Source organism: Molothrus aeneus, chromosome 1 (genome assembly GCF_037042795.1).
Source record: "Molothrus aeneus isolate 106 chromosome 1, BPBGC_Maene_1.0, whole genome shotgun sequence".
Classification (NCBI taxonomy): Eukaryota; Metazoa; Chordata; class Aves; order Passeriformes; family Icteridae; genus Molothrus; species Molothrus aeneus.
The window spans coordinates 26,021,232-26,082,179 of NC_089646.1; the positions used below are offsets into that span (position 1 = coordinate 26,021,232).

The 60,948-nt window shown below is 36.2% G+C and overlaps 1 protein-coding gene across 1 annotated transcript; it reads right to left on the reverse strand.

Moving 5' to 3' along the window:
- Positions 1 to 1,377: 1,377 nt before the first annotated feature.
- COL28A1 (collagen type XXVIII alpha 1 chain) lies at positions 1,378 to 57,486 on the reverse strand. Its single transcript, XM_066564312.1, has 35 exons — positions 57,351 to 57,486; positions 56,322 to 56,881; positions 55,629 to 55,649; positions 54,942 to 54,998; positions 53,636 to 53,689; positions 53,106 to 53,147; positions 52,424 to 52,450; positions 51,276 to 51,320; positions 48,820 to 48,864; positions 48,471 to 48,524; positions 42,270 to 42,338; positions 40,785 to 40,853; positions 39,546 to 39,614; positions 38,543 to 38,611; positions 37,709 to 37,777; positions 37,118 to 37,186; positions 35,729 to 35,797; positions 34,687 to 34,758; positions 32,757 to 32,825; positions 32,123 to 32,194; positions 31,455 to 31,523; positions 28,657 to 28,725; positions 24,773 to 24,844; positions 22,593 to 22,661; positions 15,556 to 15,624; positions 13,434 to 13,502; positions 9,580 to 9,648; positions 7,582 to 7,662; positions 7,456 to 7,491; positions 7,239 to 7,275; positions 6,385 to 6,939; positions 4,999 to 5,186; positions 2,857 to 3,073; positions 2,229 to 2,405; positions 1,378 to 1,580 (listed from the first exon to the last, which is right to left on the reverse strand). Exons 1-34 carry the CDS (start codon positions 57,484 to 57,486, stop codon positions 2,236 to 2,238), a joined length of 3,507 nt encoding a protein of 1,168 aa, XP_066420409.1. The 3' UTR covers positions 1,378 to 1,580; positions 2,229 to 2,235.
- Positions 57,487 to 60,948: the final 3,462 nt, after the last annotated feature.

Below are 60,948 nucleotides of genomic sequence, written 5' to 3' on the forward strand. Positions count from 1 at the left end.
CCAGAAAGGTTTTCAATAAACTTTATAGAAGATATTGCAAACCCATAACCTACATCTTCATATTTATTCCCAAACTCATTATCCCGAGTATTTTTTAGACAGATGTATCTCTTTGTCTGGAGATCGGGAGCTGAACACACAGCTAATTCCATCCCTGAAGCAACTGCCCAAGCATGCAAGATTAAAACAGTTTTGAAAGATCTTGCAGATTCTTAATCTCTCTTGCAATTCCAGTGGGCTTTGCTGCTGTGTGTTTCCAGGTGCAGCTAAATGTAAAATGTTCCTGGTAGGAATAAGGGGATCTTCATAGAATGCATAGTACAAGATAATATCTTTCAGTTTTACTGTTCCATGTCACACAGAAATTAATTGTGCCCTTGGAGGTTTTTTGAATGATCATCATGTTATTATATTATCACATTATAGTTCTGAGGATAAGAATAGGATGTTTTCTGGGGCTGCTCTCAGTTTTTTTCAATTTCTAACCTGAAACTTATTTAAAAGGCCAGATTTTTGGGATAAAAATTAAAAACTTTAAACTCTCCTTAAGCACAGTTTTCCACAGAATTAGGTTTGCATCCTATTTGCTGCAAAACAAGTTCATTTTGCAAAGTACATCCTGTCATTTATTTACAAATTGTGCAAGTCAGTGTTTGAACATATCAAGAGTTGTCCATACAGCCTGTGTAGATTCTATTATTTTGTTTACAAAGAAATAATGATGCTTGACTCTTAATCAGGTATTACTTCCCAATTTAATAATATTTGTCATTTTCAGTTTTAACAATGAGCTCATATAGGGTTATGGCTAAAAGCAGAATGGATATCAGTAAACATTAATACATATCTTTCAGTGCTTTTCCCTTTTTTAGTTTAGTAGCATATATTAGAGTATTAGACTGAAATAACTCTTTATTTTTTAACCTAGAGGGCCTGAGAAATTGAAATGTACTGACTAGCTTAAAGGACATGAAGAACCCAGTTTTTAATGCAATTCTAAATGAAAGTCCAACCTTTACAATTGAAACTATTATATTGATGTTAATCCAAGTGTGCTTTAATAATGGAAAAAAACCCTCTCTAATTACCCATAGCTGTGTTACTTACATTCCAAAGAAGAACTCTAATCAATGGAAATCTTTATTCATGTCTCTAAATGCTGTATTAATAGTGCTAATTTCAGGAACTACTTACTATTGTTTAAATCTAGAGCATATTTTATTCTTCCATGAGACTAAGAGACCTTGGCCATTAAAAACCAAGTGTAAACACTTTTGATATTTTAATCCTAAAAATAGAATCTCATTATTCCCATGTTCAGTAGTATAAAGTTACTGTAAATTCAGAGGGAAAAGGTATGTCCCTGTGCGTGTGTATGTGTGACTTCAAGTTATTGCTATGGTGTTGCAGTTAACATACATTATGCAGGTACTTGCCTAATGTGCAGACAGTAGTGGGGAAAGCAATAAAGCACAGCAGTAATAATTTCAAGCTAACACATTATTTTGGATTCTTCTCAGTCAGTTCTTCCTCAGTACACACGAACTTCCAGCTTCAAGAGTTCCCAAGAGAAGTAATTTCTAGAATGAATAAGAAATTGTTTAATCTTCCTGAAAAGTTTTGAAAAACACACTCTGCAGCTCAATAAAATTTTCCTATACTGAAAGTTGAAATAGAGTATTTAATGCAAGTTATTTGGGATAAGTTATATGGCTTTTGTAAAGGCAGTTATGCACTACTGATGAGAAACCTCTCTGAAGGCCATGCCTTGCTCACTAAACAGATGTATCAAAGATAGCCAGTACAGTCTGACTGGATTTCCAAAATGCAAGGTCCCTCCCCAAAGGAAAGTCATAGATTTGAGAGGAACAGCCTTGTAAGTTGTGAAAAGAATAAAACTAAAACTGGGATAAAGAGTCAGTGGAGAGATGTCACTGAAAGATGAATGCCACAGTCTGTCCTACTTAAGATAAGTGATCTAGAGAAGTGAGTAAATAGGGTGGTGACAAAGTTGGAGTTGGTGACAATATTGTGTCCCTCTAAAGTAGTTAAGTATCAGTAGTAAAGTAGTAAAGAAAAGAAGCGACTGCAAGAAATTGCAGAAGGACCTTGTGATATTGACTGTACAGGCTATGAGTTGAAAAGGAAGACTGTGTTTTGATTAATGTAAAATAAAACATAAGCAAGAAAAGAGGTGATTGAGGGAGGACCAGAAGGAGACAACTTACTTATTCATCAATCAACACAGGTTTCTTGACATTCTTTTTCTGTTTCAAATCTATTGTTGGTACCATTGCAACCTCCATACCAGAACTGGCCACAAGAATTGCCAGCCTTGTCATAATACCATTTCACCACATAGTTCCAACAATCTCCTGGTTTCATAGGTTCCAAGCACCTTGGATCTGAAAGTGCATCAGTAAAAGTTAGCTTGGATTCTGGGAATAAGTTATGTTATCTTAGAAGTGCCTCCTTCAGTAAGAAAAGCACCCCTTTTGTTTTCTTTCTTGTAGTGCCTGGCCAAATTTCACTTCCATTAATGACTTACCTGAACAGGCCTAAAAAAATAAAGGATTAGTTGGAAGCAAGACTGCCTAAATCCTGATGCAAGAATCAAGCTGCTATTTAAATACTTAAGCATGCAATTGGTACACAAGGGTATCATCTCAGTCCAAAAATCTGTCTCTGACTTTGTGTGATGTCTGTAGACAGAGCACCCAGAAAAACAAAAAGTAATAAAATCTAAATTATATTGGAAGAGGGAGTGGGGTTTGCTCATCTTTTTTTTTTTTTTTTTTTTTTTTTTTTTGGTACAGACTTGCTACCCAGAACCTGCAGACAGAATTTATTACTCACTTTTTTGGGTTCTTGCTACCTCTGCTTGCCACGCAGCTGGCTGGTGATCTTCAGTAGCAGTTCTACCAACAAAAGGATTGACAGCTGGGCTCAGGGGTCTGATTTCAGGCATGTTATAAACTGGGGGAAGTATTGATTGTCTGCGAGGAGAGGCGGTCACGTTGTGGTCCTGAGCAGATGGCAGAGGTTCAGTGTATGTGGATTGCGATGGACTATGCTGCAAAAGGAGTCAAAATCTTAAAATTCTGTCTGGGCATTATACTATGACAAAAAAAAATTAAAAAAAACAAGTGATAGAATTATGCAGGAAACTTTTGCTAAGCAACATGTGAATAAACACTATTAAAAGCAGATTGGTTACTGTGATTTTTTAGTATGGAGCCATAATTTTCTGACCATGAGAACATAATGAAAAGGGAAAGTAATGCCTCTGATTTAGCCACTAAGCTGAATTCATTCAATTTAAGCTAAATTCCAGTCACTACTTAGTCTGCAATACAAATAAAACAAAAAATGGGAGGAATTTTTGGGTAAGTCACTGCTGCTTAACATCTAGTACACTCATTGGGCATGATCTGACATCTTCAATGTCTCCTATTTCTGGTTAACAGCCAGTTGCTAATAATTAGAATTTTAGAATTTACCTTGACAGAAGTGTTAAGCAGTCAACCCCGCTCTTCAAATTGCAACTATTATCTAAAGATTTGGCTAATATTTTGGTATATTCAAGAAGATTTGCAAGGTCCCTAGTACAGTATAGTACAAACAACTGCCTTAATCAGACATTGATTGCCTACTGAGAGCAGAAAGGAATTTGATACTATTCAATATCTTCCCATTTACAGGCCACCACTGGCAAAGTCAATTTAAGAAAACTCTTCAGAGTGATTGGAACTCAGTCTAGGTGGAATGTAAAGATGCAGACAATTCATCTAGTCCTTTGAATTTTGCATTTCTTCTCTAGGTCTACAAAAAGATTCTGTTTATTATAGTAATTCAACAGTTTGAAGATTTATCCATAACAACAGCCAGCCAGAACCAAGTGTGTGAGCATCTAATCCTATCTAATATATCTATGAACCTACCTAAGAATCCTTTCTGATTCTTATCACATGTTTTATAAAATCAGCATCTATCTAGGTTTACATTTATTTTTCTTAATAATACAGAATGTCAAAACTGACCCTCAGTGTTTCACAGATGTATTATCTCACAGTGTCTGTCTAGATGTATTATAAACCCAAAATCTAAATTAATCACACTTACCAAAGGAGCTCTTATTTATGGAAATATTAATCTAGATTTTGAAAGTGAACTATTTAATTAGGAATGATATTATATAAACAATGTCAAAGGATTAATAGTGGATAATGCATTGGCTCCTCCACAGTAAGACAGTAATATTTAATTAGCTGTAATCTGTATTCAATTAATATTTGAATACCAGTATTCAATGGATATAACCAATCTGTTATATCCATTCCATGCAGCTACAGAGGTTTGTAGATCATCTATTTTAAACAGTTTATCCATCTGGTTATAAGGGCAAGCAAAGCTCATTTTGTAAAGCTCCAAGTTTTTATCGACTATTTTAGGCAAAGCAATAAAAATGCCCTAAATAGTTGACAAATGTCCTAATTGATGCTCCAACAGTGGCTGAAAAACACTGGACACCTAATAAGGGAGCGAAGGTGATCCACACCTGCAGAAAATATCATCTTTTGCATCAAAGCTCTCCCTGTCCTGTCTGTGTAGCAGCACTGTTTTGGAGGGAAGAACCTCAATGCAGGTCAGGAGAAATTTAAAGCTGGAGAACAAAGAGTAACAAATAAGGACTCCTAGAAGTACAGCCCAATGTGGAAAGTGAAGGAACACCAAAGGCTTAATAACTTGGAAATATGGCTGGGAACAACCTGGAAAGTGTGTGACCATGACAAGAAGGATTTTACTAACTAATCTAATCAGCTTGCATATAATTAAATGTCTTATCTACTGTGCACTTGCCACAATAGAAATGTCAAATGACACGTTATTTGCATATTAAAATGTGAATAAATGGTTAAATAAAGATGGCAAAATATTCAAATTCAAATAAAGACACATATTTTTAAAACATGTGACAACTGTTACTAGTTTACTCACTGGGTTACTAGATCCTTTTGTAGGAAGTATATCAATCTCTGAAGTGGTTGTTTTAGGTAACAGGCTATTAGCATCTTTCCTGGCAATTTCAGGTTCCGGACTTGGAGAAGGAGATAAAATATTGTAATTTCTGGTGTATATTGCAGACTCGTTCTCACAGATTTTTGTGATCAGTTTATTTTCAAGAACTGAAAAGATTAATGAAATAATGACATTTTTAAAGGGTAATGAAAAGAAGTCACAATGATTCAGAACAAGCTTTTAGTGCAGTATTAGTCCTTAAGGTTTAATTACAGTGACTTGTGAAAGACCATCTTCTGTAGTTATATCAAAACACAAATGATAAGTAATAAAGTAACAGAGTCTCTGAATTATTTTATTTTAGTGACATGCTGTTCTTTTAAGAAAAAGCAGATAAAAATACCAAGTCCCTCTAGGAAGTAGAAGTCATAGCAGAAAAGAGAATAACAGTTAAAAAATGAGGGTGAATGAAAGGAAGTGTTTACACATAAGAAAGAAAAAGAAAAACTGGGTGACAGTTTTCTACTTATTTGTAAAACCAAAAAACACCAGGGACTGGGAATATTTTTATGTTGAATGCTGGAGTCTGAGTCAAAGCCTTAAATTTAATCCCAGCGGGAACCAGACCTTAGCTTGGATTTTTGTTAATGCCTTCAATCCAGACTTAACTTCATTTACAATCTCAGCATAGCAAAATAAGTTGATGCTCAGGAAAAGTATAGGCTGGTCTACAGTTAGTCTAGATCAGTGACCCTTTTTTTTTTATGGGTCATTATAGATTTCCCCTGGAAATCTCCTGAATTCACCCGTAGCCACAGATATTTTTCAAGCCACATACATTGAAATATACCATGTCTATCATATCCCATTCCCTTCGTTTGTGGTTTTACCATTTTTTCCCTGAAACTAGGGTGAAAACACAGGTTTCCTTATGGCTTTCAGAAAAAAAAAAGAGAGAAAGAGTCCTTGCAAAAGAAAGTGGAGGGATTCTAAGACTCACAAAACCCAAAAGAAAGAGAGAGTTTGAGATGCTATGTCAAAGTGGATGGAAACCTGCATCTCCCTAGGATGAAACTATGGCCAAGCACAAAAGGACTGTGAAGCAAGGCTGATGCAATCTCTCACAGAAGATGAGTACCCCAAAGAAGACCTGGGCTTAGAAAACTGATGTTAATTGTGGTTTATTGCCTCTGGAAGAGGTAAAAAATTAGGCAAAGGTTTCATTTGGCCAAAGATGATGCGAAACAAGAGCAAGCTTTATCCAAAAGAGAAATAAAAGCTGCCACTCAGCAGGCTGCCTTGCCTGGCCATGGGAGAGGCCAAACATTCTTTCCAGCTTCCTCTTACTGAACTAGTTTCTTTTACCTGAAAGCGTTACGAAGTCGTCTATCTGATAAACATGTTCTTCATCAGGGTCTGTTGCAATGAGCTGCATTTCTTTCAGGAAGTCATCAAAATGAGGATCAGTCCTTTGTACAATCCCAATGACAAAAATCTCAATATTTGTAGCATGGGCCTCTCTTACTATGGTGTCCAGCTGTACTTTATCCCGATTGTCCGCCTGTCCATCCGTTATTACAACAGCCACCTTCCTCACAGCGGGGCGCGCTGCCTGGAATAAGTGGATGGCTTCCTGGATGGCAGAAGCTGTGTATGTGCCTTCTCCTAGGTAGGGCATCTCGTCAACAGCTGATTTCAGGTGCTCCTTGCTGGTGTATTGCTTCAGAGAAGACACCAGGTCCACTCTGTGGCTGAAGTTGATAATGCCAATGCGGGTTGTAGCGTGGTTGGCTGAAACCTTGTCAATGAATGTTTTCATAAAGGTTTTGATAATATTGAAGTTTTCTGGTCCAACACTTTCTGAGCTGTCAATGACGAATACTAGTTCCAGTGGCGTTGTTTTACATTTGATACCACAACCTAGAAGAATAACCATTTCAGACATTTTATGAGAGACAACCTTCAAAAATGAATTGGACTCACATACCAGATTTAGTCAGTTAAAACTCAATTAATGAATTAATTTCTAGTTACTGGTACTAAGCACAGAAACAGATCTGGACCAAATTACTTCAGGTATAGCTCTGCAACATAGTGAGCATTGTTTTCATATCAATGGTATCCTGACACACAAACATGCTGAGGAAAAATCAATTCGGTCAATATATATTCACTGTGTTTTATTAGAACTACATTTTTTTCCATACTGGAATGCTTACCACATATTTCATGGATAAGTCTGATAACATCTTCTCTCTGAAAAAGAGTATTCATTTGGTTTGTGTTCTAGTGTTAAGAATGCTGAAATATTTATTTACTTACAATAATGCAGGCAGTGCAATATCTCATAAACAGCCTTGTGTAAGATCACATAACCTTTAAATAGTTTTCCCAGATAAACTGCTATTGCTTCAAATAATTAATTTACCTACTTACCAAAAGACCAGGTTCACCTTTTCTTCCCCCAGATCCCTAGAAATGTGTAGAGTGAGATACTTAACAAAAGCCAAATTTGCCTAGTTTCTACTGTGTAAATTTAAGTAACATGAAAATGTGTTTTACCTTTGGCCCTGGAGGTCCTGGGTCTCCAATCTCTCCTTTGGCACCTTTGCTCCCTGTATCACCTTTATCTCCATAGTCTCCCTAATTGAAAACAACTGTATTAAATACAGTCATAGCTCCAGTTTTGTTGATTGTCAGAGCTGGAAGGAAGTTTCAATGAGCTTTACAGATAAATTTTCTGGCTCTTTTGGTTGTTTTTTTAATTAATAATTTCTGCTGTATGTATTATAAGGAGAATATCTGAAAGCAGGCTCTTCTAACAAAGCAAAATGGGCAGTAAAAGCATCTTTAAGAACTTTCTGTGAAAAGTTACCTTAGTTCTGGAGGGGGAGTAAAGACATCTGTATGCAAATTGCAAGAATATATAATGTTTGCTGCTCTAAACCAATGTTTATACTGGACCTATGCTAATTTATACTTAAGGAGAGATAACGGCCTCAGATCAGCCACTGTGCTGAAACACACCAGCTCTGCATAAAAGCCAAACAAAAACCTGTGAGCTTTCACAGGACAAATGAAGAGGCATGCTTGGGCTGTTAAATCCATTGGAAAATACAATGATTCACATTTAGAAGTAAATTTGCAATTTTACCCTAACTGACTAGGCCTTTTTGACTTCCAAAAAAAAAAAAAGTGAGTGGGTTCTGCATTATGAGACAATTTTCACATAATGCAGGTATGAAATATTGTACATAAGATTCAGCTTCTAAATTAGACCCTTTTTTCAAGAAGAAAATTGTGTAGGACAGATTTTCTTCTTTTCTCTGGAAATTACTAGCCAGCTTACATTTCACTTGAAATTTTAAAGCTTATGAATTTATCTAGATTACTGTCCATTTTGATGTTATTCCTCATCATTGCCCAGCCAAGGGAATCACACAGGTAACTCCTGTGTTATAGCCTTCACTGATGATTGTTACCAGTTTTAAAGTATCTTTTTGACTTTATGAGTCTGATTCTGATCTTATTCAAAGTGGTGTAAATCTGAAAATTGTAAATAGCTTCTCCACAGCATTAAGTAACCCAGTTTCAACTAAGTAAGGTGTTGGAAGAGAGTTCTTATTCTATTTCACAAAATCATAATGTCCAGCAAAGGATTTTACTTTCCATTACCTGTCCATGAATTGAATCTAACATCACCAAAATTAATGTCAGCATTAATAACAACAGGAAAGCAAATATGATTTGCTGGCTGTGATGGTGTTGCTACTTTCTTACACTTAAATATACTAAAACCTGATCTTTTTGGTACATATACAAAACTCCTGCTGAACTAAACCATTCCTTATCATCTGTGTCAAGTGTCCTATATTAATAGCAAACAAAAAAGTGAGTATTTGGAGAGATTTACATTGGGTCACAAAGATTAGTCAATATGCAAGATGAATATGACTATTAGTGAAAATATTCCAGTTACTATTATTAGATTGTGGCATTCGGAATGTGAGTGAAAATAGAACTAGGAGGCAGGAATTTGAATCTGTGTGAAAGAGCTTGATATTCACATGAAAGCTCCCAAGCTGTTAGATGTGAATTAAAGTGTAGGAAATTCTCACAATTTTTATAACAACCAGGAAGTTATTCAGCAAGGAAAGATTCGAGCTTGGGCTTCAATCATTGTAGAAAAAACCAAGTCAAGTAAAGCAAAGCCAATAAATGATGTTAATCATAAAGTAATTCCTTCCTTTTTTGGTCAGGCAAATAAAAGGATATTTTTAATAACTGAAAAATATGAAAAATAAATGAATGCATAATTTTAATAACTTAGAATTATTCTCCTGCTAATGGGTATGACCTCATTCTAGATCCTACCTTATAATCTGATGCTTAATGACTATTAGGATTTTCACAGCTGACAATGAGTAGTAGGTATGTACCATGCTAGCTCTATAAGGTAATGTCTTTGTTTTCTGTTTCTCTTCAAAGACCTGTCACATCAAATAACCAATAAAGGAAGAAAACCCCCTTCTCTTTCCTTACTGCAACCATAGGATTTACCTTTTGTCCAGGAAGGCCAGTTCCTACTGATCCCTTTGGTCCAGGAAAACCTTTGCTTCCTTTTTCTCCCTGAACAAAATATGAAACTTTTGTTTAACTGAAAATTAATGTAAAATCTCTGCTGTTTCTATTCACTTTTACACATATGTACTATGCGATGAAGCATACAATTTTCAAGACAAAAGTGATCTAAGGTTGGAGAAATAAGCAATTCAGAACACACAATAAGAATCTTATAAAGTATATAATGAAGAATTTATTCCTGATTAATTAAATGAAAATTTGCCATTCCACTGGAAAAGATGAAAGACAAAACTAGCTTTTCAGAGGCTCATCCTGTCTAGAAGCAGTAAAATGTGGTCCAAACCAAAGTTTCTCTAGAAATACACATTCATGAGCTCTCCAGGGCAGACTCTTTTTCCTGATCTTAAGTAAATGAGAAGACATCTCTACTATGCACAGCATGGAAAGCAGAACACCTTTCTGCTGAAAATTCAAAAGACAGTATCTGTCCCGTTACAAAGCTCAAAATTCTTTATAAGGATTGCTACCCATACCCTGCTGCATGTACTTAGACTTAAAAAGCACATCCATGTGTGGGCCCACAACGCTATAAAACACAGCTGTTATATATACACAGAAAATTCTTCATAGCTTCTGGCTTCCAGAAACTTTCTTGCTTTATTGAATAGGGTAACAAATATTTTTTATAGATCAACTGCTGTATGCATTTTAAACACGGCTAGAAGTGATTATATTTCCTGGTACATAAATGCTTCACAAAAATTCACATTACATACGTAATTCGCATAAAGCAGTGCCTGATGAAGATACCAAAACCAGTTCCAGAGAATGTCAATGAGATCAGGAGCAGTTACCACACATAGCAAACCTAACTATGATCTTTCTGCTGTCATCTTTTTAATGCTTGTATTGGTGCTCACAAAAGGGTCTAAAGGTCAGTCTATTACTGCTTATAATGGACAGAGAAATACAAAAGTATTTCCAAGTTTATCCAGCCTTCACCTAAGGTGCACCAGTGCAGCAGGACTGATCACTGACTATTCCTGCTGTGCTGGATAGGGGTTTACGGATTTCTGCAGGCAGAGAAACAGCTGCACACTGCACACTTAGCCAACCTTCTCTTCCTTGTACCGAGGGCTCCCAGCTCCCATGAGCTGGGAATTCACCAGGAGTTAGGTAATGAGATGCAGCTCCTCGAAGACACAGTGCATGACAAGTCATGTCCATGGATGGTTTTCCCTGTTCAAATTCCAGATCTGACAGAGATCCTGCTGAGATGACAGCTTCTGCTTGCATTGGAGCACTGCTTTCACAGCCCTGCCCTGTGAGTATCTCTTGGTCCACTGGCCCCAACTTGGGGAATGAAATGCTCTGCTTGCCACCAGGGCTACCTATCCCTGACCTGCTAACCAGTAGCCTCTTGCCTCTGGAAGCAGAACTTCCTCTCTCCCCAGTTTCTTACAGAAGCAGCAGTTCAGATAGTATTAGGTAGATGCTAGAGACTGAAAAACAGTGGGTGTATCAAATTCCATAGCTGATCCACTAGGGGGATTTCCTGTAAATAGGAAATACTCCTAACGTGATGGGATGCTCAAGGCAATTTATTTTGCACTGTTATAGGAACTCACAGTGGCTATTTAATCTAATTTCCTTTAAGTCACTTTTTAGCAGGGTTGAGCTTCTCAGAGCCCTCATTTAGGTATTAATGCAAATGGCTTTTAAACACAGTGAAACAGTGTGCCAGTTTGTTTCAAGGGTTGCTGTTCAGCACTGGGACAGTCTCTCCTTTCCACTCACCATCCCACAGCTTCCTGGTTAACTCCTCTGCAGAGCACATACATATGAACCAAAATGAGGATATGCTGTGTATTCCAGTGGTCCTTCACTAGTAATAAATGTCAGACCCAACAAAATGGTAGATTTCTTGCTGCCATTTGTTACTGCCCATTTGACATTGTTATGATGGTGTTCAGGCAATGAAATCTGAATGGGACCTACTGTTCTAAGTAAACTCATACCCAGACAGCTGATATTTCTCACAAGCACACATGTGAGTTTCATCCTTTAAAACATCAACCACAGAATCAAATCCTCCTTCCTCTACTTGTGCAACAAGGATCAATCAACATTAGAAGGGTTTATCACAGATTCTATAACTTAGTAAAACCCAAGAAGCTATTTAAAAATATTTATGGCTTTGACAGTTTAATTCACATACATAATAAATTCAAACCTGACCACCAGTATTACCAAAATGAACTGAATGCAGATCTAAGAATGTCTAGACTGTGGTTTTGAAAGGGAACCAAGCATTAAAAAAAACCACTGTGAATATAGCTGTCAACATAAAGTAACTTGAAAACCAACTCATTTTTGGCATTCCATTCTTACCATATGCAGACCAAGATCTCTCTCTTTATATAAAAAAATATTTGGAGTGATATTGGTAGCTAAAGTGCAAGATCAGAGTAACTTTATTCTGATGAAGAGTGGCCAAAAAGAATGAAGTTTGATATGTGAAGAAATAGAAGGATAAACAGACAGACAAAAGTCCACACGCATTAGTGTGTGGAGGACACTGGCACTAGCAGAGCAAGACAGTTGCAAAAGTCGCTCAGAAATAAGCTGTTCCTAAGAATTATATAAAAATAATTATAATTTTTAAAACCAATTGTTAAGAAAATAGAAATGGCAAGACTGATCGTACCTACACAAGCCATGGAATACTACAAAAACAACAGGAGCTGAGTTTGATCCATCATATCATTACAGTTTTGTTTTCAAACCCAAAGACATTTCATAAACAGGACACATTACTATTCAACATCCCTAAATTTCACAGCCTTGTATTATAAACATGCCTTTGTTTGATGGTATGTCAGTGAACTGGCGAGTCATGAACAAAATAAATTCTGAAGGAATCTGTGCTTTTCTGGTAAAGCTTATATGAAATAATTCCACAATGGACCAAAGAAAGATTATCCTCTGAATCATTTTGCAAACAATATGCATTTTCATAAATTTGTTTGTTTGCTTCAGAATGTCACTATTTTCCAATGAAGACCTGTTTGCCAGTGAAAACATTCTCTGATGTTTTTGGTATCTACAGCCAAAATCACAGTATGATATCTAACCAAACTAGAACATTGACCCTTTTACTAAATCACTGGTGGTTGACCACTTAGCGTTGGAGACCTGAGCACAATACTCTTGATCCAGGGAAATATTTAATCATATGCTCAATTTTAAGCACATTGATTTAAGGAAAACTGGAGAAACTTGGGTTGTTCTCTACTGGAGCCTCCAGTTTTAATAAATTTTTCCATACATATATGATAAGGCAATTTAAATATTGAATGCTCAGAATATGTTTATGTTTCTCCTTTTAAGGAGACAACTCGTGGCTGGAACTGGGTGACTAAAAACCCAATTAAGAGTATGTGGGTGACTGCCTCATTTCATTTATATTCCTACATATGTTTAACTTACTTTGCCACAGTAGGTCTCTGTTACTGCCTTTTATAAGTGCAACCCAGAGAAAACTATGGATCTAAGTGAATCAATAAGATGTGGCAGAGATAAGCCTTTTGTCTCCAGGTAAAATATATTTTTAATAACTAGAACAATAGGAGAGCAATTGGATCCAAACAATACTGAAAATCCAGCAAATAAAGAAAATATTGCATATCTTATTAATACAAAAATTAAGTGTAAAATTAATATTTCCAGGAGTTCACTGATTTGGTGGCAAAGACAGAAAGAAGATAATGAATCTCTTTAAGAAACAGTTTGGGAAGAAACTCAACAGATATCACATTAACCTGAATTACCTTGTCTCCTTGTATGCTGATGCCAGGGGGGCCAGGGGGACCAGGCAAGCCATCACGTCCCATAATACCCTATAACAGTCAGCAAAAAAAAGCAAGAAAAGAATGACTGGGAGGTAAACTCCTGGTAACACTAAGGAAATAATCCCAAAGTCACTGCAAGCAAAAGAAGTTAAACCAGGTCAAGGATTCTAGGTCTGATTCTTCTTTGGTTTATGGTTTCTTACTGTGGGTCTTAGTAATTATCCTTGGCAAATTCTCAGGAAAGCAAAGGAACAATTAATTTGAAAATAATTAAAGAATAAAATTTACTCATGGCACAGAGTGATATTTTCCTCATTTTTCCCTGCATAGAAGACAACAGAAACCATGTTAACAGAACAGCTTCATGCAGTCACAAAAGAGAAACACAACAGCAGAGGCACAAAGGACCAGAGCTGTAAAACCTAGTGTAAGTAAATCTGCCAGGTATTTTAGCTAGTTCTTTGGCACTGTGGGCATATGCCAAGCCCCTGAGGTGCCACAGTTCTAGGAGCACCAGTCATTCAGAAAATCCTAAGTGGGAAGGGATGACAGAAAAGCCAAAGCAGCATGTGCTGATTTCTATCAACACAATCAAAGCCAGGTAGAGCCCTTGTGTTTGTAGGCTGGCTAATCTAACATTTCAAAGTGACCAAGTGAAGTATATCTTTCTGACTACATCAAAACTAAATGATTGATTTTCCTTTTTCTAAAAATTTATTTTTAATTGAAAAAAATTTCAAAATTTGATCAAGCTTCATAAAAGTTTCTGTCAAACTCAGCTTGGACTTTTGATTACTGTCTTATAATAAATAATCACTGTGCTCCAGTACAGTAAGTGGAAATCATTCAGTGGTATCTATATTACCTAGATTTTGTATATGTCGAATATTTAGGCCGAAATACAAGAAAACTTGGTCATCATGAAATATAAATTTATAGTTCTAAATATTTAACTTCTAGATGTTAGTGATGTTTGAAAAGTCACCATTATCATCTGTGGAGACAAAAAGTTTGTCACAAGTTTTCACAAAATCTCTTGCAAAAAATACTATTCATATATATATATATTTATATATACACACACGTATACATATACATATGCATATACATATACATATGCATATATATATATAGATCATCTCAACCACAAAGCCTTCTCTTTGCCCAGCTGAACAATCTCAGTTCTCTCAGCAATCCCTTTCCTTCTCACAGGCTTTGTGGAAAGAGCACATAATGTCACACTAGGATTTTGACACTCAGTCCAAACTTACTCTTTTCAAGCAGGCTAAGCAAGGTAAAATCAGACCCATCCTGAAAAAGTACTCATGCCCTGTTGTTTATTGCATATCTGGAGTTATAATAGCAATGTTTCTTCATTCGGATACTAGTTTATACAAAATGGCACTGGAGGGTTCTGTTACTCTCTGCTATTGTGGAAAAAGTTACAAAGGTGTATCCTAAATTATCAGAAAGTGGGAAAATATACACAATGTTTCTCCTCATTGCCTTTGTAAAAAAAACTGATAGAGAAACCTGTAATAAAGAAATCCAGGCAAGTACTGAATTTTTTTTCTTATCAGTATGTCTTTTTAAAATTGTAAATCACTTTAGTGATGGAAGAAAAAATTGCCCAGATGTTGCATGCTGGTTGCTTATGGAATTAATTTTTGTTTTCATATTTCTTTCCTAATGGTTTTAATGACAAAATAAGTTGGATTTAATTTGATTGAGCAAAAATTGCACACATAAAATTCACATTTAATGTATTTTCCAGCACAAAATAATATCTTGGAAACAGGATAGATACAAGCAGAAGAAATGCATCATTTAGCTAATTTACCAGTCTGATAGCTCTGTTCAATCTCCAGATGTAATCTCATAAAGTTTAGCTGCAAATGCAATTTTCATCCCATTAGTATTCTTCCTAATCCAGTTGGTAGAAGTGTATGGTTAGTCACCATGTTTACATGCTTGATTTCTCCTGAAGCTGCACCAATGTAAATCAATAACTGATGAAGATTGTTTGGCACCTGAGAGATCAGGATCTGGCTGCCAGTATCACAAAAGAGCACAAAAAACTTGAACATGGCATCATACCGACCTTGGGACCCATGTGTCCCCATCCTGGAGGTCCTGGGGGCCCAGGATCGCCTTTGAATCCACGGTCTCCCTGAAAATAGTCACAGAAATGTCACTTATCACCTAGCAAATGTTACATCTGCCATCCGCTTATGAAGCAGTCAAACCACGGCGTTTAAAAAACAAGCCAAACAAATGCTACATAAATATACAGCTGCTACAGATAGGTATTAAAAAATAGAAAATAAAAAAGCCCAAAATACAGGCACCCACATCACTTAAGCTCTAGGTGAAGAACATTACTTCCCTAGCAAACATCCATGCGATCAAAACCACCAACAGAGTTAGGACTCTACTTTGCAGGCTTATCAGCTACAAAAACAAAATCAAAAAACCAAAAAAGCAAAAAACCAACCAAACAAAAAAACCCAAACAAACTAAAAAGCAAACCCATTTGGAAACACCTCTGTTTTCCCATCATATTTTGCAGTGATCACACTAGCAGCATGCAGGATGGACAGGGAGCTTACTAGTGGAACCATGGTCATGATGCTCTGAACTGATACTGTGCTTGTTCTGGCTAGAGAAATTCATCACTTCCAGAACTGTCAAATTTAGGCATTTATGTAAACAGAATGAATTTTAATAGCATCAATATAGATTATAGCACCCGTTCTTGTCTAAAAAAAGCCCTAATGTACATACATTTAGCTTGATTTCTGAAGGAAATAAGGCTTTAGTGATATACTCTGCCTGTGCTTCTGCTCGTCTGTGTTTGTTCTCTTTTTTTCTTCCAGAGTATTTTGAACTCATAGGTTGATTTCAGCCAAATTGATCAGAAATGTACAGGCCTTGACCATATTAATTTTCAACAGTTTTGGTGATAACTGGAAGCTAGGTAATGGAGACAACTTTTTGACATTGTCAATTTATGCTTTTACTGAAGAACAAAGAAAATCCAGAGAGAACTCATCCCTCAACCATCAGGCAGAGAAAAGGTAGCAGCCCTCTGGTAAGGAGAAAATGAGAGTAACAGAGAGCCTGGTGTTTCCCCTCGTGCTGCAGGAAAACCCAGCAAAGGAGGTGGGGAGTCAGGGGACATCAGTGATAAAGGGAATGCACAGGGACACGAGGCAGTTTTGTTTTCCTCAGACTGTGATTGTACAAGTGAGGGAATAGGCACACATTCAACACATGATTACTAGAAAAGTCCCATCCATTCCTTGAAAAGAAAAAAGTAGCCTATAACTAATAAGTTAGAGATGCGGGTTATTCTGATTTGTGTGTAGCTTGATATTCCTAAACCTATTCCTCTGCAGGCAAGTGCAAATAAAGAAGTGCACTGAGAAGCTGTTGATCATCCAATATATTCAAAACAAAGCAGAAGAAATGGTATTTCTAGACAAAATTAAAAAGAAATCATTATACAAACTCATTAATTGTACTTATTTTTGCACTTGGAAAAGCTGTAGAAAGGGTTGTGCCTGCAGAGGGAGCATTCGATCTAGGACAGAGGTGCAAGTATAAATCACAAATCACAGATGTCACTTGAGTTGTGTTAGGTGAAATGAAACAGCATATCAAACAGATTAAAAAGGAAAAAAAAAAAAACCAGAATCTTCTACTGATTTTCTTTATATTCTGGGAAGAATGTGTGCAGTCATACTGACTGCATTTAGGTGCAATTCCCAAGGTTCAGTCTCTAGTTATGCAAACATACTAGGGCCCAAACTACGCTCAGGTATGAAGGATTTGGAGAGGTGGGAACTCTGATTACAAAGGCTAAGGCTCAGACTAAGTTTATAATACTCTTCTTCCTGATGTAACATTTAGCTTTTGAATTTCTTTCCTGTTTCATCCAAAGCACTAGAGACTGGCCAGTTTGAGTCAGGACATAGGCAAGGTATATGGATGCTCTTAGCTTTAAATTGCTGTTTCAGGGTAATTGGGTAAAATTAAGTGCCATGTTCAGCTGGGAGGAAATTTTTCCCTCAGATAACCTAAGGGATTTTTATCAGACCTTCCTTGCCAATGCAAAGAGCCAAGACATTGGCAATGTATCCCTCTTCCTACCTAGTACCTTCTATTATCAAAGGAATATTTATTTGTTCTCGGTGTCCCCACAACCTCAATAATTTTAAGCTGTTTGTAGACCAGCTTTTCATGAGCAGAAGTTGTGCAGAGCAGCCAAAGCTTTCCCTGTCCAAGCCTCTCTCTGAAATCTGCCAGAGATATCAGAGCTAAGAAATACAGATACTGCATTAAAAGGTACTTTTTTAGGAGATTCTGGAATACTGTGGCCTGTGAAACAGCCTGTGAGCTGCTGTAGTGGAAACTGAATGGGAGGTTACCAAACATAAATGATTCCTTATGGCCCAGTACCCAGTACACCTAAAACCTGCTCTTAGACCAGCCCTGACCAAAAACAGCCCAAGGGTGACCTGAAGTCATCTGCCTCTTCCTCCCATGGGTAACAGAGTCTTCCACAGGGTCGTTGCAGGTGAAGGATTGAATTTTAGCCTCACATGCTTAGTTAATTCCAGATGTGCCATTGAAAAGCTCTTTTGTAGAGCTTTATAGTAATCCTCACAGTTTCTGTATTTCTTGGTTTAAAGAAAAAGACTTTTCTTTTGCTTTATGAGTTGTGAAGTGGAGCAGTTCTTTTTCCTAAAGTATCATAATAAATGGTCCTTCAGGGAATTAATTTCAAAAACGATTAATACTATTCTTTGATGAGGTCTAATTTATTTCCTGTATTGTGCTTGTAGACAAGCTTGACACCATCAGTAAAACAGTGAACTAGAAAAACACTGCTGAAGCAAGAAATAAAGAGCTGAGTCAAGACATTGTAAAGTGCAGAATTCCAATGTCTATTCTGTACCTTTTATCAAGAAAAACAACATTAAATGGCCTAGTGGTCAACTGAAAAGTAAATCTTGGATTTTCCAATATATACACCTCATTTACTGTGAAGGATATGTGTTTGATACTGAAACATACAGCAGACACTGCAATACTCTCTTCAGTGAGAGTTAATGGATATAACAGTATTTGTAAGAATAACATATTTTTAAAAAAGGTATTGCATCTCTACTTTCCATATTTTAGTTCAAATACGCAAGCCCCAGGCTGCAAAAGTTGTTTATATTGCAACTGGATCCACCCCAGATGTTCATACATGAGGGACTTTGCTAAGGATTTCAATAATCTTTCTGCTATCCAGTTACTTGCTTGATTTCTAGTGCTGGGCTCTTGCTCTTCAATGTCTGTAACTCACCTCCTAGTTGGCAACAGTGCTCTTAAATCAATTTTTTATTATATTCTGACATTATGTGCTTCTGTTTTAATGCTACAGAACACAGGGTTCTGCCAAGACTGAATGCATCCCACATGTTTCAGTTTTGTTTTCATGTGAATTTGACCTCTGATACATAAAATTCCTGTCTAGCAGTGTGCACATATGTGAGCCATTTCTGAAAGCAGAGAGAACAGAGCTTTGATTCAGATGAGTGGAACATTCCTATATAATGATCCTCAAAGGAATTTCAAATTAACTAGTGTGTAAATTTATGAGCCTCTTTTATCAAATAAATGTTCATTTTTTATATGCAGAGATTGTGCTGCTTTTTTTTTTTGGGGGGGGGGGTTGTATAAGAGGTAGCCAGTGCATTTACATTTCATTTGAAAAAAACAGAAAAAACAGAAGCTTTTCCATTTTATGAACTAAGTTCTAGGGGAATTCTTTCAATTCAAGTGAATTCTTTTTCCTTGTGGCACCTTTACTACCAAGATGTTATGCAAAAATGAAAAAATCAGACTGTAATATAGGAAAAAAATCAGGGAATGAGAAGAAATGTTTATGTATTTAGTTTCTTTTTTTTCCAGTGCACTCTTTACTATGTCTGGTGTGGATAAAGAGAAGTAAATCAGAGATGTTACATCTTGTTGGATAATGCTTGCTTTGGTGCACCACTCATACACTGCACAAGCTACAGCTGCTCACTCTGCATAGAACAACAAACATTTCATTCAACATGACTAACACACAAATCTATCAAAAAGAAGCCTACCTATTTTAAAGTTAAAAATACAGATTAATTTTTTTTACCAGATGTTTTTAACTCTTCAATTTTTTATTATCCTGACAGAGTGTTAGACAAGCATTACTCTGAGCAGCCAGGTTTGGTGGACAATATCACACTATAACACAAATAAAACATGTAGATCCAAGAAAAAAATTCATACAAAATTTGGTGTAAGCATGATTTGCCCTAATTGTGTGGTGTTACTTGCAAAGACAGCTACTCTGCAGGGTTCTGTTTTTCACTAACTTGGACCTTAGATTCAATCTACCTAATTCTGACAATTTTTGTGACAACAGAGATGACTTGATGGAAATAAGACACTTTTAGTTTACATGGCAGCCCTGATCTGACCTGGAATTGCCAGGAAACACAAGAATAGGGAGAACTATTTATCAGTTTGGTTTTGCCTAAGATAAGATAATCTATTACTCGACATTCAATTGTATAATTAGTAATATTAAATATAATGAAATTATTAGAACTTCACATCCTGGTCTTAGCTATTTCACCTTGACTTAGTCAAATCTGGATCACAGTACCACAGGCCTTTTGTCAAATTTATTATTAATTTATAATTTCCACTAACACAACACAGATCATATCCCCTCACAAAAAGATGCTACCAATAAACCCCCTTTACTAGCACCATGAATAGAATTCACTCCACACATCTTGAGGAATGGTGATACTTTTTATGCTGTTCATAGCTGGAGAAGGGACCAACAAATAAGGATTTGATGTCTTTATAAAGGAATATAAACAACTCTCTTCAACTGGCAATGATTAACATTACTCAGAGCCAAGTTCATCAAGTATGAATGTCAACCTGGCAGTAGCACAGTAACCTCACATCCATCACCCAGTTCCAGATCCAGACACCTCTTAAACACCTCTAGGAATGGTGACTCCACCACTTCCCCAGGCAAACTATCCCAGTGCTTGACCACCCTACCAGTGAAAAACTTTTTTTCTAATATCTAATCTGAATCTCCCTGTCTTAGCCCAAGGCCATATAACAGCTAACCTATGATTTAATGAAATATATACGCTATTTTATCACAAGACTTACAGTGATTTAAGAATAACTGTGATAAAAAGACTAGATGCCATGTTCACCACTGCAAAAAAGTGGGCATATTTACTTTTACTTTACACCTTTTACCCCTTCATCCCCAATGCATTTCATGATTCCATATTGTACTTTCATCTTTCATGATCTAGGTTGGAACTTTTCTGATAATTATACAGCTGAAGAGTTCCTTGTCCCAGCAATTACATGAATTCATGGTTGTAAGAACGGAATGGACTTGTGACCCACCTTTGAATCTCTGATATAAAACAGGCACCATGATTTTTCCAAGTATATTTCGCATAGCTGTATATTTGTGATACTTTTCAGAAACACAGCCACAAACAGTGATTTTAAAATTTCCAGTTGTGAGAAATTTCAGTGCAATCATTTTAGTGGTGTCCATTCACTTAAAAAAAAGGAAATTATTTATTTCCATTTTGGATTTAAGTAAAATTTATTTCTATCACTCCCCTCTATTCCCACTGAAGTTGTGATATACAGTTCTGGACTTCATAATGCTTCAACCATGGCATCATAGCGAGAGATCATCTTTTTTGATAATGTGACTTTCCAATTCCTTTTACAGAATGCATTTAGGAAGCAAGGAACAATTCAGATGTAATGATACCCCTAGACATCCTGAAGTCATAAGTTAAGTCTTTAAGTCAATATCTGCCTTGATAATTTCATACAAGATTCTAGAATTTTAATGAAATGTTCTGTAGTATCAAGAATCATGTATTATAAGACTACATTATGGCAAACCTGATATTTCTATTTGGAAAGATACAGTCTCATACAGAAAAATCTAATTAGTTTAGCCATTTTTTGTAAATTTATATTGAATAACATAACTGAAATCACTTTTAGTTCTTGCATTACTTGATGTGAAATGCCTTGTATTGATAGGCATTAATTCAAAAGAGAAGCATAAAGCCAAGTTTCCCAGATCCCACTGCCATTGGGACCATCCTGTGGTAATGCTAAAGTCAAGTCATTCTAAGAATGAATGTCCTTCAATTTTTCCTTTATTGTGGATGTTTTTGAGAGGTTATTGCAGTTTATTTTAAATGTAAATTCTCCTGTTCAGAGAACTGAAGTTGAAAGTTCCTTCTGTTTGGAAAAAACTTGTTTGGGCAATATTTCTTTCGCCTCCTTCTGCAACAGGCTGCCTGTTTCTTATTTCACATATGCAATGAGGAAATCATTAATAAAACCACTCTGGGATATTTTAAAGCAATTTGTTGTATGATTCTAGTCTTAAGTCTCTTTTTCTGACTTTTTGCAATGTAAGAATTACTATGTGACTTTTTAGCTGATTTACATACTGCTTATAGTTTCATAAGACTTTAGCTATTCTGTGCCTTATGGAAAATCTTGGAAGAGTTTAAGTGTTGTACTTCAAATACCTTTATCAGCTTTTTGTTGTTTGGGATTTTTTGTGAGTTTTGCCTCCAAACAAATAAACAAATTATTTTAGATAAAGGTTTTTATACCCTTCTCTTAGGAATCCAACTTAAAAGATATCTCAGTACTTCCATGTAACCCTTAACTCATTTTTTGGCCTCATCCCTCACACTTCTGCCAGAGAAAAGAAGGGCATAATTAATAGGCAATACTGTGCTTGTGTTGGATCCTGACTTCCACCAGCATCTAGAAGCTTCCTGGGCTTTGGATGTATGGAAAACCTGCAAATTTGTATCCAGTCTGAGGATAAAGTGAGAACTAGTTTTTGTCACATCAGAAAAGTCTATCACAAGCTTTTCTTCTAACAGAACTGAAAAGTGGGAGATGAGGTTGCAGCATTTTGTCATATATTTTTCGTTCTTATCCAATGCATTTTTTGGAAGATGTCTACCTTGTTTACAAGTCAGGTGCATTGGTCTACCATTGGACAAATACCTTTGGTCCAGCATCTCCCACGCCTTTTGGTCCTTCTGGTCCTGCAGGGCCTGCTGGTCCTGGAGGTCCCTGGTACAGCAGAAAAATAAAGCATGTGTCAGTAGTTGTCTTAAGGTACTTGTGTTTTTCAACAAAGAAGATAATTTCTTCACATTTATTTTTAGGGAAACCTAAAAAGACTCAGATTGGTGGAAAAAAGTACAACTCTTGACTTAAGAACATTGTTCTCAGCTCAAGGAAAACAGTGGGAAAGCAGACATTGCTCCATGATTCATATGCTGCAAGCATTAGACAACTGAAATACCAGAGCTAACCCATCTAAATTTAGGGGTTAGGTGACACTAACATATTTGTGTGTACTTGTGTTTGGTAGTCTGTTCTCCTGAACACCCTGCTCAATTCATCTGCCCCTTCAGCTGCCTTTCATACTGCTGGAGGCATTCCCAGGCTCCCTTTCAGCATTCATAGGGCAGATGGCTTTGACCCACCCTCTTGGGGCCTTTCTGGGTCGCTGCAACCCCAAGATTGTTAAAAGTCTCTTTTCCCAGCCCAGGCACTTGAAGAATGAGTGGGAGTTCTTCAGTTCTTGGTCTCAAGGTTGTTTATTGTGTCTTATCTATAAAAAATTTTCTCCTGTCCTGCCGAGGTCCACCCAGCTGGACAGTTCTAGGCACACGGCCTGCCCCTGGGGTGGTGTTATGTCTTAATACTAAAAACTAAGTATACAATGTTTACAATTATGTTCCAATACCTATCACCTATGTTAGACAGTGAGCTTCTACTCTAGACCAATCTGTAAGTGCCAACATCACAGCAGAAGATGGAGGCCAAGAAAAAGAAGAAGGAAAAAGGCTGGACACACCCAGTTCCCTCCATCTTGCCTCCTGAACCCCCATACCAAAAACCCTAAAATTTGCTTTTCCGCTCCGTGATAACTTCACTAATATTCTTCTAAAACTGTTGTGGCTTGCTGATCTTCAGATAAGGTTGGCAATTTGCTCCACAGGTCATAATCAAAACCACAGGTGTTTTGGGGTCTGTGCCAGGGCTTCTGAGCCCCCTGGCAGGGGTCCCGGCTGTCCTGGACAGCCATGGAATGTTCTGGGTTCCCACAGAGGAATGTTCTGGGTTCCCACCACCCTGCTACCTACTTAGCCACATAAATCTTGTCCATGTCTGACAGTGCTTTATGAAGCTGATCTTTCCAGCTCATGGGGCACAGAATGGCAGGGGAAAGATGTTACCATGAGACAGCACAACAGAGCCTTTGCACATTACACAACGTGAAATGTGTCAGGTACAAGGCATTACACCAGGAGTTCTGAGTGAATGCCTCATGTAATAATTCTGATCCCAAAGGACCTTCTCAGCATCAGTTTGAATGATAGGAAATTGGAGCTGAGTAGGAATTTGGAAGCACTCAGGTCCCACCTCAGTGCATTTGGGAGTGCTTGGGAGGGTTGTAGTTTGAAATAAAGCTGGATTAGACACATAAAGAAAATAGTGCTAGTGGAAGTTTGACATGTGGTGGTTGAAGGACGGCAACAGTATTTCCACTTTCTAGTGGAAGAGAGAGAGGCTGGTCAAACATGTCTATGTGGTTTTGGGTGACTGAAATTTAGGATGATATGTCCTTGTAATTGAATGTGCCACTGGAAAACTCAGATATTAATTCCTTCTGAAGCCAACCATCAGAAAAGCAAGAGGTGAAAAATCTTCAAATTAGAGGATTTAACTGCCCAGCATGAAAAACATCTGAAAATCCAAGGAACTGGAGCTGCAAAATTTGGTCAAGCAGATGGTATTAGAAATCTTGATCAGAGAAGAGTAAAGAAAAGGGAGGCAGAAAAAGAATTCAAAACAGTGGTTATATTTAAACACATATGAGCAGCATAAAGATTTTTATGGAAATACATGGTATCCCTTTCATGACAATGAAATGAGAACCATTTATATCCAATTCCAACTGCTGGTACAACTGCTACTGTATCTAGAAAAGGGCTTCAAAATATCCATGATACATTTAAATTAGCTAAGGGGTAATAACTGCACTAAGTTAGGTAACTAAATCTAAGCATCTAAATATTGTACTATCACATAGTAATTTCGTTGGGGTTTTTTTGTTGTTTGTTCGGTTTGGTTTTTTTGAACACAAAGTACAGAATTAAAACTCTACTTACAGCTTCACCTTTGTCACCTTTGTCAGCTTTTGGTCCTTCAGGTCCAGGTGGTCCAGGTAGTCCTCGGTGCCCCTAAACACAAAACAGGAAGTCAGAAATCGTGCCACTACCTGGACTATCACAGTGTAAAGAATATTAACAAATATGTAAGGAAGCTGTTTAAAATCTTTTTGGAAACATAGAATAGCAGTTACTAGCTCTTAAAATTCATTCACAAAGTTCAGGAATTGCTATGCTTTTTTTATTGTGGTTTCAATTGAATTAATTAAGATTTTAGAAGAATAAGAATTCTTATTCGGGGTTGAAATTCTTATTAGGAAATTGTTAATTTCTGGATTTGTTGTTGCAGAGATAAATTTCCAGAGCACTAACTTTGTATTCAGCCCATACAAAGTTAAATTTATTTTCAAAACCAAACTTTTTATCATTTTAGGGGTAAGTCTGAACAATAAGAACTGAATTCAGAATACTGAAACATGATATGCCAGCCTTAAGTTATATGTGCACATTTTGCACTTCTAAGTAATCACATTGGTTCTCTCATACAGTAAAGCAAAACTTCATTCTGCAAAGGAAAGTAGGAAAAGAAAGAAATACAACAGTTATAAGAAAAAGAGCAGTCTAAAATGCTCTCTTTTCAAGAGACAGTCACTCCTTCTGTTGACCCTTCCACCGACTCCCACTAAAGGTTTGTGCATCAGCAAAACCTCAATGCTTCCTTTCACAGCCAGACAAGAAGCAAATAGCAAACTTTTCCTCTTTCCTCACTCCAGTGAGAGTTTTCCTGACCTTTTTTGAGAAAATGAGCTGAGCTTGAAATAGACTGTTCACAAAACCCAGGAAGAAAACATGTTGCTTTGACGCATCTCTGAGGGTATGCTGCTGGTCTGTACTGTAGATGCTCACATGAGAGCACCAGCAACGGGAAATCCTCATGGATGCGTGTAGGTCCCACCTGCACCTCCCTCAGAGCACAGTATGGATATTGTGGCTGTACAGAGAGAGCTGCATGCCCTTCCCTCCATCCAAGAGAACCAAGAAATGTTGATACACTCTGTGAAAGAGTGCTGCAGAGAGCTGTCAACAACTTCTTGAGTGTTGTTAATGTACATAGGTACAACATATCCTCAGGAATAATTACATACAAATATACAAATATTTCCCTGTCTACTCCAGTAAAAGGAAATAACAAGGAAAATGAAACTACAAGGGACAGAAAACTGTTGTATCATTGTGCATTGCGCCTGTAAATTTCTACAATAATATAACACTTCAAGAAATCAAGAAGAGAGACCAGTTAGCAGCTCAGACCTCAGCTGACCTGGTCCATCTGAATACAATGTCCATGTCTGGACAACAAACCAGCTTGTATTTTAGTTGGATATACAACTAGAACAAACTTTTGGCCAAAATCTCCTGTCCCATGAATGTCTCTACCATAGACACAAATAATGTATTTTTATTAACAAATTTAGTCCTATCAGAAAAATGGAAGAGATGCTTTGGGTCTCCTAAAGTTATACATCATAGGTTTAGGCTAGCAGGTAGGTAAATGAAGAAAGACAAGGTAGACTCAATGTTCTGGGTAAGATGAAACCCTGAAATTACTTTAGATGAAATATGTGGATAGTGATCCAAGCATGCCTTATGCCTAAGTAAATTTTATATAGTAGGTTATTCCTGTATGAATCACATCCATTCTTGAATCCAATTGGAGAGTTTCACTGACAGACTTCAAACAGACGCTGACCAGATTCAAACTGTGTCAGCTCTTGAAGATGTCTCCTAATTTTCAAATGATGGAATTTTGATACGCCTCTGTAAAAATTTAAACAACCAGCATGCTTCTAGATCATAAATAGTTTTATAATGGAAAGTCAGTTTTACCTCTTCCTGATTCTTAATATCCACAGATCTTAAACTGTGGATAAAATGAGAAATGTTTCAGAAATGTTTGATAACATTTAAGAAAGGAAAACATAAATCATGGGCTCATATCTGTTTTTGCTTCTAATCTCACTACAGTAAAAAACAGCCAAACAGATGTTTTCATTTAATCCCAGCAGGCCACTGTAAATACCAAATACATACTAACACATTCTCTTCTGTGAGAATTGGGATTTTGTCATGTGTCTGGGCTACCTATTAGTAGCATAACCATAAATGTTATAAATCTACTTAGGTCAAATCTACTGCCAAATCTTATATAAGAAACAGTTCTCCAGTCCAGATTATTTTGTTGGGGCTTTTTAAACAGTCACACAAGAGATGGCCTAGGAGCAATTCTGGGATTTCTGCTTCCCACAGTTTTGTGGTGTCTGGAAGAAAAAATCACAGTGACTCCCTCTAAGTCAGTGCACTGGTAAGAGAGTAAATGCCCCTGATGCCACAGATAGTCTGCTAAATGAATTCATCTGCTTTTCCAGCCTTTCCAGTGCAGGTTCTAAAGCGTAGCGGTATGGTAAAGTGGATGGTGTTTGCTGCTACCTTCCTGAAAGCATCTTCTGAGAAAGCCACTTGGGCAAGTACAGTCACTCAATCCACACTCACACCACAGCTAGTCAGCAAAGAAAGGTGGAAAGGGTCTCTGTGTAGAGCTCCAGCGAGGTTTATTGTAGAGTCACGCCACAGGAGCCCAGGAACAAAAGGCAAACAAACAGGGCAGGGTCCTGGGTTATGTATGGGGTCACAGCCAATCATTTGGGGGCACAGGGGTAGTACAAAGGGCAGGGCAAAAGGCAATGACCTATCAGGAAAGGGCAGATTAACATAACACTGCAGAGCATCATGGGAGAAGCCCCTTTCGACTCTCCCTAAGGACGAGGCATTCTCCAAGGCAGTGGTAAACTCTTCTGGGGCAATATCCTAGAGGTTTCCCTGGTAGGCTTAAAGGCCTCCACACTAAAGCAGTTTTCCAAAGTAATATTATAAAGATAGTTGCTTCTACACCCTTTCAAAACAACTACAAAAAATGTATATAAATGTAAATCTTGCATCCATGGTGATTAAAAATTAAATAAAACAGCTATTATAATCAAAACCTAATTGATTAGGGATACAACTGCACGACTAAGTCATGTTCATCGCTCCTTTTTATAAGAATAATAGAGTGAAGTAATTTCTATATTATAGACAAAGGAAATTTGGAGTTTTCAAAAATCAGAAATAAAAGTTTCTGAGTGGTTCAATGTGCTATTCAGCATCCTCTGGTAGAGGTACTGGTAGAACTGTGTCAAGCCAGGAGTAAATACCGCTACTGGTATTCCTAAAACATTATCATGCAAAATCTATTGAATTAAGTGGCTTTATTTTGAGCTACATTGTGTTAGGTTGGCATACATTAATTGATTTCTGATTTGGGTCTATTGTCTATATTTCCCCAAAGTGAAGTGATGGAATTGAGCAGAATATTTTATGTGCAGACATGGTAAAGGAAAAAAAAAAGTTTCTGAAGAAGGTTCCCAATTTTAGCCTGAAAAAGAGATCATAAGAATGGTACCTTTCCCTGAAATACTCCCTTATCAGAAGTGGCAGAAGTCTTAAAGAAAGTTGCAGCCCAGATGACAAGTGACAGAAGTAAAATATGATATAAAGTGTTTTAGAGGGGAAGAGGTGAATTTGAAGAACTGTATTCCTGATGAAGACTTCCTATGGGAAGTTGCAGGGTGAGGTACACTGGACTAGTTATCCATAGAATTTTGTGTTTCTTCTTTGTAAATATAAGAAGTTTATTTTAAAAATAGACATAACGTGGAATGATGGAAAAGTTGAAGAATTAGTGAATTCCTTTACTTAAAAGGTTCAAGTGGTGTCTATATTTTCACAGGAGTTTTGCATATGTCTCACACTCATTTACTTTTTATCTTTTGTCTAAAACCTCCTACCGTTGGTCCCATTATTGAATTTCCAGGTTGTCCATCATCTCCCGGTGGTCCCTGGTATCCTGGATCCCCCTATGCAAAAAGAAACAAATTCAGAATTATATTAACTATATTCAGTTTTAACTTCAAAAGTTTTACAGAGAAGAACAAGTATTCAGTTCTTTCTTACAGAGACAATTTTTGAGCTAGGTAACATGAAACCACCAAGGTTTCACTACCTTGATTCTGACCTCTTTCACAGTTCTGCTTCTCCCCAGCTGTGTAAAAGAGTTTGTTCTAGCTTGACAAATAACTTGATGGCTTTAGTTTTCAGATGAAGGTTGAATGTCATAATTCACTTTGAGAGGCCAGATGCACCTGTGGCTCCTGCCTGCTTTTGCCCATAAGCAGGCTGCATGACCTTGTTTCTGTCAGAGCGCAAAGAGAACAGCAAGGAAATTCAAAGACAAGTGCTGAGACAGAGTATGCTTAGAAAGCCTGATGCAATGGCACAGCACTTCAAAATTGCAAGTTCCATAGTCTGAAGACTCAGGGAGAAACTCGAGTTTTCCACAAATATTACACAGCTCAGCTCTTTGGTAACAGCTCTGTCAGTGGCTTTCCAGGCAAGCAGTCAGGCTTAGAACTCACATTCCTTATGTTAATCTTCATGGAACAGAATTTGGCTCCTTCCGGTGTTTACACTTTGGAAACAGATGTTTCACTTTACATTAAGGAACTTTCTAAGAAAATATAAATTTGTAATGAAACACTTGCAATTTCTCAGTGAGAAGAGCATGCAGTATTTCAGGAAACATTCACTAGGGAATGCAATTAAATGCTCTAATGCTCTAAATCACTCATCAGCTGTAACCATGACAAAGAAATATTAGAAAAAAATCTTTCTAATGTCACTGTCCCCATATTAGTAACGACATAATGATTGCTAAGGGAAATAAAACTCCAGTCCTCAAATGTGGGTGTAGCTTAAAAGAAATAAACTCCCAATGGACACAACCATGGCTGCCCAGGAGGTAAGACCTCTAGCAATCACTAATCACCATCTCAGCTACTTAGAGATGTCCCAAAAAGACCTCAGACTCCCAGAAATAACTCCAAGCTTTGAGAAACATTCTCTGCATTAGAAATTTATCATGTCTGTCTTCTCAATTGCTGACACCAAGATGTTTTAGGAACAAAATTAATAGTTATCATTGTGCTTTCCACAGCCGAAAGATAAAACAGACCTGTGTAGTCTGTTACATTATTGATCAACTGTCCAAAACATAGTGGATATTTGTTTAAATCAAAGAAGTTATGATGGAAATAAAGAGACAAAGTTTTGAATATTTTTGAAAAATCAACTTGCATTTTATAATTACCCAAATGCTTGGGGTTTTTCCACCAGCTACCACCCATATAAGCCCTGCTCTAAAACTTAGTAAAGAATTTCAAAAGACTCCTACAGAGTTCATTGGATATTGGATAATGACCCCTCTGCTATGAAAGTTGTATGAACTGTACTGAACAGAATAAAATCATAGGTAAAAAGACAAGGAACTCTACAAAATTATTTTTCATCATGAATTTATTAATGAACAACCTTGACTCCCTTACTTGTCTATTTAAAAATGCCACAGTAACTGGAAAAACATGAAGAAGGGAGACTGATTTAATGAAACTTGTCCTCATACAAGTTGTGGCTTTTAGCATGTCACCTGTATTCTCCTCACATAAAGTTTTCACATTATTATGGCTTGAAACCAATATAGGAGATATGGGCACCTCACAATCTTCTTTTTTTCTTCTACATGGTTATATTTTTACTCTAGGTATACCCTGAGCGTTTTGCATTTTTGTCTTTTTTTCTCCTCCATGCACAAGCAAGTCCAAAAGACATAATATTCCTCTGTGATGTCCTATTGCCAGACTGTATATGTCAGATATTTTGTATATACCATACCCTCCCTTGTACTTGTGGAGTGAGGCATATATATTTTTAAGGAAGAAGAAAAATGGGGATGATTTTGCTTCAGAATGATATGATATGCATTTTGATTCCCTGACTCTACAAACTAACACCAAAGGTGAAAAGTATCAACTAAAGTTGAAGTTACCTGACATATTACAACAAGAATAATTTAAGTAACAAGAGTACTTTATTATTTAAATATCACTGAATTTTCAAATATTTTTAAAACCTTCAAAGTTAGCTTTTTTTTTTTTGTTGTTGAATCCACCTATTTTACTCAACAGGACAAGTCCCAGATATTTCAAGTACATTTTTCCCATAAAGAAAATGAGATGGATGAAGCCCTAGCTATCTTTTAGGTGACATTTCATTTCAAGTAGGTCATACAGGCCAGCTCATTTGGAAGTGACAAACAAACACTCATCTCAAAAAAAACCAGCATATAACACCCTAGAACTATACATAACCATATTCTGGCAGGAGTTTAATGCCATATTTTAAGAAGCAAAAAGCATGGCAAATTTGGAAAAAAAACCAACTTCAAACAAATTAATTTCACATGAAGGACCCAACCAAAACAGAAATCTAATAAGTTTTTGGGTTTTTTTAAACAAATGGCTTCAGGAGGAAATCATTATGTACCAAGTTCAGCATGCTATTAAAGGTCCTGGCCTCTAACACTGACTGTTAATTTTTAATACTTTTTAGTCCTTATTTCTGAAATTCAGTATTTTTGTTCCTACAACAAGGAATTTTAAGTTCCTTAAACCAGATTCTTTTAATTTTGACAGAAATGTACACTAGAAATTTTCAATCTATAGTCTCTAGGAAATATGTATCAGATAGTCACCTTTGGTCCAGGAGGTCCCCAAACAGATGATCCAGGTACACCAGGGGGTCCTTTCTCTCCACGATCACCCTGTTACAAAATGGTATAATGTTGACCTAAATAGAGAGTTTGACTTTCTGAACTAAAAAGAGCTACAATACAGATCTACCTCCAAAACAAGCAATACTGTAAAAAATACTTAAATCAACATATTGTTCTTATGAAAGCTGGTCTAAATTTAATGTTTGAAATAACTATTGGTTGAACTGTGTATTTGAATTTTTTTAGTTTGAATTAATTTTTTTGTCTGGCTTACAATCCAATGGAATAACAAGAACACTTATTTCAATTTCTTTATAATTCATTCAGAGCAACGCTTACAAAATATTATAACAGAAAGTTAATGATTCAAAGTAAAAATTTTGGAAATACTCATGGTTAGAATCACTCAGACAACTTTAGTTTAGCTTATTAGTGCTCATGCATAACTATATGTAATTATATCTTTATTCTTTTTCTCCTTGAGAGTACTGTGTCATTTAGGGTAGATGATGGAAATATTTCTGCTTTCCCTTTGTTCTGTTAAGTCTATAAGCATCAGATGCCTGAGAAACTTTTACACTGCATAAGCTTCATAGCTTTTCTAATAAAATACAAGGAGAAGCGTTACCATGGAAGAACAAGCTTACTTTTAGTCCAGCTGGGCCTGTTAGTCCTGTAGGACCAATCATTCCTTTGGATCCTTTTTCTCCAGGGTCACCCTGAAGAAAACAAACTTTTTTTCAATCACAGCAAAGATTCATTCACAGCTGCAGCTACAGAAATACCCCAAACCACAACAATAATTATTAACCCATAGAGACGTTTAGATGTTCCACCCCAAAGGAAATCCTGCTCATTTCTAGAATGTGACCCAAATGTCCCAAATTATATGAAATGGGAGATAAAAGTTGTCTCTCTACTAATACATCTTTCCAGACTTTTAATTTCATATTAAGATATTTAACTATTCTCCTAATTTCTCGAAGTTTCTCTCTCTCTATCAACACACTAAGCTAATCTGTCAATTCTGAACTTTAATTAAAATTCTGTACTGAATTTTTAGGAAATCTCTACTCCCTATTAACTTTAGTCTCTGTGTTTAGGGTCTGATTTTGCTGCACTTGTTCAGGCTACAGTACACATTGCTCTCTCTCTTCAATCCTTCTAAATCATCAGTTAAAATAGAATTGACACTTATGATATAATGAATAAAAAGGAGGTCAGAAGCCAAACTCTTACAAAAGTCTTTAGTATTTCCCCAGCATGCACATCAAGTCATACCTTTTGACCTAAAAGTCCTTTGCCAGGGGGTCCTTCTGGGCCCCTTGGACCTTCTTCTCCCTTTTCCCCCTAACAGAGATTAAATTATTAATTACTTTTCACGTAGTTAATTTTACTGATAGACTTATGAGAAACAATGCTTGCATAAATACTTTTGCCAAAAATGTCGGTAAATATCTGGTTAATTTTTTTCCTACAAAGAACAAAGTATTCTTAAAGCCTTGCAATCTCCTACATTCATAGTCCTTATTTTCACAGACATTTGTAATAGTGCCATTTGCAACTACATCAATCTTTTGTAGGAAGGATTCCATGCATATACTTATAAGAGGAAGAGAAATGCTTGCAAACTTAACAGAAAATGTCTTGATGGACCAATTCTGAGAAGTAATTTTAGAACAATGTATAGCCAGTGGCCAATCCAGGCTGAAAATATTTGCCAGGAACGTTACATTAAATAACTCAAAAATAGCCCACAAAACATTCTATTAAGGAACATTACCTACAAAACATTTATGCATAATACAAGCCAGATTAGTATATAGGGATACCTGCAGATAATTTAGAGAGGGAAAGGTAGATTAAAATGAGGTTAAAATCCATTTCTGATTTGAACTGTTGATGAAAGGGATATTACAGAGCCTGTTGTTGATAGGCATCAGTCTGGATCCCACTATGGTGAGACACTGTCACACCAGCAAATAACTGCTGAAATATCACCATGCTACTTACTGCAGGCATCCAGCTGTTCTGTGCACTGCCCTGAATACCCAGGGTAGCTGCTCAGTTCTACTATTTTTACCTTCAATGGCTAGCAACAGGAAAGGTGACAACAGAATTAATCATCAGAGTAAAGGCAATATGCAAGAGAAAAGACCAAAAACCCAGCATGACCATCTGTAACTTTAACCCAACATTTACTCTTAATGCTGATGCACTTTTGATACACTGGAATCTTACTTTTTGAGCAGGAGATGATACAAATTTTAAAAATATAATTAAGTAGCAACAGAAATGCCACATATTTTCTCACATGTGGAAGGTTTACCACTTCAGGCTAGAGCTTGTCTGACTGCACTTTTAGGTGACAAAAATGTAACATTGCATTCTTAATATTATTTATTACTATTCAAATATTTTCTGATTTAAAGCCCGCAGTCAAAAATGCTAATTTGCTTATTCCAAATTATGTTTAGTTTATCAATTCTACATGGCAGCCAGCTGCTACCCTCTTGTAAGAGCTGCACAGTAGCTGTCTGGAGGCACCTGGATTCTCAGCAGCAGTTAAAAATGCACAGCACTGACTTTTGCTATCTCAGCAGCTTATTCATTTTGGAAAAAGTCCAATGAAAAGCTTTCATTTAATTTACTCTAAACTTACTATTTTGGCCACTCTGTTTTTCACCCCTCTAAATTACTGTCCACCATTTTTAATATATTCTTCTTTTTCCAAATGTGGTGGAGTTTCTCCTAGATCCTCAGAGTTTCCCTTGAGAACAAAAGCCCCGGGTTCAGCTGTTTGTGCGGGGTCCTGCACCACAGCTGGCAGCTTGCAGCCACAGCTCAGCAGCCTGTGAGATGCCCTAAGTCCCAGTGATGCAGCATTACTTCTCAGAGTCAGGAAAGACCTGAACAGGGCACGAGGAACATGCTAAAGACATGAGCTATCTGCTCTCCAAGGAGATTGTGACAGTAGTCAATTGCCCACAAAAGCCAGGGCTGCTTGCCTGCAGCTCAGTTGCTCATTCAGGTGGTAATCACTGTAAGTAGAGTTTGTTGGACACATCTCACCCAGTTCCTTATCCCTGGCAAAAGTATTGGCATATGCTTTCCTCAAGGGTGAACTCCACTGCAAACCTGCAAATATTCTGTTCTTCCTTCATCACCCTTTTAGTACACCTTTTACATGTGGTAAAATATATTTCCTTACCTTTTTCCCTGTCAACCCTTTCTCTCCCTTCACCCCCTTCTCTCCTGGGGTTCCTGGAAGACCTGTAGCTCCCTTAAAAAAGAAAAAATTGTTACATCTGCCTATTTTAAAAAAATCATTTATTCTGTAAAATGGATTCAACAGTTTGTGAAAATATTAATTAAAGATAAATAATATTTTTCCTCAAATAAAGGTTGTTATTTCCAGTAAGTTAAATGCTATATAGAGACACTAATTTTTAATAACCATAAAGTAAGTCTTTGAAATTTCGCTCCAAGTTTCCCACCTATTTCGTAAATCTTGGACTTATCTTAAATAAATTTTTATTTATTCAGTGAATAAAACCATGACTGAATGCTGTTTGTTAGTCTGTGCACAATAACAATGTTATATATATAACAATGTAATTCACTTGCTAAGTCAAACATTCTGGGACTTAAAGAATGATCAACCAAAAATGTCCAACAATTGACTGGGCACTAACCCCTCATCATTTGTACAGACTGACCAAGGCATTACTTTTAACATTTAACAGAAAGAGTTGAAAGAATTCATAAGAAGCAGCCCCGCCAAGCATTTCTTTCATGATTCAAGAAAAAAATCATTAAAAATAAGATGTCTGTGCCACCTTACCTGATTTTGGAAGCCCTATTTAAGTCATTAAAGATATGGTTAACAGTCTTCAAAATGGCATCTGAGGCCAAAGATTTAAGTTTTTTACATCTCTTTCATCACAGGCAGTAACACTGACAACGTTGTTGTCACACAGACTGGCTTTTTTTTTCCCATCATAAAAAAACAGGGGGACAGAGTTAGCAACCTTTCTAACAGGCCCTGGAAAGACCCCACTAATTTAGAAAAGATTAGGGGAAAACTTTGTTCCAGTTATGGTAGTGGCAATGCTTTTACAACCCTCACTGAAATTCCTTCTTATTCTGACCACAGTTAATTTATACCAAAAATCTTCTACTTGGTTTATCAGCAATTAGTGGAAGAATTAAGAGACTATGTAAAGAACAATTAAAAATAAAAGCAGGCTCACTTTAAGTCCTGGTGAGCTAATTCCTGGAAGTCCTGGTTCTCCTTTTTGTCCAGCTTTACCTGGTTCACCCTAGCAACAAAAAGTCTTTAGTTTAATAGAGAAACACAGTTTGACTTCATTGACTTTTGCACAATCTAATTAGCAGCTTACACAGAGAGGAGGATGTGATGGCATTCTACAATTCTATGATCCTAAGTGGTCAAGATTTCAACTGGAGATTTATGTTCTTTAAAATCCCCTGTAACTTGTAGGACTGCATCTGTTTTATTTAACCCTGCAGTGAGTAGAAAGTTGAAGTGAATCACTCCAACTTTATTCCTTATGCTTCAATGCATTTTATTTTTTACTTTACAGGACTACCTCAGAAACTCTTTGGTCCCTGAATGAAAAATGAGTCCAAATAAAGAAAAATCAGAGGTCCTGCTTAAGAGAAAGTTTTAGCCTCCTAATTCTTTCCTCCTGTAGTTCTAAAACAATTAAAGAGATAGGAATTCCATTTTTCAATTTTGCTTTATCACCTGAAGAGAATTGGCCTACCACATAACATGTTTCACAGGTACCTATTTTTCTCTACACTAATATTAAATATTGCTGCTTTAACTGCTGCTTACATGCCAAAATTATACCCAGAATAAAATTACTGGTTTTCTCATGCTTTTTCTACACTGACTAATATCTTCCCTTCAAAAATCAAGGTGATTACTAAGAACACTTCTGATTTACAGTTCATCAGTTCATTCCATTTGGTCTTGTCATATTTCAGCAATTCCCCTTTCCTTGTCTGACAGTGTTCACCTGACACTGTGCCACTAGAGGCCTGGGCTTTGACAGCAATAATTGTTTTCCTCACTTCTGTGTTCTCTTCCAGCTTTCCCTCCTTCTGCAGTGCAGGGTCAGCTAAGTACACTTTATTTCTTTTTTCTGTCCTAGTCTTTCTGTCTTTGGTTTTGGTTCTTTCTCACGATGACCATCAAAGGCTGAAGTCCAGGCTGAAGGTGTGGTGGGATTAGCCTGAAGTCTCAAAACTATCACTGAACTAAAGCTAAACTGTTTAGTAAAATTATTTACTTGAATACCGCATATATGTGGCACCAAACTCATTGGACACAAAGATGTCTGACATATCCTCTTAAAAATATGTATTCCTTTAGAAACAGAAGTTCATATTCACAAAGGCTAAGGGCTAATTCTAAGCAGGTAGAAGACATATATTCCATTTGGGGAAGATCTTGATAACATGGATGGCTTTCTTTCTAAGATTCAAAAGGAATTATTATCTCAAATAAAGTTACATTTTCTTCTCATCAAACACATTTTTGAAAAGCCTGGAAAAGATACTTACTGTTTTGTGACAGTGCTGCTTTTAAAAAACAATGTCTGAACCTTTACCTTTGGTCCTGGCCAACCAGAACCTCGAGAGCCTTTTGCCCCAGGGTTTCCTGGTGGACCCTGTGCACCCTATAAAGCAAAATAAGTGAGTCTTAGTGCATTACACTCTTCCACATCTGAAAATCACCACAAGTCCATCTTTCAGTTAATAACAATTTCATCTTATCTTTATAAGAAATCTTCCTTCCAAAATTAGCAGAACCCAGAAGATCTTTTGAAATGTTTCAGTTTATCAACTGCTAAAGGGTGTGTTCAAGTTTCAAAGGGCTTGACATTCAGAATTGATAGGTACTTAGCCTTGTAAAATTCTTATGTATATCACTGCCAAAGCAATGCTATCTGATTTACCTCCTATGCAAATTATTATGTAGATTAGACCAAATTTACATTTCCTTGATTCTAAGACCATTCAAATCAGTCAAAATCAGTTGTATTTACAAGCTTTGCTTAAAAATTATTTTGATACTTTTGAAAATAAAAAAAAATCACTATGAGATTTTTAATGTCTTTACATTAAAATTAGAGCTCTGATAAAATATAAAATGAAAACTTTATGCCAATGCTCATTACATGTCCAAAATGTCGACTTACCTGCCTTCCTTGATGGCTTGGTCCTGGTGGTCCTGGTGGGCCCTGTGGTCCTACCTGGCCTTGGTCACCCTATAGAAAAGTATTCCCAAGAACTAAATTGCAATAGTCTATGCTATCTGATTAACATATTTAAACCAAACACTGAGTAGCAGGCTTCAAGCTGTATTATCTTGAAGTCTGCTGCTTCTATCTGAATTAAATGGAACACTGGAATTCTGCCTATGAAAACTGATCTAACAAAAAAAATGCCCCTTCTTCCCTACAAACTTTATCTTGTTTATAACATTAGAAGACCACACCTGTAATTTTATTATTAGAAGGATCCATAGCTCATCTTTACATACTGAGATCAATTTTAAAGATTTTCTTGTACAGAAATATAGACAGCTTCTTGCACAACACTCAGAAGAAAAACTCAAAATGTAAACACAGCAGCTGCAGAGCATATCAAAAACCTATAAATATCAGTGTTTCTTTGCCTGTTCCAGGCCCATTAGATTAGATGACTCAGGGATTTTTGCATTTTAAAATATTTATTTAAAAATTAAAAGATTTTAACTAGAATATTTCTGAAATTATTTTAGGAGGAAAAAAAAAGTACATTTCTTCCCTCATACTCCCAGCTGCATAGAATAGAGTCATTAGTGCTCTAATTTAACATTAACAGGCTCAGCTACTTGCATTGATAGAGCTGCATGGAACAGTGTAACATAGCTGCTCAGATTCAGGTAAAATATACCCTTGTGTAGTTGTGATATTATAAAAACTTAATTGTAATTTAACTATAAATATAATTGATTATACATACAATTATAAATATACTCTATGCCTCACCTTGTCACCTTTGACTTGGTCACCTTTTGGTCCAGCAGGACCACGGGCACCGTCACTGCCTTTTTCACCCTAGAAATCGATGACAGTTTTGAAACTTGTATTTAGGAACTTATAAAGAACACTGTCTTAGACAAACTGGTCATCACAATGTGGATAATGAGGAAAAATGTATTCCTTTACAAACAAACTAGAAAAATAATCAATGGAATTACCAAATTAGAGAAAAGAAATTGGTTACAATTCATAACATACTTCATCTGCACTCGTGTTTTTGAACATAGGACTTCAAAGGGAGAAAATTAAATACTAGGAGGAAGGAAGTTACATTTTGAAAACATGACAGTATGCTCACTAGTCAAAGAAATCAGTTCAGACTGAGTGCAAGGACATGACTGATGCCTTTTCCATAAAAGGAAGAAAAATCTCAGTTTAGTAATTCAAGGCTCTAGAGAATCTTGAAGCCAATAAAACAGAGGGATATATTTTGATGGGAAACCCAGTTATGATTTATTCATAAATTTTGTTTGTACAATTATTGTTTGTACTTTTTTTAAAGAAGTAGACATGTATTAACCTAGCAAATGCCCTAAATGAGATAACTGTCCACAGAGACTCATACAACTCATCTTTCAGTCTCCCAAAATGGTAAGGCAAAATGAAAGCAGTTGCTGAATATCTTCTTCCAATACAGAACATAAATAGCTCAGTAGTTTCTTGGAAGACAATTTGTCTCACTAATGTTATCAAAAGAAGTTCTCTCATTAAACACATAAATAAGAGAATCATTAACTTACTACTGATAGAGGGCACTGTACAAATTTTTTTGTAATTACCTGGATAGAAATTCTGAAATCAGCAGGATATTCTGGGAGCACAGATTCAGAAATCCAAGATCCATCATCCAGAATTTTATACCAATGGAACTATCAGTGCCCTTAAATAACTTAGACACTACTTCAAATTTGGTCCACAATGTTAAAGAAAGTAATTTCCATAAAACTACCTTATCTCCTGGAATGCCCTGTCCTGTCGAACCTTTTTCACCTGGTAAACCAGGAGGGCCAGGTGGTCCCTGAAAGAAAAACAAATATATATTCAAACTATACCAGCAGTTCAATTTTTTATAGAAATTTTATGTAATTTGCTAGTACAGGATTTTGCAACATTTATGACACTGGTAAGTGAAAATGCTTCCACAATATCTGAGTGAGCCCCAGCAATTAAAACGAACTGTAGCAACCATTAGTTGGGTCATTTGGAATAGAATAAGCCAATGCTGAATTCATGTGAATTACATAATTAGTGTCCAAAGACTGTACTTTTACAACTCAAATGAATCTGCAGATTTATGTATAAAAGAATTAGTATTACAGTGAAATGTATTCCCTATAATTTCACATAATTTCATGATTTTCACAATAAAAATCATCAATTTGAACATATTTTTTGTACATAATTACAGGTTATATAGGCAACACTAGAGAATGTTAATTTTGGTTTAAACAAATACAGAAATAAGTATTTTTCTAACACTTTCTGTCCTCTTGCAAAACTCAGCTAACTATTTTTAAAGCTAGTAAGTATTTTTTAAGGATGATCTTGATAAACCAAAAAGTTTCCACATATTTTTGTGAGAAAAATAGTCTTTCACAAATGAAAGTAACTTTCAAAAATACTACAATTAACCTAACACCCATCTACATTTGTGGCTTCATATGAACAAGAAAACCATACATTTTATACATTTCAGGAAGAAAAAGCACCCATTGAGCATTAAATCAAGAGCTTGCCAAAGTTCTATAATTCAGAAAATAAAGACATAATTAAAAGCATGTAATTTGGGTCCTTGTTCTTGATGGGATCCAAATTACACATAAGAGTTGAGGGATGTTTAATCTCTTTTATGTTCATCTTCTTAAAATTCTAATGTAGACAATTTTTAAAGATTATCGTCAACTTAAACAAGTAGGAGTACATATTATATGTGTATATGTGTATATATTTTTATATATACATACACATACATATATTTTAAAATTATTTTCCCAAAACTGACTTGGATGTGGTTTTATTCTCCTTCTTGGACAAGCCACATGCAGCTACTGATGTACTGGGCTGGAATAGCTTGTGCTGCTCCAGACTAGGTACAAAGTAGTCATGGAATCAGTATCCTATACAAGTACTGACAATCAATTACATATTTGTTGCATTTAAATTCCCAATGCATATATCACTGACTTACAGGTAATCCTGGCTCACCAATTCCAGGAGGTCCTCGCAATCCAACTCTACCTTCTCGACCTTCAGCACCCTTGTGAAAAAGAAAGTTAGAAAGTTCAATCCTAATTCAACTTGGTACTTTTGAAGAGCATAACATTTATTTATAGGTGATTTAATGGCATCACCACAAAGGCTTGAAATCTAATGTGCAACTTCTCCTAAAGGAAAAAAACCCATACATGATGTCCTAGAAATATTTGAAAGTACCTTTCTATTAATACTTGAAACACAAGATTGCATTCCAGCACTGAAGACATAGGGGTAACTGCTTAAAATTGCAAAGTCTAAGAGATGAAATGGATGAGGGAGTTAACTCAGACTAAATTTGGCTGCAGCACCAAAGCAGGAATGCTCAGATGTGAGGGATGCTCACTGTAGCCTCTATCTAGGTACTTGAATTGAAGCCTGCTTCAGTGGAATATGGGATTGCATGAGAACTCCAGGAGCTGTACAGTTTCTGCATCTTCTACTTACAAGGTGTCATAATCTTCACAGTTTCTCCAGTTTACTGAGGACTGTGTGCTTCAAGGATAAGGGCACAGAGATTTTTATCTTTCTACAAAGCAGTAAAAGACAAGGGGGTGATATTTCTTCTCCATAAACTATTTTCCCTTCTGGAAGGACAGAGTGTTGCTCCTTTTACATGGTAAAATACTGGTTTCTGAGCTCATAAACCCTCTCTGGGTTCTGGGGTCTGCCCTACTGCACAGGAAATATGCAGGAATTCAATGAATGTACAAATTAGAGCACTAAAAGCAAAAAAGTGTAAGTCTGTTCGATGGTGTCTTTTGTATCCAAACCATGGGGAAAAGATGACAGAAAGCTACACCAGAGACTCAGCACTAGAACTAGAGTGAGCTCTAGTTCTACCCAATTTACATTTCTTGCCTGACTCTGAGATGCAGGTCTCTGACAAAACTTGTAAACTAAGGAGTCATGTTTCCTATGCAGATGCTTTTGTAGTTTTCCATGAGAAGATCTGGCTGGCCAGCATAGGCAGACATGACTTTTCCAAGACTGGATTCCACCTTCTAGTCTTTTGCAGTAAAATGAGATGGAGGAATGAAATGCTGCATCAGAGAATCTTGTTCCCTAGTGAATGACAAGGCAAATCTCTCACTTGGCCATATATCACGGTGACTGAGATGCATTTCTATACCTGGAAATGTAGCTTACTCATTAGTGCAAGCATCTGCTAGTGCTGGAAAATTATCTCACACAGGTAACCCTCATTTAAATGGCATTGTTTCTGACTTCTATCAATAGGATCATAATAAAATTCAAGAGTTGCTGGAAAAGCAGGTCTTTTATCTCTATCCTATGTGAATACAAAAACCTGTCAATCAGTGATAAGATTTTGACTTTGATAAAACTGTAAGTGAGAAATTTAATTCAAAACAATGACTATCCAGAGGTATCATCTAAGAAACACATTTCTGAGAGTTACCTTGGGTCCTGGCTCTCCAATGCCAGAGGGTCCTGCAGGACCATAGGGACCTGGAGGGCCTTGTTCTCCCTAAAGAGAAAAAATGGAAAGAAACTATTACTATGAATAGAAGTTTAAGCAAATTCTGACAGAGCGTCATTACAAAGCCTCATTTAGGGCTAGAGAAATACATTTCAAGTAAAAAACAAATATGCAAAACAAAACAATCTAAACCTGTCTTGGGGAAATATGTTTAGATTAGAAGCAGGGCCAATATCCTGGCCATACAAGATATAATAATTTTATAAAGTCACTCTTTCTATGTGTCATGAAAGATTAAAAAAAAACAACCTTTTTTTTTTGTTCTAACTTTGGTTCTATCTTTCATCCAATATTCAGTGCTTCCACAGACTTTTCTTGATAGAAAGATGGTATTTGGAAATGAAGCAGTGCTTAAGCTTCCAACATTGCACTCAAGGTTCTTGTTGTTACAACAAATGCACACATAGCATGACTGTTGCTCCTATTGCTATCTTTGACTGCAGCTTCTTCTCATTCTCTTCAGTATACTGTGTTCCTAACAAAGCCAACACAGCCACATAGTTACTAATTTTCTTTTTACCAAAATGTGTTTGTTTTGTGGGAAGGTGTTCATTTTTTGGGACTCAACTTTTATTTACTTATAAATGCTATATGCTGAGTTCTGCAACCTTTCAATGAGAATTTTGCACTTTAGAAGTCAATAGAAGTGTAAAAAATTACATTTCCTCACAAAATCAATCAGTTTTTAATCAGCCAATGAATGAAGCTAAGATGCATATAAGTAAAGATACAGCAGAGGTAAATAAACAGACTATTATTGAAGCTTAATTTCTGATAACTATGCACTTGTAGTGCTACTGCTGCAGCTTTAGATCTAGATTAACATGGAACTTGATGCCCAGACTTAAATTAATTCCACTACAGAACAGTATAATAATTTGGAAACAGCTATGAAATTTAAGACATTCAAAATGCAAGATTTGCTGGCACATGTTCATAATCTAATAAATCAATACAGCACCAGGAGAAGTTATGTTTTAAAAGGCACAAACAAAACTGCTATCATTCAGTGGAATAGCATATCTCCACATAGGACACTGATAGGGTATTAACAACAATTGATATTGTGTTCATGTGGATTCTGTGCATGCAGCTATTGTAAAAATACAGAACATAGCTAAAAGGTTGACTGTCTTCCTAGATAGAACTTATTGTTTGGGTTTCCTAGTAATATTTTCATTAAACCTTTGGACCAGAGTCAAAATTCTGTTCATTTGTATACAGATTATCATAAATAATGCAATTTTTACTGATATAAGTCCAATTGAAAATTTACCAGTTTTCCTCATACCTATGTTTTTCCTGATGTGTTCGTTTGAAACTGATCAAACAAAAACAACAAAAATTCCTCAAACAACCCATCTTCTATGCTTCCTACACTCTGGTGCCTATGAAGTTTTGCCTTTCAGCCCATAGGCTTCCTTGCCTCAGCACCAACTCTGGCTTCAGTGCCTTTCCACTTGACAAGCCACATTAACAGGTTCAGCCCTTTGCAGCTTCAGGGCCTAGAGACAGTTTAGGATGGACAGGGATGGATGCAAGAGGTGCCAGAGACAGAGAGGAACAGGCACAGGCTGCTGCAAGGCAAGGCAGTATGCTAAGCATTAGCTGCTCCAATTCACAATCCTTGATTCTTCAATGGAGAAGGCAGGCTGGAATTTCTGTCGTGCCAGGATGTATGAACATGGTCCACAGAATGAATCCAAAAAATAAGTGAAGTTGAAAATGTATTTTAAAAAATATCCATCAGGTAAAAAAAAATATTTCAGCTGTACATAGCACTACTATGCCCTGTGCATGGCAAATGCCACTCAGCACATTGCCTCCAGCTGATAAAACAAAACCCCTGAAATGGTGTAGGAACTTGTTGCATGCTGAAAAATGGTAATACAGGCTGATTGATAATTGATAAATTGATAAATACAGGCTCATCCCTCAGCTGAAACAATAAGCCAACCCCCTTCATTGTGCTTGGAAAGTGCTCTCCATTTTTTTTCCCTGTCACCCAAAAGGAGATTGCATTTCCTGTCTATGTTGACAGTCCCTGACAGAATTTCCCAAGGACATTAACTCTGAGGGATGCTTCCTATCACAAATAATTCATTTCTTTGCAAGCTCACCCACATGATAGAGCCATGTCTTGAATGCAGATGGGAGTCCTGCTGAAGTTAATATTTTTCCAAAAGCTCTATTTTTTAACCATGATAAAAACATTACAGAGTTTTCCTTCCAATAACTGGTGTCATGTGCCTTGCAAGAGCTGTTGCTGTAGGTATGGTACTGTTAGGTGATGGGGTAGGGAGAGTAAAAAGCCTTGTGATAAAAGTCATGTAGGGTAATATGAAAATATTGTTCTGTGACACACCTTTTTATGGATAGAAGAGGATGCCTGAATATTAATGGAGAAAGAAACTCAACCTTCTAGCAGACAATATGCAAAACTTGGAAATTTAAATGATTCAGTCTTTTTTAAAGACAGAACGTTTCAAACTTCAAATGGCTATTAACAAATCTGGGTTTTATCTTCTGTGGTCTTGGTGCAATAGGTAATGTGGAACCTATGAAAACCATGAAGTTCTGGCAATAATGTCACATTATGTCTACACGTAAAAAGAAAATTCTGCTCATTCAAAAAGGTTTTTGATAATAATTGTCTTTGTTTAATGCTTTGCTCACATTCTTTCTTCTCCCCTTATTGGGATTTTCCTTCAGGTGGCATGTAGTATCATCTTGAGCAATGGGAAGGAAAATTACACTTGATGGGAGCTTAATGTTTCTACATATTGAAATTGTACCATTTTAAACCTGGAACATACCTAACAGTCTAACCCAAAAAACTCACCATCCACTCCCCCTCACTGTTCATTATGTTAGGATGAGTTCCACTTAGTGCCAGCATAAATAATTTATTTCCTTTTTAGAAAGCCCATGCATACTGTAAGGGACACAAACACACTGTATTTCAGTCTACAATGTGATAATGATTAAGCAACAGTAAAAAAAAAATCTTTCAAATTTAACGATTTTATCTTTAAAGTGAACATTGGCAACAACAATGCAAATAGATATAGATATTTTAACAGATATTCTTGATATTTTGTATTTCTTAGTTGAGACATCTAGGAACTAAACTTGTTCATAGGAAAATTGGACTTTTTCCCAGTCTTCTGGGAAAGTTGTAACTTGCCACATAAGTGAGGAAAGAATTCATATGTCATCAGAGAAGAAGCAGATCCCATAGCAGCTTGTTCTGGGAAATGTATTCAGGAAAATATGCAACGATGGATTTTTTACAGAATTGTCCCAGGATAATTTTATGGGAAAAACTGCTTTGAATATCCATATTCAAACTTAACCTTTTCCTTAGAAGTTTGAATATATGTCTGTTCATAAAACTTTATCCTTTAATTGAAAATCTTACTATGCAAATCAAATTTTCCAGAGAGGTTCCTTACTACAGCAGTGGATTTTAAGAACATCAATCTCAGCCTTTCCATGAATATATTGTGATCTCTAGAAACATGCACTTTATATCTAGTAGCTGGTTCAAGAGTTTAAATAAACCCAATGTCAATTCTGAAACGATAACCATAAGTACTCTCTGCTCATCACTTTTTTATGAGTGGAACACAGGTCATAAATGGATTTCATGCCTCAATTTTATAATCTGTAACTATATAATTCAGTTTGTAATTTATCCACTATTATTATCCTCACTAAAAAAAAAATCTTCAAAAATTACCTTGAATTTACTCTTATGGAACCTTACTGGTGCTATAGCATGGAATAAATTGTTGTTGGCTTGGGTTTTTTGAAATAAATATTAGTTAAGCATCTGAAAATAAATTAAAAACAGACAAAAAATGTCAACTAGTCTGAGTAAATCAATACATATATGCATGTCTAAAAGAGATTTTTTTTAATCCAAAACTGAGAATACTAGGGGACCCCAATTTAGCTTTGCAAAAATGCTACATCGATTACTAGAACTGTTTTCCATTAAAATCATGATGATTCTGTTTCTTTCCTGGAGTGGAAATCAAGATGAATTAAGTCTTTTTGTCTTAGAATGTTGGATTTTTCTGGGGTTGTATTGCTATTGAAGGGCAATGCTGTATTTTAATGAGAACACAACAATATGTTGATAAATCCAGCAAAAGACATGAAGTAACCAGTTCAGATGCTTTTTAATTGTATTAACCAACTGAGTTAAGAGATACGTAGAACCTAAGCAGGAAAATGACAGAAATCAGACAGAAATAATTTATTTTATCCAAGGCTATTATAAATACCTGCCACTTTTCAGAGATATTGTATTATGTGTCATGAAAACTAATTTTAAAAGAGCCCTTTAATAATCCTCCTGTGAGGACAAAAAATATTGGAAAGACTGCTATGTGTCTGAACCAAAAAAGGCCTTGACCTTTACAAGCTGAATGGCTGTTTATTAATCTGAAAACAACCACTGATTATCTGTACTGATCATTAATACATTTTTCACTCATCTCAAATAAGCTCCAAAATGCCAAAGGTTAGCTTTGGCATTAGGTATGGACAAGAAAAAAACCCTAAACATATGATTCTTCCATGCTCTTTAAATATAATTATCTAAGTGTATTAGCTAAACTTGTCTGGCAGTATTTTTATTATTATAGATGTTTGAGCCTAGAAAAATCGTGACTACAGACTTTAAACAGCAGGCTGGCAAGTTGAAAGCTGATAAGAGAAGGAAGTTTCTCATTCTTACTGAAAATCTGCAGCTAAAGCCTGACAACAGATCATAAATACTGTATCCATGTAGATGGATTCTAGAGAAAGATGTGTGTATTTTAACGACATGAAAATATGTGAAGGGACTGACAGGAGGACATACAAGGTTCAACAAATATGGTTTTGTATATAATAGAAGTATTTGGTTCTACTGTCTTGGACTCATCACTGTGAAATGACAGATAAAAAAATTACTGTCATTTGCTGTGCTGAAGTTAGAGAGAGACATGATTTTTCCACCACATGCATGAATAGTTTCTTTCAAACTTCATCCTATTTCTTTTTCCACTTCTGAAGTACTCTGCACCAGATTTCTCAATCAAACATTTTTTTGAGAAGATGAAGAAATGAGAAGTATGAAAAAGCATTGGTCAGGAGGAGGAAAATCATGATGGATGGCAATATTCTAAATTTTTTATAATAAATGTTTCCCATATCAAAATTTATTTCTGTGAATTTTCTAATTAATTGTTGCCTAAGAAACAAAACATGAGTGTTTATATAGTGCAGCTTTTATAAAGCAGCTTTGTATGAATTAATTTGTCTTGTATAACTTAGATTGTTAGCCAGGTGATCAATGATCCTGTTGTAGAAAGTCTTTGTATCAAACTGATAAATGGAAGATCTTTCTGTACCAAACTTTGATGTTAATAACTCTCCCATGGGCAAGACAACTATATTCACATAAAGCAATTTTCCAAAGTTTTGCAAACCAGAAAACTTCCTAAATTAATCACACACCTTATCCAACTGATTTTGCTTGACAAGGTGTAGTCATTAAGTCTAAATTATCCATTTTAAATATCTCTAAGGCATTAATTGCCATAAAATCTCCTACCTTGACCAATTTCAAAGTTGTCCTGAGTTTATCCACCACACAAGCAATTAAAGATTATTATAAATAATCAGTCTGAAGGGTTTAACCTTCATCTAGAAATACTTAAAATCTTTAAACACAGGCATTGTAGGCAAAAACATTCTAGAAAAAAAGTTTCCCAAGTGATGGTGAAAGTCAAGACATATTCAGGTGATTTAAATTCTGACATAAGTGCTGTGGCTCTAGGAAGGTCCTTGGTTGCATCTTATTGTGCATGTTCTTGGAGAAATGTTCTTATAAAATGTTCTTGTAGACCCAGATAAGAAAGCAGGTGCATGTGCCAACAATACCAAACCTTCATCACATGATGGTGCAGCACCCATGTCGGGACATTATTGCTGTGCAAATAACACCACTAGTAACAAAGCTACTGAAAAAAAGGATGGTAGACTATAAAGGATCTATAGAATTTCTGCATCCTCTCTCCCTATATAAATAACATGTTCAACAACACATTCACAGCTACATCTTACCTTGTTTCCTTGGATGCCTTTTGGGCCTTGCTGACCTGGATCTCCCCTGATACCCTACGGAAAAGTCAAAGCAAAGAGTGAACTGCCTTTGAAGACACATACAAATGTTAGGGCTTTATTTCCCCTGAATGGAGTACATTATAATATAGCACAATTCTAAGCTCTAAAGGACAAGAGTTTTCTGCATCATACCCTGTGAAGTGCCCAATACATTGAATATTGTTAATACTTAAAAACCAGTGCCAGTAGAAAAACATGGCTGTTTTTCACAGAATTAACAGGTTGTAAGCAGAAGAACCTTACAAAATATAATCTTTCCTTTTTATTTGGTAGCTTTTAGTTCCCTTACCTGAGGTCCCCGAGGTCCTGTAGGGCCCACAGAGCCCTGTAAACCCTGAGGAAAAAAAAGATTCAATTATCAGATTAAAAGGAAATTCCAATCTGCTTTCAAATGTGAGGCACTTGACATGTACATGTAACGGCTCAAATCTCTGTTCAAGCACTTTCTAGAGACTTTATCCTCTCACCAGAGTACTGCTGCTCTCATACTGTGTTCAGTAATTGTCTGCTACATTCCACCCTCAATATTTGGTTAAAATGCTTTTCATATACAACAAGCACAGTGAATGTACTTGCCCAGCAGAATCACACTAATAGCTCACAAAATCCATTTTAAATGCATCTGAAAAGTTTTAAATGCCATTTTAAGAAATTTAAAATGCTTTTTTTATTCCACTAGGTGTGATTTCTCCATTTGATGAGTTCTTACCAGTCACCACCACTTCAGATTATTAAAAAATCTTCCTGCTTCACTGTTTTTTTTAGTCACAACAATGTATATTCTACAGAATTTCACTTCCTCTGAGTCAATACTCAGTTATAGTTTATTTTTAAAGCAAAAATAGTTTTGAGCAAATTTACTGGTTTTAAATTTCTCTTTTCTTTTAATTAGTAACATTTATATGGGCAGAGGCGCTGGCAGACTGCTGCATTTTTCAAGATGTGTCACATTTTGAACTTCCAATAGCCTCGACAAATTTAGCAGTGATACCTATGCAGACACTCCATCAACTGCCCCCTCTTCAGAGTCAGAAATTTTAAACAATTCTCTGCTCCCTGGCCTTTGCTCCCAGGCCAAGCATCAGCCACCAGAGAGAGAGATAAGCCCACTCAGTTCCAGCACATTTCCAGCCCGACTACACAAGTAAGGGATGGTACAAACAGTGATATGCTGACACAATGATGGCTACTTTTGTAGCATACAAATGTATGAATCAGTTCTGATTTCAAACCAAACAGAAACTGTCTGAATTTCAAGCCTGAACAGCACTTGAAAAAGCTCTGATATACAGAACTGAAACTACTGGATTCAGTCTGATTAGTGAGATTGGAAAGTGGTAGTGGATAAATGCAACATTTTCAAATTGGACTCCCAATCATGCTTCAATATCCATCACCCCAGCTAAAGATCAACCTCAGAATACTGAATTTGCTTCTCATAAAACTGGCTATTTGTGTTCTGTGTCTGACTTTGTCTAGCCTAGGATGCTTTCTTTAAAAATAAAGCCATAACTTTGTTCTGTCTTCAGAATTTGTGAACGTGAAGGTGAGAATTCTGGAACTGACTGAACCCCATCAGAGGACAAAGTTTTTTTCGTCACTGTCCTCAACAGAAATGAAGCAAAGCAGATTTTTGGCAGCCCTGGCATGTTTTCTATATCCAGATTTCTTGGCTGCTTTCATTACGTTCTTTGCCAGCTTCTGAACATCTTCCTTTTACCTTAGTAGATGTTTCACATAATGTCATGCTATTTCTCACATGCCTGGATAAAAAAAGTATGATCTTTCTTTATTCCTCTGAGAGATGCAGCTCTCTCCTTTTCCATTGATATGTCAGACTTTCTGATTCACTGAAGTCTGAAATTTGCTGCCATTTTGAACCACAGTATCCCACAAGATATTCTCAGTCTTTAGATTTTCATTATTGTATAATGCCTTTTTTTCTTTGCAATAAATACTTCTGGAATGAATATTTATTACTTCCTATTTGAAATTAATCATAAAATAGCAGCTTCCAGGAAATCAAAAACTTTTCAAGGTGGTCTTTGATAAAGGTAAACATAATATGGGTGTTAAAACTGAAGAAATGTGCTTTAATAGAAAGAAAAGTGCAATCTAATTGCAATTCTTAGCTATTTGCACTATAAATCAGTGGTTTGCATGACTCATACAAATCTGCTTGTGTGAACTCAAGATACATGATTATCTCACTTAGCAGTCTGTTATCCTTCCATCTTTCAGAATGTAAATAAACCAGGTAAAAATCTGTATTCACTTGCAACACTACTGCACTCTGCACAGGTTAAAAAGAAAGGAAAACTGGATAGAAGTGTGAATTCATATCAATCAGCACAGATGGGCTTGTAGACTTGAAGTTGTTCATGTCAGATAAGAAGTGCTTTTATTGCAATATACACTCAAATTGAAATTAAACTTTTAAGGAAATAAACTTGGTGCTCTCTGCAAGATGCTCAGTCCTGTGTAAGCAAGGCTTGGGAGTGGTCAGGGCAGCTTCTGTTTTAGGTAAGGATCTGTATTTCTTAGGCAAAATGGAAAAAAGGAATGTGGTGAATAGTTGGTTCAGTTCTTACAAATCATTCTTCTACTATGAATGTATCTCTACCACCAGGGAATTATAAGGTATTCCAAATTTACAATACTCTTCAAGCTGTGTTTATGAATATGTTCTATGATTTTCTGGTATCTTCATCAACATGAAACAGTTCAAATAAAAATTATACTTACTATTTCTCCTTTTGGTCCTGGGGCTCCACATTCTCCTCTTTCACCCTTTATAAGAAATCAAAGGGTTCACAGCTAAACAAGATGATTTGATTATGCTACAGGCATTAAAGACTGCAAGCAGTAGCACAAGAGGTTTAGTTGACTCTGAGGACTTAAAAGTTGCATCATTATATATGGTCTGTAGAAGATAAGATCTGCTCTACTTAGGATAGTTTGTTCCTGAAAATGCCTGCAAAACATCCAACTTATATCAGAGGATAATACATTTAATATCTAATAAGTTTTGCTGCAGTTTTCCACCTCACTGCACTGTCTCCAGAGATCCTTTCTGCGCTCTGATTTCATTACTGTGATGCCTGAGATTTTCCTGAGTAACAATTGTGATATTGCACATATGGAATGAAGAAAGAATTGAGTCTTTCACTGATGATTTAACATATCTACAGACACATGAAAAGCAGACCTATGAGTCTACTGTTCCCATTTTCATGAAATCTTATCACAAAATTGACTGAAGCATTTTACTAATAAATACTAAGATTCATAGAGGCGCTGTTTTTGTTAACAATGTGGAGATATAAGTGTCAAATGAAGAAAAGTCAAAATGGAATTATCTCTATTTCATTTTTGACTACAATGGTCCACTTTGAAATTCATCTCTAGAATCCTCCAAGTCACTGAAATGCATAGTTTTTTTATCTTCTTGGAGAGACTATATTTAAAATTTTCTTGATCGAGCATTAGCCCTTGCAAATTATAAATAGGTCAAAAGCAAACTTCCTTCTGCTGTTTTTTCAAAAGCTGATGGCTGTCACATTGTGTTTGAAGCAAGCATTTTCTCTTTCTTTCCACTTAACCTCTTATTCAACCCACAACTTTCTTTTCCTTCCAAAAACTCTTTTTCTGGTTGCTGACACTTTTCTTTTTTTATCTTTAGATTACAGTCTCTGATTTTGTGTGGGTTTTTTTTTTTTTTATTTCCAGCATTCCAGTCTGTAAGCATTTACATAAAATTTGAATTTACTTCTGGGGATTGTATCAGGAGCTTTCACAACAAAAAGACAAGACAAGCTCTTTTTTTTCATTCTTTCACATACACTGTCAGCAAGTGACAATTTATTTTCAGATTACTTCTATAAAAAACTTACCTTGTCTCCCTTGTAGCCAGGAGCTCCCTATTCAAAAATTGAAAAAAGGAAAAAATCATAAAAGAGAAAGCAAAGGCCTAACATACTGCTAATTTAAGCAGAAAAAGCCCCAATCCCCCGATAGTAAAGAACTATGTTTCAGAAGTTTAACTATTCACTACAATAAAATATCTCTCTGAAACTGTTTAACATATAATTCTCTGCAAATCTAGATGTGTATTTTTTACTCATATATTAGCTGTAAATATGCCACTCAGTTTGCCACCTCCTAGCAAATACATGCTGCCATTTAAATGGGACTTTTAAACTGAGTTATTCTTATACAGGGAGTAGTGTTAATCTTTCTCCAGTGAATCAACAAGAAGACAGAGAATTATCAGGTGTTAGAAGCCACCAAAGAGCCATGCAGTGTTTTTATCAGGTCTGTCTTTGGGATAAGTCTAATGCAAGTCAATTCAAAATCACACAGCTTCAGGAGCTCTTTCTCCCAGTAGCATCTCATCTCTATATTTAAGCACCTGGTTAGACTGTTTCTTTCAGTATACATGCTTCTGTAAGCCAGGCCTAAGTGTAGGTGCTTTCAAGAATTGATAAAGTAGACACATAAAAAATGAAAATAACATTTTTAGTTTAGAAAATGTGAAAAGACAAAATATGAGTTAGCACTGTAGTAGTCACATACCTCTTCCCCTTTCTCTCCATGATCTCCTTTTTGAGCATCACCCTATTGGAAACAAGGAATACAACTAAAATATGTATTTCACTAAAACTAAGAACACTGTTAAACAAGCATGACTGTTTTTTCCTATTTAGTAACATTCACACTTCTTCCTTCCACAAAAATACACATTTCCTGATCATTGACATAGAAAACTGAACTATTGTCATTAGATGACTGAAATCTTAGTTATTAGAGTGAGCCACTCTGATCAAGGGATCTGTGTACTGTTAGAAAGCTCTCAGGAACCTAAAGAGCTTTCAGCTATATTCAGACACATCTGCTGTCAGAGAAAAACTGGAATGATAGGCGGTGTTATCTTGATAGCAGTTTAGTTTTAAATTTTTATCTCACACTTCTAAAGCAGCTAACTATAAACTAGCTAACCTCAACATTTAGAACTTCTTTTAACATACTTTTCCTTTGCTATATTGACATCTGGGGTTTGAATAACTGGATAGAAATTTGCTTTATTTCTTTTAAATTCACATTACCTTGTTTCCTTTTGGTCCTGGGTCACCTTTATCCCCTTTCCTGCCATCACTGCCCTGAAACACAGCAAGAAAATGTTATTATCATTATGAGGATAAAATTCTCCAGCTTGTCTAAGACTATATTTTAGTCCAAAATCACCTGGAATAAGCTTTGGTTCAAACCTTATAAGCTCTGATTCAAGTATGGTACATGTGACACAATATTCATTTAGCTAAACCCACTCTGGTATTATAAGGTATCTACAAATATTTTTTTAAACGATTTTGAATGATAAAAAAATTTTCTACAGAGTATCTGAAAAATCTAATCAGGAAGGCATTACAGAAAACAAACATGGTTCTTCCTTCCTATTTCTCAATTAATCACCACTATTTCATCTTCTCTGCTTAGAAAAAAACTATACAGACCCTATACTATACAGTTTAGGGTCAATATTCAGCAGCCCTAAGGAAAAAATTACTGCACCATTTTTTGTTACTCTTTGGAGGATCATGATGGTTGGGACTAGAAAGTTTGGTGTATACACATCTGTATAACAGGCTACATCTAAAAATTTAGGATACAATAACTTAAAAATTCTTGGATCAAAAATTTTAAATTGCAGAGGTTCTGGTGCACATTATCCAGATGCACATTATCCACATGGATTGAATGATAGGCCCTGGTGTCATAACCTGCTAATGGTATGGCTGACCATTAGAGAGAGAATAGAGAGAAAGGAAAAAAACTTCTGAATGTACCTTGCTTGTCTCTGGGGGAGCTATTAAAGACAGAAAAATGGTCAGAGAGGTCACCCACTGTCTGAACTCACACTTTTCTGTTCCTTACTAGAGCCAAGAAATATGTGCTGAAGTGTCACAAGAGAAAAGAGAGTGTTTGAGGCAGAGTTTTAGACCTTTCCTCATACATCCATTACCCTCAGACTTTTGAACCTTTACCCCTTACAAAAATAGAAGTCGGTGGTGGGTGAAAACCTTTGTCTAATGGACCTTTCCTTCCCCTTTCCTTGCAAGATTCAAGAAGAACTTTTTTATTTGGGCTCCAAAATCACCTATTTATCCACAGTGTTTTATTACCCAATAATAAAAATATATTTTCAAGATAGTATCTGAGTGGATAGATTTTTTTTCTGATCTCTTTTAACAGTAGCCTTTCACTACCAACACGACATGCTAAAAATCAATCTTTTTGCAGTGCATGCACAGCTAATGTCTTGTTCACATAGTAACCAATTAAAGTACAGTGCAGTTTTGATCTTTATTAAAATTCAAATACTTGAGCCTACTCAAATAAACGCATACTTACTTTTTCACCTTTGTCTCCTTTTTCTCCCTTTTCACACTCACAGGTCTTCTGCACACACTGCAAGGTTAATGGAAATATAAAGGAGAATGTTTTTCAAATATATTATTTCAAAATTTTAAAGCAAAAATTTTGGTTCTGCCTAGCCACAGATGAAATAACATAATAGTGGAATAATAGGAAATAAATTATATTCTAATTTATTTATTTCTCACATAATCAACATTAAACTTCCACATGGAGCAAGGAAAATCCATTACTTGATTTATTTATAACAAAAATAAATCTCTTACGGTAGTGACTGTAGTCACTGTAATAATTACAAATGCTTAAGATAGCATATACATAGTAAACAGTACTGTGAAACCTTACATAAATTTTGAACCATTTTAACATTGCTATTGTTTTCTAACAAATTAATTTGCATATCTTGCATTAGACCTATTTCACTCTTGTAGGAAGAGTTCTTTATGTCTTACTGTTGATACTACTCACTAATGAGCTAACATCATAGATTTCTCAGGAGAAAGGACAGAAGAAATGCAGGAAAGTTAAAAAAAAAGTAATCATGGTCAGAAAATTTAACCAGAGATGGAAGGTTGATTAATCCTCAAGTATTGTTTTATTATAGAAGAAGCAGACTTTGGGAAGTCAATAAGAGTGACCAAACACAGAGCTCAAAAACCCTACCTGCTTCTGTAGCAAGGCTTCCTGAAAATGAAATAAAATAAAAATATTACTTTAATAGAGATATGATTTAATTTAACAGAGTACTAATTTTTCCTCTCTAGTTTATAGACTCCCCGAGGTGAATGGTAGAGATGATGAATACCTTCATCCTTCATTCCTTCCTCAAAGAGGAGAGAACCAGTCTGTGGAACTACTCACACAGAAAGGCGTTCTTGGTAGGAAGAGAGGGTTATTCCAAGTGACACACAATGATTTGTCAAGACATGAGAATTAATGGGATAGCTAAACAGACAGTATTAAGGCAGAGTGCTAACAACAGGGACTCTGAAAAGACTTTCTAATCAGAGACCTTACAAACAAAACATGGCTAATCAAGGCCCTACAAACAAATATGTAGGGGAAGGACTCAGTGATTATGCATGAGATCAAGCTACCTTCTAAAGTATTTTCATATGCTCAAAAACATACTCTGTGTGCTGGGATATGTGATCAGAACAGCTGAGCTACTATTATCCAAGCACACAACTCCTTGGAGAGTGGCTGGCAGAAGGAAGCTCCATCTGCCCTGACCCCTGCTGTAGCAGAGAAGGCACCGCAAAACCCTCTGCACCGTCTTCAGGGCTTACCTTATCAAAATTAAGTGAAATCTGCCAACGATAGACACATGACAAGATTAACATCAGCATAACTTACCAGTTCCAATGCTACATCAACTACCAGATTCTGATCATCCAGGCACAGGACACGTTTAGAGGACGAATCACCAGATATCATGCGCAATTTTTCTTCTTGGACTGCTTTCTTAGAAAGGCCAATGGTAACAAAATGTATCCCAAGACTTCTAGCTGTTGTGGCTATACCCTGGACATTAGGGCTGTTTGGGTGATCCACACCATCAGTCATCAAAAAAGCCACTTTCACACTTCTCTTACGACTTTCAGTTTTAAACAGATGAGTGGCATTTGAAACTGCATAATAGGAATAAGTGCCTTGGCCAATAAAGCCCAGAGAACTGATTTTTTCCTTAAAATTCTGGACATTTTTCCAGGCTGTAAAGGGATGATCAATGATGACTGTGCTGCTGAACTGCATGCTTGCTAGTTTGACACTATACATGTGGGACTTAACTGGCTTCATCTGGAAAATGCTGTCAGTTATGTTTTGAACAAAATTCTTCTGTATATCAAACAAGTGATTTTTGGCACTTTCTGAACTGTCTATGATAAAGACTATATCAATGAGACACATATCACCTGTAAGGGAACAAGAAAGTTACATCTATGAATGATGGGAACACCTGCACAACAGATTTCAGATAATTCTCTGCAAAAAATAATTTTCCTAAAGATTCCTCTGTCTTCCCTGTAAAAATTCTAATGATAAATTCCACTGTAAAAATCCAAGAAATTCTAATGAAAACTGTCAAGTTAGGGTCTTGATGAGATTGTTTTAGTATTTTAGTTGATTTTGTATAGAAAATCTACCACATGCAAATTCAAACAAAAAATCAGGTTTCTTGTAATTTCTCTTAAGAGATATGCATGTCCATGAAAATCATTGATCAAACTGGAATCCATGTCCAAATAGTCAAAAAGCCCTCATAATCAAAATAAATAACATTTTACATATTCACATGAAAGTTATCAATTACTAAATAATTATGCTAAAATGCATGGATACATGAAACACAGTCAATTAGAAATTTTAAGAAAATGGTTTTACCTTCATCTTTTGGCATAGGAGAGTAAATATTCTTTCCTCTTTTTCTGTTTTGCCCATGTACTATCTGGTTTGTTATCACAGCCAGAAGTATAGAGCAAAAGAAAAAACAGTTTTTCCTCATTTTTTTGACTTTCATCCCAAATAGACAACTTTTCCTTCCTGTTAAAAGTAAAAAGCCACCTGTGAATACCTCATTAATAGAAGTAAATAAATAAATACAGATACTTTAAGTACATATTTGTGGGAACCATACTTCTAGAGAAAATATATAAAAAAACACTTATAAAAAGTCATTGTGTAGGTAGTTTAAGCACAGTAACCAGCAATACTTCAACTGTAGCTCACATGGATAGTAGAACCTGTTTATTACAGATGGAATATGGGTATAGCACTGCCTTGTCTTTCTTAACAAAAAGCCTGAAGCATGAGTATGAACAACTTATTCTTCTAAGAAACAGTGGCTTAAGAATGAAATTCAATAATTGAATATATTATTAATATTACATGGATGCTACAGAATATGTGCAGTAATTTTCAAAAGGATTATATTCTATTATAATGATAATATATTGATAAAATTAAAATTAGAATATTTAAATGAGTGATTCAACATATTTTTAGAGACTACTGAACTAAATTAAATACTGAATTAAAACTGATTTACACAAAAAAGCACGTGATTTACAAAAAATAATTGTAAATATCATTAATAATGAAGACAATATGTTAAATGTAAAAATCCTTCCTAAATCTTCAAGTCCATCAAGCAGTTACATATACTGAAACCATAAGTGCAGTCCTCTAAAACTAGAGAGGAAATAACAAAGTCTCTTACCTTTGAAGGCATCCAGAAAGCAAATTGTGGATTAAAAAAGTTTTCAGTGTAGAAAATATGTCCTGTAGGTCATACTGGAAAATACCATTTGTTAACCAAAATAAAGCAATCTACAAATAAATAGCCTATCCACTTGTAAGTTTTCTTTTATTGCTGCTGTTTAGTTGGCCAAAGTTTAAATGAAGACAGTTGGGCACTTGGCCAGTGCTGAGCCAGAGACTGAGCCATTTCATTAAAGGGACAATGTCAGTCTGGGAGCACAAGTGTATTCCCACTTCTAGTAACTGTACTTTTAAATTTAAAAACCCCACTCTTAAACATCTTTACCTTTCACTCTGCCAGTCACATGTCTTCAGCTTGCCTGTGCTAATGTTGGAGCACAGGCTAGATCAGAAATGTGAGAGCAGTACATCACTTCCAGGCTTGAGCTGAAGTCTGACCTGATGATTTGAGAGTCTGCCAGGACTGCAGGACTCAAAGGTGGTAACTGAAGTAGCAATTACAATAATAAAAGACAACTTAAAAAAAGAAAAAAGAAAAAATTTTTGAGCTGGCTTCCTCAGAAATTCTTCCTGCTTTTTAAATCCTCTGAGGGATCAGATGCAGACATGGTATCTAAAAGGTGGTCATGCAGGTAGCTTACAGAATGTTGCATGGAAATTATATTTGCTCTATCTACTGGCAGGCTCCAGAGTAAAATTTTGTTATCACAGTGTTAAGTAAAAAAATGGGGTGAGAGAAAGCATGCCAATGATAAGCTTCAAGGAATCAAAACATGGCCCAAGGGAGTTAAGTGCAAATGCCCCTCAGCAACCTGGTCACAGGGCAGAATCACAGAATATCCTGAGTTGCTGGGACCCACAAGAATGTAGTCCAACTCCTAGCCCTGCACAGGCCAACATCAAAAATCAGACCATGTCCCAAAGGAGTTGTCCAAATGTTTCTTGAACTCTTACAGGCTTGGGGTGTGCCCACTTTCCTGGGGAGCCTGTTCCAGTGCCTGTTCCTGGCTGCCAGGACACATTGTCAACTCGTGCTCACCTTGCCATCACCCAGGACCTCTAGAGCCCTTTCCAGCCTCTTGTTCCCCAGTCTGTCCTTACATGCAAGGTTATCCTGTCTCAGGTGCTGTATCTGGGACTTCATGTTAAACTTTATACAAATGGTGATTGCTGAACCCTCTAATTTGTCAGACTCTGATGTAGTCAACAGCTCCTCCCAATTTATTATCATCAGCATATTTACTTATACTTACTTATACTTATATTATACTTATACTTATATTATACTTATAGACTTATATTTACTTATACTTACCTTACAGACCTGTATCCCAATCATTTATAAAAATGTTGAAGAGCACAGGACTGAAGATAGAGCCTGCAGAACCCCACTAGTGACTGGTCACCAGGTTTGATGTCACCCCATTCACTATAACCCTGTGCCTGACCTCTGAGTCAGTTGCTCACCCATCACATTAAGTGGTTGGTTATCCAGTTATGTGATTGATATTTTGTCCAAAAGCATCCTGCGAGAGACAATATAAAAAAATTTTACTGAAATCCAAAAATATGGTATCAACTGGCTTCCTGTGATCAGCTAGGTGGGTTACTCTGTCATAAAAGGAAATTAACTTAGACAAGCAGGATATTTCCCTCATGAAGCCATGCTGGCTGTGACCAGTGATGACCGTATTGTCCTTCAGGAGTATTTCACTACTTTCTAGAATAATCTTATCCATAATTTTACCAGGCACTGATGTGAGACTGACAGACCTATAGTTACCAGAGTCATTGTCTAGATTTTCTTGAAAATTTGGCCAACATTTCACAGCTTCCAGACAACTGAAACCTCTCCAGATTCCCAAGAACATTGAAAAATCATTGAGTGAGGTCTCACAAGGACATCATTCCCTTGAGTACCATGGAATGAATCCCACCAGGCCCTATACACTTAGCAGAATCCAGCTGCAGCAGTAAATACCACACTAGTTCAGGGTTGGCTGGGATATATTGATTAAGGCTTGTAAGTAAGCCAAGTACATTAAGCTTTTACATAAGCAGAGGACATTTCCTGCTGATTTTAAAAAATGTGGGTGAAAGGGAAAGAATAGGGAGGAAAAGAATAAGGCACAACTGACCAATGAACATAAAGAAAGCATCTGTCTTCATTAAGGTAGAATGAAGTAGAAACATCCTTCATGTTCGCTGGGTGCATGCTCTCTATTGATAGACTAAACACTTCCTTAAGCACTCCCTTTCTGCTTCTCCAAAGCTATATCCCTTTACAGAAATCCCTTCAGCTAGAAATACACCTTTGCCAGCACCACTGTCTATTTGTGTGTGCTGTGAGCCATGAGTATGATACCATATGTAACTTTAACCAAATTAAAGGGTGAGACAAATATAAAGGAATTCAGAGATCTCAGCTCTTAGAAAAGATGGAGATAACACTTATCTGTTTCTGTTGCTGATTTTGGCTGGGGCAGAGTTGATTTTCTCCACAGTAGCTGGTATGGGGCTGTTTTGGATTCATGCTGGAAACAGTGCTGAAAATTCAGGGATATTTCAGCTGTTGCTGAGTAGTGCTTATGCAGGGTCAAGGCCTTTTCTCCTCATCTCACCCCAGAAGGGAGTGGGCTGTAGATACACAAGCAGTTGGCAGTGGGCACAGCCAGGACAGCTGCCCCCAGCTGACCCAAGGGATATCCCAGACCATATGCTATCACAATCAGGATATAAAGCTGGAGGAAGCTTGTTTGGG

Coding starts and splice junctions, on each gene's coding strand:
- COL28A1 (XM_066564312.1), bottom strand. CDS start 57,486: ATGAAAGTCAAAAAAATGAGGAAAAACTGTTTTTTCTTTTGCTCTATA. Junction 56,882..57,350: donor TCCTATGCCAAAAGATGAAG/GTAAAACCATTT, acceptor GTTCCCTTACAG/GTGATATGTGTCTCATTGAT. Junction 38,612..39,545: donor AGGGCATTCCAGGAGATAAG/GTAGTTTTATGG, acceptor ATCGATTTCTAG/GGTGAAAAAGGCAGTGACGG.